At 35.0% G+C, this 72,089-nt stretch overlaps 4 protein-coding genes across 5 annotated transcripts; 3 read left to right on the forward strand and 1 right to left on the reverse strand.

The window, feature by feature from the left end:
* Positions 1-15,823: 15,823 nt before the first annotated feature.
* On the forward strand, positions 15,824-36,238 carry LOC142551314 (nuclear pore complex protein NUP214). The gene is made up of 17 exons (XM_075660484.1): positions 15,824-16,097; positions 16,208-16,416; positions 18,597-18,765; positions 19,155-19,307; positions 20,776-20,900; positions 21,823-21,935; positions 23,077-23,213; positions 23,658-23,820; positions 23,915-24,656; positions 24,969-25,121; positions 25,649-25,706; positions 26,689-26,822; positions 26,918-27,042; positions 27,561-27,906; positions 33,676-33,874; positions 33,949-35,667; positions 35,935-36,238. The coding sequence occupies exons 1-17, from the start codon at positions 15,881-15,883 to the stop codon at positions 36,048-36,050; spliced, it is 4,878 nt and encodes a 1,625-aa protein (XP_075516599.1). The 5' UTR covers positions 15,824-15,880; the 3' UTR covers positions 36,051-36,238.
* Positions 36,239-44,740: 8,502 nt separating this feature from the next.
* On the reverse strand, positions 44,741-45,609 carry LOC142550874 (late embryogenesis abundant protein D-34-like). The gene is made up of 2 exons (XM_075659916.1): positions 45,146-45,609; positions 44,741-44,923 (listed from the first exon to the last, which is right to left on the reverse strand). The coding sequence occupies exons 1-2, from the start codon at positions 45,473-45,475 to the stop codon at positions 44,888-44,890; spliced, it is 366 nt and encodes a 121-aa protein (XP_075516031.1). The 5' UTR covers positions 45,476-45,609; the 3' UTR covers positions 44,741-44,887.
* Positions 45,610-49,232: 3,623 nt separating this feature from the next.
* Positions 49,233-51,333, forward strand: LOC142550875 (uncharacterized). Of its 2 annotated transcripts, XM_075659919.1 has the most exons (6): positions 49,233-49,520; positions 49,819-49,910; positions 50,641-50,683; positions 50,777-50,874; positions 51,009-51,097; positions 51,196-51,333. In XM_075659919.1, the coding sequence occupies exons 1-4, from the start codon at positions 49,283-49,285 to the stop codon at positions 50,788-50,790; spliced, it is 387 nt and encodes a 128-aa protein (XP_075516034.1). In that variant the 5' UTR covers positions 49,233-49,282; the 3' UTR covers positions 50,791-50,874; positions 51,009-51,097; positions 51,196-51,333. The 2 variants fall into 2 exon arrangements, with proteins under 2 accessions (XP_075516034.1, XP_075516033.1); XM_075659918.1 differs by having other exon boundaries at positions 50,641-50,874.
* Positions 51,334-54,055: 2,722 nt separating this feature from the next.
* LOC142550692 (uncharacterized) lies at positions 54,056-56,201 on the forward strand. The gene is made up of 6 exons (XM_075659768.1): positions 54,056-54,497; positions 54,623-54,747; positions 54,905-55,025; positions 55,139-55,239; positions 55,703-55,848; positions 55,958-56,201. Exons 1-6 carry the CDS (start codon positions 54,056-54,058, stop codon positions 56,199-56,201), a joined length of 1,179 nt encoding a protein of 392 aa, XP_075515883.1.
* Positions 56,202-72,089: the final 15,888 nt, after the last annotated feature.

The following is a 72,089-nucleotide window of genomic DNA, read 5'->3' on the forward strand; positions in this document are numbered from 1 at the left end:
TACTGATCTTGGTTTTCTTCACCTGTTCCTCTCCGGATGTCGAGGTTGACTCAGTATTTGCCATCAGACATTTGATCTCATCTTCATCACTTTCACTTGAATGGCTTTCAGAACCAGAAGATTTAGAACTTGAGTATGCCTATTTGGACTTACTTTCTTCTGCAACCATTGCCTTCCTGTCTCTTCTGGTCTTTTTATCATTGCGTTTGACACCCTTCTTCCTCTGGTCATCCTTCTTTGGTTTTGGACAATCAGCAATGAAGTGTCCAACTTTTTCACAGTTAAAGCATGCCATATCACTAGGTGATGATTCCTTTTTGAAATTGCGGTTGGGACTTTGAAATGTTCTATGATTCTTTCTCATGAATCTGGAAAATTTCTTAACAAATAATGACATTGCGTCATTGCTTATCTGTTCAGCACTTCTATCAGAAGTGTTCTCTAAAGCAGTAGCAGAAGATGAACTGGAGCAACTGTAGTAGTAGAGTTAACAGTAGCTGCGAGAGCTTTGGTTGGTGGATTTGCTAAGGGCTCTTCTCCACTTCGAACTTCAAGTTCAAACTCATATGCCTTTAAATCCGAGAACAAGTCGTGTAGTTCTAACTTGTTGAGATCCTTGGAAGCTCTCATTGCCATTGTTTTGACATCTCATTCTCTGGGTAGGCCTCTCATTACCTTTAATGCAATTTCTCTATTGCCAAAGTCTTTTCCAAGAGCTGAGAGTTCATTGACGAGGCTGCTGAATCGTTCATCAAATTCATTCATAGTTTCTCCAGCCCTCATCTTCATATTCTCAAACTTCTGCATGGCTACAGACAGTTTGTTTTCCTTTGTTCCTTTTTTCCTTCACAGATCTGAATTAATTTTTCCCAGATTTCCTTGGCAGTATGGCACATCTTGATTTTGCTGAAGGTATTTTTGTCGAGTGTCTTGTATAAAATGTCCTTCGCAACGTTGTCAAGATTGACTTTCTTCTTGTCCTCACTTGTCCATTCATATCTTGGTTTTTCAAGCATCTGAGGTGCACCTTCGTTGATAGCAATAGTTGGATTTGGCTTTAAGATCTTTAATGGACCATCAGTGATGACATACCACATGTCATCATCTTGAGCCGCAAGATGAGCGTGCATTCTGATTTTCCAATCATCGAAATTTTCTTTTGAGAACATTGAAACTTTGCTGAAATGAGCCATGTCTATTAAATATTTTTCAGAACAAGAATAACTCTGCTCTGATACCACTTGTTGAGGATCGGGTTGAGTTTAGAAGGGGGGGGGGGGGGGTTAAATAAACTCAAATGGCCAACTTATTAAATTCTTTCGAATGATGTGCTAAAATCCTGTTAGAGATTTTAACGATTCTCGTTCAAGTATAAAGACCAGCAGATCACAAGATAATGTGCGGAAAACGATCTGTTGGTTAGTGGGTGAAAAATAATAAATCCGAAAAGCAGTAGATAGCACATGGTTTGTTTCTGGAAGTTCGAAGATGAATCTTCTACGTCTCCCCTTCTTCTGTTTCCAGAAGGTATCACTAAAAGACTTTGGTGAATACAGCACAACAATTTTACACACCCACTTCAACAGGACTTACCATTCGCCTATTGAAACTCTTAGCTTTACAACTAAATTTCTTGAATGATCTTAAGTTCTGGAAAAGACTCTTTTCCAATTACAAATTCTTCTATCAATGAAATAGTGAAGTGAATAGCTTGAGAAGATATAACGAAAAATAGCTAGCACAATATGATCTCAATGATCAAGAGTATGCAATGAAGCGTGTGCTGCTTTTTCAGTGTTTGAGCTCTTTTGATAACTGAAAGTTCTAACAATGCTCGAATGATGTTTTTCAATTCAGATTTTTGTTCAATGCTACATGTTACTTCACGAAATCCTTCATCTCCATATATAGGCTCTATTCAACGTTCAAAAATTGAACGGTTCTTTTCTTTTTGGTGGTTCAGCTTTATTGCTTAAAATGGACCCTGCAGAATACATCAAAAGTAATCAGTCGCAGTTCATACCAAAAATGGTATACCGTCTTAAATGTTCTTGTATAGCATTTAACGACATTTAATGAAGCAATAAATGCTGATATCACGTTAATAGATCAACGGTAATATTTAGAGACTTTGAGATACTCAAGATTCTGTTAGTGTATATTTCGAATTTTGTATCCTTCTAGTTCTGGTTTTAGCTAAGAAATTATTTAAGCAGGTTTTAGCGCGATATAAGTACTTCTGGTTTACGACATCTACTGGTTCTACTGGTTTTGAACTAATCCAACATCTACTGGTTCTACTGGTTTTGTACTAAATCCAACATCTACTGGTTTTTTCTTAGCATCTCCACAATAAATTTAATTCTAACAATCTCTTTTTTAAAACTACTCCAAGTGATTCTCCCTTGTTCCCACGATTATCGTAACTTTCCCGACGTGCATCATGAGTTTGACCCAGTTTCTCAAACGACCAAAATTCCTATAATTAATGAGCTCCAACTTTTGGTTTTTAGTTTGTTTTGAGTTTGCCGGAATTTGGGTCCAACACGATTATTTAAAATAATCGGTTTTGGGTTTGCCAGGATTTGGGTCCAACGCATGTATTTAAAATTCACCGCAATTACTATTAAAACTGCATAAATTGATAGGATGTAAATTTAAGATTCAATTGAATTTTTTCAATATTCTCAAGTCAATAAATTCGAAATTCATTATTTCAAATTCATACATCCAAACATAACCTGAATCGATTTGATGAAATAGGGAAAGTTAATAAGTTGTATGATCGCTAGTCTACGAGATATTGGGTTCAAAACTCAATTATAAAAAAATACTCAAGCTAAAAAAATTTAAGTGGGAGTAATTTAATATTTTATAATATAACAATGGGAAGTTGGACTAAAATCTCTCTGCCATATCTTTTATTAGGATTCGGTCCCCATATGGGATTTTGTTATACTACAATCTTGACAAAAATATTTTATTTGTTTTAAGAGTAATGCTAGATATACACCTTGATTTATAGTTTTTCTTATCAATCACCAAATTATCATTGGTTAACAAGATATTTATTTCTTTTCATAGGTAATTTTGTGTTTGATAAGTAAAAATGTAAGTTAATGTAAGTCAAGGCGTACACTTTAAGTTGTGCATTTGAAATGACTACCGTTTTCCTAATGCAGACAGTAGGTTTGGTGTTTTTATTTGTTGAGGTTTGTTTTGGAGGAACTTGAATGAGAGAAGAAGATTATTTTGACTCTATTTGTTTAGAATCACTGATCATAGTGATAAGCTTCCTCTTGATCCTCTTTTGATTTTGAGCAGCTTCTTGTTGAACCCCGATTTCCTTCTTTGCTGCGATAAATTAAGGCACACAAAGTTTAGGTCGAATGACAACCACATTATCAGCGTCGATCATAGTGGTGGAAGTGTCATCCTTTTCAAAAATGAAACTAAAACCAGCATTCGTGAGAAGTTTGTTGATATGTGCACTCTTCTTTTGAACCATCTCAGAGAATGACTTGAACAGAATATAGGTCCAGTTGACTTGAGTTCCAGTATTAATCTCAAAAATCACCCGGACCTTCTTTTTTTTTTCAATTTGTCAAAGGTTCTCGCCTTTATCAAGATAGATTTTGGAACAATATCGACCAAGACTTGAAATTCCATTTTCATCAACTTCTTGAAGCACGATGGAGACAAATCTTCTCTTGAAGCTGAAAAATTCTTCAAAGCAGTAGCCATATCTTCCTTGGAGATGACTGAGAAATCAACAATTCAGTCATGGGAGAGAAAGTGGAAATGAGTAGAGCTTCATAAATAATCAATATATTGTTGTCATGAGAATAGACAACCTTATCTTCAGCAAAAATAGAAGCTTTGGCGTAAAATTATAGAAGTGGAGTGGTGTAGATGATTGTTGGAGTTTCCATAAATTAACGGAGGCCATATGTCTCCAAGGCTTTGAACATAGCCACAAGGTTGACATCTCGAACAATGCAGACAGATGGAAAATAGATTTGGTAAGCACTGAGAGTATATGAATTGAACATTTATGCCCATTTATAGGTTAGAACAATCGAGAGCAAGATTTGCAGAAAATTGTAAAGATCACATAAATAAAACAAAGGCTCGAAGATTAATAGATGCAAAGTAAATGATGCAAAATTTGAAATGATGATTTTAAAATAAATGTATAGCCGTAAGTTACAAACACAAGGACACATGTCAGTATGTTTGCCGTTAATTTAAAATTTTTAAGAAAGACGAGCTGACAGACTGACCAATTACATAAATGCGCGAGAAAATGTTTTGAAAAAAAAAACAGTAGGTTGTCCAAGAGTCGGTTATGATAAAGCTACACAAGGTATAAATTTGGTATATTATATGATAAGGTCTTTTAAATAGAGAGAACTGAGAAATTCCAGTAATGACACATTTTTAGAAGAAGCAGCGTCTTATAAATATAATAAAATGGGCTTATTGGCGCACACCATAGTGGGGTCTTCGACTGGGATGAGTATTTAATACAATTATAAAATCTTATAAAACAGTAGGTTGTCCAAGAATCGCTTATGATAAAGCAACACAAGGTATAAATTTGGTATATTATATGATAAAGTCTTTTAAATAGAGAGAACTGAGAAATTCAAGTAACACATTTTTAGAAGAAACAGTGTCTTATAAATATAATAAAATGGGCTTATTGGCACACACCATAGTGGGGTCTTCGACTGGGGTGAGTATTTAATACAATTATAAAATCTTAGTCATACTAAACAATATTTCCTCTGAAATGATGTTTAAGATAAATCAATGAGACCTTAACATTGCGGAAATAAAAAAACTTACCCTCGGATAATGGTTTGGTAAAGATGTATGCTACTTGTTGATGAATAAATATATGTTCCAAACGAATGTCTTTTTTCTGCACATGATCTCTGATGTCAATATGCTTGGTTTTGAAGTGTAGTAATAGATTGTAACTTGTATTGTCGAAGGAGATAAGTGACTCAGAAGTAATGATTCCATAATATCTTAATTGTTTCTGAATCCAAAATATTCGAGAGCAACAGTTTCCAGAAGCTAAGTATTCGACTTCTGCAGTAGAGGTGGTAATGGCAGTATGTTTTTTACTAAACCAATAAATCGATCTATCACCAAGATTTTTACAAAAACCACTAGTACTTTTTTTGCCCTATTTGCAACCTCATAGTCTATATATGAATAGCTCACAATATTAAATGTAGAATCTAGGTACTTATGCCTGGAGGTCCTGAGTTCAAGTTTTGGGTGAGGCGAAAGATATCTCTTTCCAGGAGTGAGATATTCTATGAGTGACGGTGCATGGGTATGGGCCGAGGCCCATGCTGGACCATCCTAACGACTCATGACCAGTAGTGGTGCATGGGTATGAACCGAGATCCATGTTGGTTCAGCCTAATGGCCCATGATCGTTACAATCTTAGCAAATTTTTCAGAAAGTTTAGGTCAATTGACCCATCAACATATATTTGTACTAAGAGTGTATGCTGATTTTTGACAAGCGCATATAGTGTTTTATCAATTGTTGTAATAATAAAGTTATGATTAATAAAAAATAGAGAGAGTGTCATATCATGTCCTTAGTGTTTTTTAATAACATATAAAGCTTTATGTAATTTAAAAACGTGATTTGGAGGGAATGATCTACGAAACTTGGAGGTTCTTTCACATAAACTTCTTCTTCCAATAGACCATTCAGAAAAGTATTATTCACATCCATTTGAAATAATTTTAAGTTCTTGAACGCTGCAAAGGTTAGAAAGATTCCGATGACTTCAATTCTAGCTGATGGAGCAAAGGTTTCACCATAGTCCATTCCTTCTTCTTGTCTGAATCTTTGAGCCACTAGTCTTGCTTTTATTTTTCTGACTAATGTTCCTTCCTCATTTAACTTGTTCCTGAGTAACTATCGGGTTCCAATAACTGATTAATGATTTGGTATAGGTACCAGAAGCCATAATTCATTTCTTTTGAATTGGTCGAGCTCTCCTTGTATTGCTTCAATCCAGCTTGAATCACTTAGAGCTTGATCAATCTTCTCTGGTTCCATCTAAGAGATGAAGACATCATGCATATATTAATTTGTCATTTGTATTATGGTTTTGAGGGGGGCTGATGGATTACAAATAACTAGTGAGGGAGTATGGGTCTTGCTCCACTTATAACTAAGTTATGAAAATATTGCTTCTTGATATGATTGGTCAACAAGCTGTTCTGGAGCGCCAAGAGCAGGTTCTAAATCTTCTAGGACAGGTTCTAGAATCTCTCGAGTTTCAATTACTGGTTTCTTCTTGATAACTTCTGATTTTGGATTTTGATAATCTTTTCCTCTTGGTGTTGTTTTATCTTCCTTGTCCATGTCCAGATAAATTATGCCTAATGTGTCTTAGAGATGTCAATGTTCGTCACTTAGAGATGCCACCATACATGTAGGGGGATCAGGTTGACCGATATTCTAGTTAACTTTGTAGTGTTTCCATCTCTATTACCTTGTAAAACACTAGAACCACAAGTATCTTTAACTGTGCATGTGTACTTCTAGAAAGCTACTGAATATGTATTGCCACAAAGTTGATTAATACTCAATAAATTATAACATAAATTTTCTACTATTAGCACACCATAAATAACAATATTTTTGTGAATAATCATACCATTACCCATTGTTTTACCCTTAGAATTATCACCAAATGTGATTCTTAGACCACTGCAATTGATTATTTTTGAAAGTAGATTAGCTTGACCAGTCGTGTATATCGAGCATCCATTATCTAAACACCAGATTAAACTTTTAATAATAAGTCTTTTTTATTTTACCTACAGACATATGTTTTATTAATTGGTACCCAATCTATTTGGGTCCTAACTGATTAATCCTTTAGGAACCCACATTTGTACAATCCTATATGGTTTTGTACTTCGAGTAGCTTCAGGAGTGTGTTCAACAAAATATCAAATATTATTCTCAACAAAATGCAATTTAGGATGATGTAATCCCATGTTCTTGTTTTTCAGTCTATATCTCTTCTAAAGTGGCCTACAATTATAGTATCGGTAGCGTTTGACATTTGTCGAGGATTGTGCTAACGAAATTGATCCTCCACTAGATCCAATGTTTAGATGCGCTTTCCTCTCGGGTTCAACATAACCAAGACCAAAATGTCTGCTTTTGTTCATCTGATTTATAGATTTTTCAACATGAACATTAGGTTCATTGTGTTCATATACCATACAAGGTTTAACAAAGTGAATATATTTCATTTTGCACATATTCAGCTCCAGATGAATACTGATTTCAGAAGTGCTTTCATGCCTACTGAATCCAAGACCATTTTGTCTCCAAATTGCTTTTGTGGCTATTGTGTCTTTTATAATTAAATAGAAGACCTATTCCATGCATTTCCAGTAATGACAGCTTCTGATTTTCAATCTGTATTACCTGGTAATCAGCATTCACTCGATCTTTGACTTAATCACCTCGACTTTAAGATCATTGCAACTATCCTCTTGTAAACAAGTAGGCTTATTGACTTAATCAGTTAAGCTCTGGTTTTCATCTTTGAATTCCTCGAATGATTGAGATACTTCGAGTATTCTTTAACCATATCATGCAGTGCTTGAACTGGATCATCACGTGTAAACTCTTCAGAGTTGAAATCAAATACCTCATCAGTAGTCAATGTTGAATCAGTATCTGCCATGTGACTGAATTTCTTCCGAATCATTATCACTAGATTGAATTTCTGAATAAGAAGATCTAGAACTAGAATCTATCTACTTGCTTTTGCTTTCCTCATCAATCATTGCTTTGCGATCTTTTTTGTAAAGTTTAAAATGCGATAACGTAATTCAAACTGCATGCAAATCTAGAAAATAAATAATACTTAATTATATCACTTTAATTGCATTAACTATATGTGATAGGCATATTTAAAATATTATTTTCTATTAGAATGCATAAAATTGTGCTTTCAAGGGTTATTCAAGACACGTCCGAGGAATAGAGACTGGGGACTGTAAAGGAAAAATATTATTAAATGATTATTTTAATTATTTGATATATGTATATTAAATATGATAATTTTGAAAATGAATTCTTTTGATAAGTTTTTACATGCCGAGTGATATTTTAAACATGTAATCAATTTTTGACGAAAACAATGACTTTTTGGAGGCTCAATTAATATTTTCGAAAATTTTCTAAAACGAAATATTTTTCTTACATTCTAATAGGCCTATTGTACTAGGGTTGTTGGGACTAATTAGATGTCATATTATTTATATCAAAATATGGAGTTTCTAAACCATAGAACACTTCATAACTCACGTTTAAAGCATTAGAAACCTAGGGTTTTATCTCCCCACCCCACACGAACAAACACCACACGTTTTAAAGCAATTTGTTGGTTTGGAAAGAAAAAAGCAGCAAGGATCTTCCCCGTTTCTCCGGCAACGTTCCTTCACGTCTAGAATTGAATCTTCGTGCGTGAATCAAGCAAAGACACGTCTTATTTCTTCTTTGTTCATCGTTCATACCATATTATGTGTGAATGTACATGTTTGCATGAGAAATATGATATCATCTTTTATATTTTCGGTTTTATGGATTACACATGGGAAAAACTTGATTTTTGTTAATGATTCTTGATGTTATGAAGGGCTGCTAGGTTTCCATGGTTAGGGGGTCGAATTACAGTAGGTTTAATGGTCCTTAGATGCACTTTTAGGGATGGAACGAGGAAATGGAAAGGAACAAACGGGACATACTCTTGAGGGCTAGGGCACAATTTTTTGGAAGATAGTATAAAAGAGGCTGTGCAGGGCTACCCAGGCGAGGGGCTGGGCTCGTGAGAGTCCTAGACATGAGCCATGGTGGTCCACGGATGGCTGGATGGTCCAGGAAGGGGAGCGCACGGCTAGGACCCAATCTAGCCATGTGCGTGAGGGCTTCGAGCAAAGGATGCATGGCCTGTAGGGCTTCATCCATCGGGTTCCCTAGGGTTCGGTTATGGTCCTAGGAAGGTTGGTTAGGGGCTAGGATTGAAGGAACTTAGGAACTGTTTAGGGATAGGGTTTGGAAGAAATACGCATAAATTTCCAGCAGGCTTCTACACAGTTCTAAGGGTTTTAGATGGCTTGATTTGGGTTGAAAAAGGGTTGGTTAAGTGTTAATAAGCTATGGTGAAAGTTTGGTAAATTATGGTGGAGATTCGGGTTAAAACCGGGACTTCGGTTCAATTTTTAAAACGAATTACGAATTTAGTCGAGGGGCCTAAGTTTACGTCTAAAAAATGTTTATGAGTGTTTCTTAAGGTGTTATGATAAGTTTAATTTTATTCGGGTCGAAGTTTTAAGGTCTAGGGGTAAAATGAGAAAGTTAGGATTTCAGAGGCAAAACAATCATTTTAAAACTGAAAAATGTTAGAAGCCCTGTCAGTGTCCTGAATGCTGTAATGAAGAATATAGAATTTTATGATGGAAAATATTAAATGCTAAAAGACGTGTTGCATGCTTGGTGTAAAAAGGAAAATGATATCTATGCATGTATTTTTATAAAAGTGATGGAAATGCTGAAAATGTTTTGAATGAAGTGACTTAATTGTGACGGTAAGAAAATAGAGATTCGTGAGAGACTAAGCCCAGTGGAACCCGTTTACGGGACTAAGCCTCGTGGGCCGTGGGAACCCAATACCGAATTTCCATAGGCCAATGCCCAGTAACATAAAAGTGGTTGCTGGTGTCCCCGCCAACTATAGGCCAAGACACAGAACGGAAAAGTGGTTACTGTTGCCCCACCGCCTGGTATCATGGTTACAGCTGAGATTGATCAAACGACCGAAAAATAAAAAGATGGTCACAATTAACGAACATATTTCACCCCAAAAGGAAATGTATATGTATATGTATATGATGAAAGAAAAAGTATATGATGAAAGAAAATGTTTGAGTTTATGCATATCATGAAAAAACTATTTTTTATTAAAAGTAATTTCGTTGTTGCATGTTAATGTATATGTATTACTTGTTACTATGGTTAAAACCTGCTGAGTCAATAGACTCACTAGATGTGAATGATGCAGGTTATTAATTTACTGTTGAGACAGGAGGGTTGGATGACTGAACTGGCTAGGTGGATGGTGCACTAACCCGAGGACCTTTGCTAGTTTTTCCGCATAGTTAGACTTTTACATCACCTTAAAGATTTTTGATGACTTTTGGAAGTAAGAGTAGTTTTTGAGAGGATTTATGAGGTTCAAATTGTTTTTGAAAAATGTCAGTTTTAGGTTTGGTTGGATGTTTACAATTTTTCGATTTTAGTGCAGTCACGAGTTTTGAGTAAAATAAATGTTGAGTTTATTTTAATGGTGCAAAAAGTGTATATTAGTACATATTAAAGAAAAACAAGTTGGAGATATTTCATTTTCAATCGAGTTTATGTTTTTTTTCTTGTAACATCTTTCTTGGGCTTATGACAATATGCAATAAAATAACCAGTTTTCTTACAGTTGAAACATGTCATGTCACCATATGGTGAATCCTTTTTGAAATTCCGATTGAGATCCTGATAGGTTATATGGCTCTTCTTCATAAATCTTGTATATTTATTGACAAATAATGATATGGCATTGTTGCTGATTTGTTCAGCTGTCATTTCAGACATCGTTTCAGCAGCAACAGTAGTTGAGACATTTGGAACTACAACAATAATAGTAAGAGATTTAGTTGGTTGACTTGACAAAGGCTCTTCACCACTTCTTACTTCTAGTTCAAATTCATAGGCCTTTAAATCTGCAAACAGGTCATGGAGTTCTAGTTTGATCAAATCCTTTGATTTTCTCATTTTCATGGTTTTAACATTTCATTATACGGGCAGTGCTCTCATAATATTGAGGGAAATTTCTCTATTGTTATGCTTCTTGTCAAGAGCTGCCAATTCATTACTAATGCTACTGAATCTTCAATCAAAATCATTTAAAGATTCTTCAATCTTTATTTTAACATTATCAAACTTCTGCATTATTACATAAAGTTTATTTTCCTTTGTCTGGTTATTTCAATTACATATCTAGATCATCTTCTCTCAGATTTCTTTTGCAGAAGAACACATCTTGATTTTACTGAAAATATTCTTGTCAAGGGTTTTTATACATAATATCATTAGCTATATTATCAAGGTTTGCTTTCTTCTTATTTTCGTTGGTCCACCCGCTTATGTTTTTTTTCCAACATTTGTGGAGCACCTTCTGTTACAGTTACTGTTGGATTGACTTTCATGATTTAATGGGACTATCAGTGATGACATACCACATGTCATCGTCTTGTACTGAAAGATGAGCTTTCATTTTTATTTTCCAATCATCGAATTTTTCTTTTGAGGATATGAGAATCTTCCTGAAGGATGCAATAGATATTTGCAGTAGATGTTTCAGAATGAGATAAACCCTCTATGATACAACTTGTTAGGATCAGTGAAGTGTTTAGAAGAGGGGTTGAATAAATACTTCAAACTTCAAATTCTTTTTTTTTTTTTGAAAAGTGTGCTTCTGAAATGTTTTAAGAAATCAGAAGCTGATCTCGTTTTTTGAAAATGTAGCAGAATACTTTGAAAAATGCGGAATCAATCCATAACACTTTAATGAAACTTAAAGCAGTAGAAGACAGAAAGAAACAAGACTTGTTTCTGGAAGTTCGAAAGACAAACCCTTACGTCTCACCTTATTCTGTTTCTAGAAATAATCACTAGAAGACTTTGATTGGTACACACTTGTACAAACCAACTTCATCATGTCTTATTTTTGCCTAATAAAACTCCTAGTATCAAAACTCAACACTTTAAGAGAATTAATTTTGGGAAAGACTTTTCACATGTTACAAATGTTTCACACTTTACAGTAATTGGAACAATGAAGAAGTTTGAAATAGCTCAAATGATTTTATGAATTTGATAAAGCTTTAAGTGTGTTAGTTTTTTCGAGGCTTTGAAAAGCCTGAGTTTTTTTTAAAGATTATTCACAGTAAATTCAGAGTTTGAGAGCTATTTTTTGAATCCTTGAGATGCATTTATGTAGTTGATTTTTTAACGTTTAAGTAAGAACGTCTATTTTACCCATTGAGAGTACCTCAATCCAATAATAGACTTTGTTAAAGAGAATAAAGAATGATCTTGCATGGTTAATGTAATTACATTAAATGAAGTGTACTTTTCAAAAGTAGTAGATGCTAAATTGCATTAACGAAAAAATATTTATTGCTCATTTTTTGGTTTGAAAAAAATAAAATAGTGGGTTGGTCTCCCAAATTTAATACAATTATTTTTCAATCATCGAACAATTGTATGCTAATTTTTTTACCTTTTAAAATATTTCTATGCTATTTTTTTGTTTTTGTTTTGGATTTGTTAGCTTCTATGTATTATATATATAATTATTTCACTTCAATGTTTTTGGTACATACCAAATGTTTGTAGAAATGCCTCTTTGGCTTAATTCTTAGGAAAAAGATCGAATTGTTACTGAAAAAGAACCTTCACACTGTTTTTTGTTTTTTTTTTTTGAAAAGTCATTGAAGATCCACCTAAAAAATTTGCTGGGTTTATTGGTCCGAGGCAATTTGTTTATTCTAATGTTATTGTTTGTATCAAACTTCACAAATTGAGAATAAAATCTATGAAATATGATAGTTGATTCATCATATTCAATACTATATGAGTAAGTTTCTTGTGAGACGGTCTCATGAATCTTTATGTGTGAGACATATCAACTCTACCGATATTCACAATAAAAAGTAATACACTTAGTATAAAAATTAATAATTTTTCATGGATGACCCAAATAAGAGATCCGTCTCACAAAATACGACTCGTGAGACCGTCTCACACAAGTTTTTGCCATACTATATTTAAATAAAAGAAATTTTTTGTCATTGGTTGTGCAAATGTCTCAACGTAAAATTTTCACGAGAAAATAGTATCAAACATAACAAATTTGGTATATCTCTACCAAATTATTCACTTAATTCATCATATTCGGTATTGTCTATTAAATAATTTTGCCATAATAATATCAAATGATGTATATTTACATCAAAATCAGGTGGGGTTTTTTTTTTTTTTTTTTTTAACTGAGTGAAGCATATTTAATGGATATCATATGATTTATTATTATAAAACTATTGAATTGAAGTCCTATAATGTGTATCGTGATTGGATTGACATTTTAATAAACTTCATTTCATTATTGTTATGCATATTGTTTCAAGTTCATTTATCTTCGTCTGAAAATTGATCATCAACATCAACCAAACTTTAATTAGTCAATTAGCATGTCATCATCATAGATTTAGTACATACTATATAATACTCAATTTTAGTTAGATAATACTCGAATATCATCATAGACTTAGTATATACTAAATAACACTCAATTTTAGTTGGATAATACTTGACTACACTTTAAGAATACTTGATCAAGACTTAATAGTGCTCAATTTCTAATGTATGATAGATTACTCATGCTTATTCCAAAGCAGTATTACCCACTAACACGACATCTTGTTGTGACTTCTTGACAACAACGGAACGAACAACGACCAATTGGTCAAATTCTTCATCGATGGTGTTTTTCGTAACCGTCCAAGATCAAGACTTAATAGTGCTCAATTTCTAATGTATGATATCTTGTTATTGGTCAACACGTAGAACTAATCATGTAGAACTAATCATAGAATAAGTGTATATACTCAATTTATTGTTATATAAAAACTTGATTAGGATTTAATAGAACATAATTTTTGACATATTGTGTCACAAGTCGAACAGGTAAATAATTATCTGATTATTGTCTAATAATATATAATAATTGCAATATTATCAAACATCATGCATTGACATTATATTTTTTAAAAAAAACTTAAGAACCTGCAACTGCTATCTTTGATGTGCTTTTGGGTAAAACCAAAGTGTCAGCACATATACCTACAAACCATGCTGATCAGGTAAATCACACTGGACAAACCATGTGTGGTAGACTCAAAACTGGGATGACGAAAACAGGGAACCCCTGACCTCTTGGTATGAGTTCACCATACCTATAATCTAATGATTTGTATTGATTGGAGCATACAGCCATGTCGAGGTACTCAACTTTAGTGATTAGGGTTTTATCATACCAAATATCAAACATATAGTACCATATTATTGGCCAAATGTTTATTTAAGTACCCACAATTAGTGTCTAATGTCACATAATTATGGCTTTATTGTATCAAATGACATATTTGTGACTATATTTGGTTTGTATTTAGTATATGATGAGAGTTGATTATCCACATAAAATCTATTTGAATTGATATTCTATAATGTGGGTCTTGATTGGATTGACATAAGAATGAATTTATATTATTGTTGTCGTATTGTTTAAATTTTATTGATTTTTGTCTGAAACTTGATCATCATTACCAGTCGAAATTGAATTAACCAATTATCATATCGAGATAATCCTAGACTTAGTAACTGATACTTAATTTCAATTGCACGATACTTAATTATTGTTTATATTATTTTAATTGGTTTTAATCGTACTCAATTTCTAACATATGATACCATATTATTGGCTAAACATGTAATTAAAGTAATCATTTACTACATAATATTATATAATAATGTCTTGATAGTAACAAATGACATATGTTAACATATGAAAACAATGATTTATATTGAGTGGAGTATATTAGTGGACACGCGATGATCTCCTCGAGGTTTCAAACTTCGTGTCTTGATTGAATTTGAATAAAAATGACTTTATATAATTGTTATCGAATTGTTCAAAATTCATTGATCTTTTGTTTGAAAATTGATCAATCTCAGTCAAAGTTGAATTAATCAATGACAAAAACTTGTGTGATACGGGGCGGTCTCACGGGTCGTATTTTGTGAGACATATATCTTATTTGTGTCATCCATGAAAAATTATTACTTTTTATTGTGAATATCGGTAGGGTTGAACCGTCTCACATATAAAGATTCGTGAGACCGTCTCACAAGAGACCTACTCTTAATCAATTACTCATAGTATATGACACCAAATTTCAGTTACATAATACTTAATTGAAAATCACTCAATTGATAATCAACACAAGTCAAAATTGATAATATAATCAACTCAAATCAAAGTTAAAACAACCGATTATCATGTTGTGATCCTAAACTTAAGTATATGGTACTCAATTTAAGTTATATTATACTTAAAAACATTTGAAGAGTATTTGAAATATGATTCCAATCACATAGAATTAACCATTAACTAAATATAATACTCAATTTTTGTTATTTAATACCTAATTATTCTATAATTGTACCTTATTATTACATAGTTACTATCTAAGTTTTCAACGATGATACTCTATTATTGTCAAATTACATAGTTAAGTTGATGGAATGAGATAATCTAAATGCATGATTCAAATTAATGTTGAAGTATTAACTATCATGTTGGAAAACCCAATTTTTATCTTATAATGTTCACAATTTTTGCAAGATAAGTCGTTTTCCATGAGACGGGTCAACACGTTTATGTTTAATGTTTAATATAAAAAATAATATTTTTCGTAAATAAAATTAAGTGAAAAACCATCTCACAATATTGATTGCTAAATATGTCTTATAAAATTGATCCGTATTATATTTTATTTTTTTGGTGTATAAGTTATTATTATTATTATTGTTATTTATTTATTTTCAAAGAGTTTTTTTTTAATAATTGAAATAGAAGTTATGAATTAATAGGTACATGCGAGCAGCTGTTCTTTTGAGCTTTTCGGTTTTCACTACAGAGAATCAATGGCGACTCCTCCTCCAACTGATGGTGCTCCTCTGATCCAATTGGACGAAGAAATTGAAGGAGAGGAAGTTGGTTCCAGAAATTATCGTTTCTCCAAAATTGGAGAACCCGTTCCCATAAGCAGCAGCACCTTCAAATTCGACCCCGAAAGCCTTCCCACCCAACCCTTGGTCGTCTCCGAAAAGTTTCGCCTCCTGTTTGTCGCGCATCCGTGCGGTAACTTCTCTCTCGGTGTCACTTTGACGCGCATATGACATGACGCATAAAGGCGTTCACTTTCTAATCCTATATCCATTGCAATTTTTTTTTGGCATTTTGGAGTTCAGGGTTTTATGTAACGAGGACCAGGGACGTTATTGCGTCCGCCGAGCAGATTAAAGACAACCAAACTGCAAAATCGTTGCAGGAGTTATGCCTCGTGGATGTTCCTGTCCAAAACGTGACCATGCTGGCGCTTTCACCTGATGACTCCATGCTCGCCGCAACGGAGGGCAGCAATGCCCACTTTTTTGCCGTCAGTGCTTTGCTCCATAAGGTAGGGTTTTTCAGTTGGTATAAATCTGTTACTATTTTGATAAGAAGTATTGAAAGTTCACTTTAATTCTATAAACAAGTTAAGAAAGCAGACAATAGTGCGTGTGTTAGCATTTTTTTAAATAATATATTTTTGTTGAAACATTATTTAGTAGTTTTTGGTAAAATTACTTTAAAACAATAATACAGTACTTTATGTTTAATTTGGATTGGTGCATTGAAAACTTCAGAGCTATTGTGTAGTCTGAGCTAAAATCCATTTAAAGCAAGTGAAATGTGTTTTTCCCATGGCTCCACGTTTGATTTCTAGCTTGCTTAAAGATCTAGTTTGGTCGTCATTGTTGTTTGGTGGCTTTGGGTTCGGCATGAGCAGCGGGTTAGTGTTGTATTAATTGTTGGTTTTGCGTTGGGTTGACATGGGTCCGTGTTTTTGAAGTGTACTGAATTGTGCTTTCTTCTTAAGGCCACAGCTGTCTTATAGAGACCTACTCAATGCAACTTGTAAAAATTTTTGATGCAAGAAAATGCTGCTGAAAGACCTGAGCCACCACCTGGACTCCTTAAACTTAAAAATCTTCAATAGTATCTTATACCAGTACACCACAATTTCGTTGTGGTCTCAATTCTCTACACTTGGTCGTTGGCTTTGGTAGAAATGCTGGTGGTCTGGGCTCATTCTTAATTAAGTAATTGTTACTAGGTTTTGTGTGGTAAGCTCAGTAGCTTATCCCCTGTGGTGTAGTTGGCCTCTACAGGTCTACACTCTTTGTTGTGTTTTTCCAATAAGAAATGATATCTACGAATTTTAATCGAATGCATGTTTTGAGCATTCAACGCTTGCTTAATACATGTGATGCATTGAACTTCGTCTTAAGCTAATATGGTTTCCATCCAACTAACAATTTTTTTCCCAATTGTGCCTGTACTGCATCCGTGTTCTCCTTCAAAGATTCGTTTACCCTTTTTGCAAATTGTACGGGTGCTTGATAGATAGCACACTCCCATAAGTTTTTTGCATTTTTCCTTTCCAAACATACATGCACGCATGTATGTATCTATATGCCATAGTTGATTACTTTTCTAGGTCAAGTCCATTGATATAAGACCACAATCCCTCAAAACTTTGTCATGTGAAACTTTATGAGATAAGAAGGTGCTCTGGAGATTTATAGTGATCTTTAAAGGGTTCACACCAATTTGAGGAACAACTTCATGTTACTTTTTTGTCCTTTGTGGTAGTACATCCTGAGTGTTAATTTAGTATGCAAAAAAAATCTTGTAAATACTTAAAAGCTTGATAGAAAGGAAAAATTTATTTACCATTGATGAGTTTGTGAAGAGAAATGGTTGGGTGGTATGGGAAAAGTCATTAGAGAAGGTACTTGAGTTATTTGGAACCAACCAGTCTATCATTCGATTTTCTAGGTTCCTTGGCTTGGTTTCTTCAAAACAAGATAGTAGAGACTGTTCCTCCTCCTCTCTATTGGTGACATCTTTGCTTGTTGCAGTTTGATTTCATGATTTTGTTATCAAATTTAGACTGTATTTTGAAAAAGTTGGATGACACCATCAAACTATTGGTACGAAATACAAATGATGTCATCTTCGTAATTATGTTTATTTTGGTTTCATTTTCCTGTTGTTGAATTGTTTTGTTCGGTCTTTGTCTTGATTTTGTTTTCATCGGTCTAAGATTGTAGAATGTTCTTCCCTACTCGAACTTGAGGGAATGTTAAGAGAATGGGTTTTTGTACCTCTTAAGGTATCAATGTAAATTTTTTGCTTATCGTATTTGTTGAGAATGCATTTCTCCTCTCCCTAAATTATGTTTATATTTAGTTATTGTAATCAATTTAAACATGCTATTTAGTGGTAAGTTCAACCTCCCCTCCTTGCCTTACATGTAAGTTGTAACTGATTAATGTGGGAACATCCCAAGTGGAATGTATAAGAACCTGCCTCTTTATTTCAGTCACAGTAATAAAATCTACAAATGTAAGTCCTATGATCGCGCCATATTTGTTTCGACACATGAAACCTAAGATGTCCTCAATTTTATTTATGCCATGGGTTCCTGTCCAATCAACTATACGTTAAACAGTGTTCTCTTGTGTGTTTTTCCCTTATGGGAAATCTTCGATTCCCTGAACTTTCATGTGATAAATATGCCCATTGAGACAGGAGCAAAAGCCTTCCTTTTCAGTTCAACTTGATGATTCCATATGCATTAAGGATTTGAGATGGGCGAGAAATGTTGCAAAGGTGTATGTAATTCTTTCAGCTCGTGGAGATTTATTCTATGGATCTGGCCATGGGCCCCTTAGCCACGTGATGGAAAATGTTGATTCTGGTATACTTTCTATTCTGTATTTATTTGTCTTCTTTAAGTTGATGTGTTTATTATACACGGTGAGTTTCGTGAAGTTGAAGTCGTGGTTCGACTTTACTGAATCATCTTCAGGACTCTTGTACTTCCTAATATCTCCTCTCTAGATTATTTGTCGTACCACTGAAGAGAGAGTTTATGATACTAAAAAGCTTTTGTTCATGCAATCCTGGAAAATATCTTGGTTTTGCTTGAATTTTGATATTAATTTTCTTCCACTGAGAACAATGAGTCTATTTCTATTATCATCGTGTAGTCATAGAACCTATTGAACTTCTTGTGTGTAGAAAAAACCTTAGCACATATTTGGTTCAGTATCATATTCTATTACTTACTGATCTTTTTGGTTATAGTTGATTGGAGTGTTAACGGCAATTTTGTTGCTGTGGCAAGGAAGAATAATATCAGCATTTTGTCATCACAATTGAAGGAAAAATTTAGCTTTTCACTACCTTTTCGGTCGGTGATAGGTGATAACGATTCTGATGTTAATCAGGTCATAAAAGGTATTTCTCCTTCTCCAGTAATAGATAGTCGTTGATAAGTTGTTGGTTGCCATTGCCAATGTTCTGAAGATTTTCCACTTCAAATATATTTATTATTCATTTAGCATCCTCTCCTGGATCTTTGTTTCGGAAACTGTTCTTTGTAGTCAAAATTACAGTCTTAGAGTTGTGAATTTTAATAAACTTGCGACCAGATCCCTTGAATTTTCCCTCTAATCAGATTGTCGAAGTTTCTTGCAGTCTGTTGACATTGCTTTGCCTGAAATTTTAGATATGGCATTGATATATTTAGCAACTAAGTTGAAAGGCTATGCTATTGTTAGCTTAAAGGTTTGCTAAAGTAGAGGGTTTTGTCGTTTGCTCCAACATGCTTAATTTTGGCGACCTAAAATATGTTTATTTGCCCAAGTCGATGGATGTTGGTTGTTGTTCTCGTTGCTGTCACAAGAGTATGTTGAGTGCAGGGCACAGACTGCTTAAAGTAACCACCATGCAGGGAGAAAGAGCTAGACAGTATAATTTTTCGGTGTAAAATCTGAAAGATAATGTCATCACAAATTTTTTCTTGCTCTTTAGGTTTTTCGGCAGATAGGATTCATTGAAGCTGCTATTATTTATTAATCAATCAAAAGGATTCATTGTTGGCTATCTTGTAAGACTTCAATATAGTGATGTTGTTGGGCTTTTAAGTATGTCTGTAGTAAGCAAGATCTGGTATAAGATAATCGACATGGAGACTAGGAATAAAGTAAAATATGTGTCAAATCTTTCCATCTGTTTGTTCTGTGGATTAGGAATACAACTCATGCATTAGCCTTGTCAAATAAGTATATTTGACGTTTTGCCTTGGCATTTGATTGTTTTCTTCCCGAGTTATGTACATTCTACAAGTTCATGTTCCAAAAACAACGAGTCGAAGTACAAGTTTTACCTTTCAAAAAATAAGTTAGTTTGTTTTGCAGTGTAAAGGTGATTTAGTTTTCTCTCCCTGGACGGCATATTTCTGGCTTCTGTTGGTTATGCCTGATAGTGTTATAGATTATGGAGTTATTTCTGTTTGCACTAGAAATGTGAATAATTGAATGGTCAATTGCTCACTTGTGTTTGTTGGCTTCTGTTATAATTGTACGGATCTATAGGCTGTAAAGTTGAAACCTAGCTTGAAGTCTTAATGTATTCTTCCATCCTGTTTTTACAAGTTTCTTTCCATTTATATGCGTGAGTTTTTTGAACTATGCTGGAATCTCAGGACTTGGGCTGATATACTTTTCTATGCAGGATTATGGATTATATAAAAAAAGGAAACCCTTCCCCCTCCCCGCTCCAAAAGAGTGTTCTTCTTTTCTATCAAAGATAAACTTTACTAAAAAAAGCTTTAAAAGACTGATCTCTCTCAACTTGGATCTGTCCTTTTTTAATGTTTCTTTTTTGACAATAATTTTTTCTAATTCTCGAATTTGTGGGTTAGTGGACTCTGTGCGATGGATTCGTCCAGACTGTATAGCTGTTGGATGCTTTGAGTTAAATGATGACGGAGAGGAGCAAAATTACATAGTCCAAGTCATCACAAGCAAGGAGGGAAGAATCACCGACGTTAGTAATTTAATTCCGTATATTCAGATTATATTTGAAAACCTTCTATGCTACTACTGATATTCAATTGCTTCTACACCATTTTTCAATTCACCTTGAAGCCTAATGAATTCTTAATGAACTAGTCATAGATCTTCCGACTCTTCATTGCTTCTGATGATTGTAGTTGTTATTGCACCGAAGCAGTTATTGGTAATTGATGTAGAAGTGCGGTTGTTTCCTATCTTTCAAATGAAATTACCTATTACAATCGAATAGTTTAACATTTTCCTTTATGCATCTTGACTTACATCAGTCTCTGTCATGGCCCACTTTCTTGTTCTTTTTTGCATGTTACAAGTTTTCAAGCAATAGTCTATGCCCATTTCTTTTCAGATTGGTAGAAATGATGGATCCACAGTTGTGGCCTTTCCAGGTCATAATCCCAAGCCAAATTAGTTTTGGTTACAAATTTCTTTATGTGATTGATTTCAATTTCCTCAAAATCACTGGGGTCAGCCGTAGAATTGATCATGCTCATATTTATATTTTGAGAGACATGGTTAATTTGCTAGAGGAAGAAGGAACCCTATTAATCAAATTCAGGAAAGCATTAGGTTTTGAGTTATGGTATGGGCACATAACGGTTAATAGATTATTTTGGAACATTATAACATTTTTCCATTTTTTTAACAACACTCATACATATCTTACAAGTTCATAAATTATCTAATGAAATGTGTATTTGGCTTATAAGCTCTGCCAACAAGCTTTGAAAGGACAATGATTTTCTTTTTGTTAAATGTTCCAAAGTACTTTGTATTTTTCCGAAGTAGCTCGATTATATGTAATAATTTAATTGATAATAACATTTGTGCCAGAGTTACCATATTTCTTGCTAATTAGTTGATTTGATTGTTCTTTGTTTGTTTTTTCCTTTCAGGCAGGTTCGAAGGCAATTGTGTTATCCTTCAACAATGTTTTCTTGGATTTTTGTTCAAATGTTGTGCTCGCCCGAAATGGACCACACCTGTTTCTCAGTTATCTAGATCTTTAGTACGTGAACTAGTTACTTGCTTTACAGAGCTTTTGATATTTCAGTCATACTAATATTTTGCTATCATATGTAATGAGTTTGTTCACCTGTGAATCGAATAAATTTCGTCATAAGATAAATTTGCTATAATATTTAGAAAACAAATATGTTTTGTGACGGCCCTTTTGTGTTGTATATAATTGGTGTTAAGCCTAAACACAGGGCTATCCCAATGTTTTCAAAATTACAAACTTTTCTGTTATTTCACCCGACCTTAGGGTTTTTTTACTTTTTTTTATTAAGATGGATAGCTTGATATTAAAACAAATAGGGGTGTTTTGACCAAACCTTTAGAGATGTCAATCAATTGGCTCAATTTAATGCATATCAATGGAGCATAAAAAAATAGTTGTAACGAGAAAGTATTGCCCCATATTTTGTTTTGAGATGTCCACGGTTCTTTTTTTGTCTTGGAAGGTTGACATTGAACTAATCACTTCTGAATAGGACTTCTATTCATTGTTGTCAATTGTCATGATCCAACAGTAGCATTCAGTTTTCTCGTTAATTCTTGTTCTGGGTTCTTTGTTCCTTTCCACCCTATCTCCCTTTGGTTCTCGAAATTTCGATCTAATCGGTCTGCCAAATTTATCTCAAATCTGTCAACTTCACCTGCTGGTCTGGTTCCAAAGTTGTGCTTGATTTCTAGATCGGCCTATTTTAACAAAAGGTACCTTTGGAATCTGGTTGGAAAAAGTTTCTGATCTTGGACCAGAATATAGAAATTTTGGCTGAGTATGCATTTGCTCTCTCTCATCACAGTGTGCTATATCTGATTTTGCTACTTAGAACAATTATGAGTTTTCATATTATTGAGGTTGTGCATCTTTCCTAGCTCAATAAAGTTTATATCTCTCTAAGTTATGGTTATTGCCGACAAAGTATGGATGAAACTTTTTGGGAGAAAAAGATGAAAATGTGGTGCTATGATGTCCACATAAATGAACCTTCAGAAATTCACATCACATATATATGCAGTAACCGTTTAAATGATCCAATGTGCTCTTTAGTTAAACATTTTATGCTTCTTTAGTTAAACATTTTATGCTTTTGAAGACTACATATATCAATGTTGTAGCTGCTGCTTTCTTTTGGTTTCAGCGGCCTTGCATTTATTGCTAATAGGAATCTATCCCGACAAGTTGGATTGCTTTGTTGGTCACTGGACGGCGGGAAGAATGAAGCTGCAGTTATTGAAATTCTTAACGATGCTTGGATTCTGTATATTGATTCTCAAGGTGCTGAAATTTGAAACGAAAAAAAGAAAGATTTTATGGATAAACATTTTATCGATGTGCATTAACACGGTTGTTTGTGGTTTCATTTGCATGTCTCTAATATTCTGGAATTATGAAACTTTGCCATTCTCTTTTCATTTGAATGAGAGTAATTTATGCATGGTTATTTTTATTCCATGAAAATCGATGAAACTTATCATGATTATTTGAGGGTCAGTCAAGTTTATTATTTTTCACTTAGAAATGGTGTTGTCGTGTGGGGAAGTGGTATCAAAAGGAAGCTATGTTTAACAGATTAAAAAACGTACGAGAAACCATATGGATATGTACTATCAAGCTGTAAAGTACCAATATTTCCGGACTCAAAATAAAACCGATCTCAGATGCATCTCTTTTTCAACTGGTGTGCTTTTAGATGATAATTTCTTAACTGTTTTGTCTTAGGTGATGGTGAAGAAAATGTGATTTTAGGAATCGCTGTTGACAAGGTTTCCCAGGATGAGAATGCCAAACTCACACTGGGGGATGAAGATACAGAAGTTTCACCTTCTTGTGTTGTTATATGCCTAACCATCGACGGAAAGATTTCAGTTTTCCACTTTGCTAGGTAATTTTATGCCTGTGGTTTACGTCTTTTTGGTAGCTTTTCCTAGTGGCGCTCTTGGGAAGCTACATGTAAAAATCTTACTATGTTCCTCTAGCGCTGCAGATGCTTTGTCATCACCCAATGGTGCTACTTCTGAAGAGGACAGTACTTCACATGTATCATTGAAGCATGAGTTGGCTCAGATTTCTTTCGGAAGTGAAGAGATGAGTGGGGAGCAAATCTCTTCGAAATCTGATTTTCCTAAGCTGGGCCAAAATGAAAAGGTAAAAGCAGATGCCGAGGCTTCTGTCAATGAGAACATTGAACTGAAATCTGCTGTAAACTCACATACATTGAAACTGGCTGAGCCAACAAGACTTCAGTCGGAAATATCAAACCAGGATAGCAATGTAGAAACTCTATCAACAGAGGATGCCAAATCATCTGCAAAAAAAGCTGTGGGAAATTTTTCCATTCAGTCTCTAACCTGGTCAAATGGTAGAATCAATACTCCAAAAACTTCTGCTGGGAGGTTTAACTCTGCCCCTTTTAATGAAGTTGATGATTCTGATAAATGCTCTTCACAATCTGCTGGAGCTGTACTTCGAGAATCTTCAGATATAAGTAAAAAAGCTGAACCTTCTGCGGAATTCACTGCTTTTGGACTGAGAGCATCAAACAGATTTGGAAACATACACTCACTACCAACATATACCGTGTCACAAGCACCTTTGGCTGAGGCCGTTGTTCCTGGAAAATCTCCTAAATCTGAGAACCATAAGGACACTTTTCCATCTCCGTTTGTTACTGGGTTGCCAAACTCCATGCAAAATGCATCAAAACAGCAGTTTGGAAATGTAATGTATTCATCACGATGGAGATTTTCACCATACTTCTCTCCTTTTATTTTTTATTTTCATTTTTCTGTTTCTAGCACAATCTGCCTCGTCACATCCCCACTCATCAAGGCTTTTTACGATTAGTCTGTTCTGTTGGTTGTTTCATCAGCTTTTGGTATTTTGGTTACATTTACTTAAATGCTATGGGGCTTAACATTCACTATTGTCATTTCGATGAAAGACGTGGTTAGAGTTACATGCTTTTTTTAGTTTGTGAAAATATTATTAAGTTTGTGTGATATGAGTTTCACAAGTTATTGTATTCTTCAGGTTGAAGGAATGGCCAAAAAATTGGATATCCTTCTTCAAGGTATTGAAGGAAAAGGTGGTTTCACTGATGCATCTATAAACTCTCAAAAAAAAATGGTTAGAGAATTGGAGGACACCATGTGGGCTCTTTCCAACAGATGCCGAACGTGGAGGGTTAGTTCTACTTTCATGTAATCAAATCTTCATTTTCTTTGTTACAAATAAAGATCAATCAGCAATTCTTTGATTCATCCCATCGACAACTAAGCATTATAAGTAGAAGTATTATGTACTCTTGGTTCAAACAAAATAATTTCTTGATTCTTTATTTTTTAGAAAAGTTGAACTCAATCACCTTTGATTCTAAATGCTTGAAGCAAAAGGGTCATTCATGCAGTTGGCACTTTACAAACTATCAGTTTATTATTCTTACCTTCTGAACATCCAAGAAGCAGTTAGCTCCTATCCGAGTACAGTTTTCTGAGATGTAGTTTTTCCATTATGTGACGTTAACAAAAACATTTTACTCTGCTCTCTTATCTTGTCAGTGGGGGAAATATATTGGCTTCTGGTGTATTATATAGTGGTCAATGAACAACATAATGATATCAGCCAATTGAATTGGTTTACTGATACTAACTTTGTTTTGTCGGATTAAATACTATACAAATTTTGTAATATTATATTTCTTGATAATGTAGGGATTAATGGATGACAAATCAAGGGAAGTTCAACTTCTACTTGATAAAACAGCACAAGGTCTGTTCCTATTTTTTGCTGGTACCTTGATGCCATATAAATATTTCTGAATAGTGGCTTTGTCTAAACAAAATATTGTTTATGATTTCATCATCTTTATGTGTTGGTAATGAGGGGAAACTCAGAAGCAAGAATGTGACTAGAGAAAAGGAAAGGGAAGGGGAGTGAATGGTGAACCCCTTCTAGGCCTAGCTATGTGACTGGAGAAAAGGAAAGGGAAGGGGAGTGAATGGTGAACCCCTTCTAGGCCTAGCTAGTTGAACACTATTATTTGTGGAAATAGGATTAAGGTTTCAACTAGGATGACCATTTCATTTAGAAAATATTAAAGCAGAGAAATGATCCATCTAGATGGCTTCAAACTGTTGAGTTAGATTTGTTTTTGTAAAAAACAGAAAAGCATCTTGTTACTTATAGTCTTGTGCATGGTGAATCGGGTTGATATAATTTAGATCATCAGCTCCAGAGATTTGATTAACCATCTTCCATCTTATTTATTTTCCTTTTCAATTTATTTATTGTGGTGCAGCTTCTTGGGTGGTGATGGTGTCAAACGTGGAAGTACTGAACTAGATTGACTCACCATTAGTAGAAATTTAGGATCCTAAATTGGTGTTTCTGTTCTGGTTAAAATTCCAGTTACTGTTGGGTACTTTTGTTTTTAAGGTCTAATATGTTCATGTAGGTGAAGGAAATGGAGAGGATGCACTCAGAGAGCAGGATATGTGATGAGGCCATAAGGGCTCCTCATTGGTGTAACTGTACCATGTCATAGATTTTTCTGATATTTGAAGTCATGCTTACCATATCTTGGTGTTCTGTGTTTTGATATCTTTGTAGTAAATACAGGCAGTAAAGTCGTTAAAACACACTGTTATATAGTATCTAATGCTATTAAAATTTTATCTTTCTTTTTTCCTTGAACATGTAATATTGGTTGTTATCTTGTCTAGAAGTGCTGAATTTTGTGGCATCGTTTCAGTTTTGGTAAGGAAAGTATATTTGGAAGGGATCTTCAAGCAAGATGCAGATAGCAGATATTGGGAGCTTTGGAATCGTCAAAACCTGAGTTCTGAACTGGAACTGAAGCGAAGACATGTTTTAGATCTAAACCAGGTGTATACCTGTTTACCATCTTCATTACTGTTTGTTTTCCTTATTTTATTTATTAAAGCTTACACTGTAACACCACGTTAACCCAAAAAATTCAGGAGTTGATAAATCAGCTGATTGAACTAGAAAGGCATTTTAATTCTTTGGAGTTCAATAAGTTTGGTGGAAATGGAGCACTGCTAAGAAATTCGAGAGCTTCAGAGAGTGGGTATGGGCATTCAAGGTATTGCATATCATGTCTTTGTCTTAAGCATCTGTTGTACGTCATTCGCTGCTAACTGATTGGTGAAATAATGTCTTTTTATTTGATTAATAAACCATGAAGTGATAGCAGGCTACATTCTACATTTAAGTAACCATCACCTTGATGACTTTGTGAACATCATAAATCACTTTTAAGCTCATGAGGAGAGTATATGAGTGCAGACCCTTCTGCTTTTGAAATTAAGTAGTGATTACAAATATCATTTCAGGACAACAGTTAAACATTTTATAATTTATGTGAATTATAGTAATTTCCCATATGAAGACAGAAGACCTCACCTAAAGGGTCGTCTTAGTAATTTCCTTCTTTGTGTTTTATCCATCCGAATTAAATTCTTTCCTTTGTTAAAAATTGTTACGGAAATTGTATGCAACTCCTAAAATTTGCAACCTAGCACTTCGTTAGTTATTAGTGACGTATGTTATTTACATGACTGAAGGCTTCATTTCGAAACATATTTAAGTGTTTCCTTGCAGGCAAATTCAGTCCGTGCAAAGTTTGCGCCACACAGTGAATGCACAATTAGCAGCTGCCGAGCATCTTTCGGGATGTCTATCAGAACAGATGGCTGTTCTGAGTATTGAATCGAGTGGAAAGGAAAACGATGTTAAGAAAAAGCTCTTCGAGTCTGTTGGCCTCTCCTATAACACCGACTATTGCAAATCTCCAGATGGGAACAGGGCCTTTTATACTCAGTCCCACCGAGAACAGTTCACCGTTTCAGGTTCAATTGCTTCTATAACACAGTCTGTAAGAAACCAAGCTAGTCCCCAGTGTTATGAACCAGAAACTGCACGGCGGCATCAATATTCACTGGATCGGGTATTTTTATTTGCTTTCTTCTCTCTTGGTTTTTTAATCTTAATGAGTTGGCCATCACTCATAAGCGCCAGTACATTATATATATTTTATTATAGTCGCCCATCTGTTTCATTTTTCTTTGTTTCTAACACGTCATATTCGTTCAATTTCTAGTGTACCTGTTGTGAATAATTATTTTTTTAGGATAATATTTTTAATAAAACAATTGTAACGACGTATGTGTCTTTGCATACTTCATCACTTTCTCCCCATCAAAAGTCTTAGGTACAAACCTGTGTTACTCTGGGAAATGTGGGAAATTTTTGTGGTTTTGTAGTGTTTAGTGGCCATTCTTTGGATTTTTTGAAGGAGTACTTATCTTATATGGTGAAATTTATATGTATTATAATTGGTTTGTGGATCTAATATCTTCCCTGCTTAAGTACATGTATTAATCAAATGGTTGAACGAGTAGGATGTGCATTTTTTCACCCTTGCAAATAAAACTTGAGCACTGTACTATGCTTGCCCAAATGCATGAAATACCCATGAGTTTGATGTATTGGTGTGCTCATAAATCCTTTCAACAGCTTCACTTGATCTCGTCTTAGATTAACAGATTCTTGCGCTTGAATAATGTATGGAAGAAATAGAATACTGGATGTGGTTTATGAGAGAGAACATGCATATTGAATTGAAATCAAATCATATTCATAATAACCGAGTAAATCACTTATTTATACATTACAAATCGATGGATAAAAAACTTAACCTATGTGTGTGTGTGTGTGTATAAATTTCAGATTTTAAAAATTAATTTTTAATTTTTTTTTTCTTCTAAAACCTGGTTCAACCGGTTTTCTGGTTCATAGCCAGTTTGGCCGGTTTGACCACTAAAACGTTTTTTTAGGGTTTTCGGAGCGGATCCATGACTGGTTCCCTGGCAAACCGGTCGAGCCGACCGGTCCGATTCCGAAAACATTTCTTATTTTAAATTCACACTCTTCGTCTAGTTGGGTGATATATGTCAATCATGCCCTGGCAAACCGGTCGAGCCGACCGGTTCGATTCCGAAAACATTTCTTATTTTAAATTCACACTCTCCGTCAAGTTGGGTGATATATGTCAATCATGCCCAACTTGAACACCAAGTCTTCAAATGTGGGTTGAAATCGACCCTTTGTTTGGACGTCTACGACTTATGACTTTCTAGGAACCTAGTCAACTCTCGAGATTCCCATCTCAATTTTTTCACTGAGAAAATGACGATCGATCTCAACATGCTTAGTACCATCACGATGAATTGGATTCTTGGCAATGCTTATTGCTGGTAGGTTGTCATACTTTAGTTCGATTGTCTGATGTCCTTCCAATTTCAACTCAGTCAACAACCTTTGGAGCCATATTCGCAAATCTCATTGGCCAATGACCGAAATTATGCTTCTGCATTACTTCTTGCCACCATAGTTTGATTCTTGCTACGCCATGTTACTAGGTTACCCCAAACAAATGAGCCATACCCAAACGTAGATCGTGTATCAGTCGAAGATCCTGCCCAGTCTGCATCACTGTATACTTGTATATCTCTTGATGTGGTTCTGCGGAAACACAGTCTCTTCCCATAGGACTCCTTTAGGTACTGAATATCCTAAGAACAACCTCCACGTGTTTCTCTGTCGGATTGTTCATGAACTGACTTACGAAGCTGACAACAAATCCAATATCTGGTCTTGTATGAGAGAGAGATATCAAGTTGCCTACTAATTTTTTGATATCTTCTTTTATCGACAGGAGGACTGTCATTCTTCTGGGCAATTCTTACATTTCTTTCTGTTGGTGTATCTACATGCTTGCACCCGAACATCCCAGTTACTTTTAAGAGATCCAAGATATATTTACTTTGGGAAATTAAAATTCCATACTTTGATCTGGCCACTTCTATTCCCAAGAAATATTTCAAGGGTCCAAGGTCTTTCATCTTGAATTCCTTTGAAAGTAGTCGCTTAATCTGAGTGATTTCCTCGTCATAATTTCCAGTGATCACAATATGATCAACATAGACAATGATAACAAAGATTCTATCTATGTTGGAGTGTTTAACAAACATAGTGTGGTCTGATTGGCACTGTAGATACCCATTGCCTTTCAGGACTTTGGTGAACCAATGAAACCAAACCCTAGGCGATTGTTTAGGCCATAGAGTGATTTCTTCAACCTACATACCTTGTTTACAATGTCTTCTGACTCAAATCTCAGAGGTATGTTCATGCAGTATAGAGGTTGGTCTAAATTTGTGGCAATGGATAGGAGTACATGGGCTGTGTTCAGCATGTCTACTGGTGGAAAAGTTTGGTGTGCTTTTTTTGCTGCCGGACATGCTTTAAACCGTTCAATGCTTCCATCAGCTTTGTGCTCAACTGTAAAGAGCCATTTGCAGCCAACATGTTTTCCGGGTGAAGTCTTTTCAAGGGCTCGGATTTCATCAAAGACAGTTGTTCTCCAATGTGGATTTTGGAGAGCTTCATTGATGCTTGATGGTACCTGTACTTGATCTAAATTCACAATAAAGGGACGACCGTACGACGTGCAAGGAATAAATGATCAAATGTGACAAAATTACTTATCGGATGCTAGGTGCATCTTCTAATCCCCTTTCTCAATGCAATAGGTAAATCATCAATTTCATCAGTATTCGGTGTGTCAGAGATTGGCGTACCTCGAGTGTGATTCAGAGAATCTGGCGTCAAAGGAGTGCTATTGGTTGGCTAATTATGCATGTTTCCTGAGAATTCCCAAGGTGAAGTGGTTTTCTCCGAGAAAAAACATGTTCAAAAGGTGGAATAAGATTTTCAGGATTAATCGGGGGGTATCTGGTATGATTGAGGGGATTAGGTCAATTTGGGGTTCATTTGGAATGTCAATGAGCTTCGAATTCGGAGGTTCGTTCCTAACGGTCTCCTCTTGAACCAACGAAGATGTAAAGAATGACTCGTCTTCCTGAAAAGTGACATCCATGGAGGAGTAGAATTTTCTGGCGATATGGGAATAACACTTATATCCTTTCTGATTAAGGGAATACCCAAGAAATATACACCTCAGAGAACGAGGATCAAGCTTGCCCCGGTACTGGAATGAACACGTACGAAAGTTGTGCAACCAAAAATGCGCATTGTAATGTGATGTAGTAGGTGGGGATTGGGTTAGGTAAGTGGTAGTGATGATGGCTTCGCCTTAGTAATGATGAGGGACATGACGAGAGAACACGGAGCGAGCAACCTTAAAGAGATTTTTTTTTGTCCGGCAACGCCAATTTGCTGAGGTGTGTCGATGCAAGAACTTTGATGAACAAACCCTTTGGTTATTTTATTAGGTAATCACCTAAGACATAGTTAAAGAAATCTCTAGCCCAATCAGTACGGAGGATCTGGATATTGGTTGAGAATTGTGTTTTGATAATGGCATGGAATGATTTAAATATCGAGGAAGTCTCACTATTTTCCTTCGTGAGAAACACCCACGAGATGCACATATGATCATCCACAAGTAATAGAAACCAACGCGCTCCTGATATGTTTTTTACACGTTAAGGGCCCCATATATCACTATGAATTAAAACAAATGGTTTGGATAAAGTATATGATTGTGGTTTGAAAGTGTTAACACACATGTTTGGATAATTGACACATGTCACAATGAGGAAAATGTTGACTTTTATTATTAAATAATCGTGGAAACAATTTTTAAAGGTACATAAAGTTCGGATGTCCTAGTCGAAAGTGCCACAACGAAAGTTCATTATTCATATTGGACTGAAAAGCAGAATTGGAAATACTAGGAGTTGGAGGCTTCGAGAAGGGTTTCAACTTGTGAAGGTACAGGCCCGCAGGCCCGCACAATAATCAGCACTGCCAATCGTCCTTCCCGAGACCAGTTCCTGAGAAACACGAGGTAGATGAGTAGTGTTGATTTCAGATCTTGATTCAACATGATGACTGATATAAATTGCAATGAAGAGCAGACACAAACAAAATGTTATTTAAGTGCGAAGTAGATGATAAACATATGGAGCCGACCTGAGTACCACCCTTGTGCAAGAACCATCTGCCACCCGAACCGATCTTGGGACAGAAAATGGGTAGTATGATATAAACAAATTCAACTGACCAGTCATATGATCCGACGTTCCGGAATCAACGATCCACGATTGTGAAGGAAGACGTTGAGAAAGAAAATGCAAGGGAATTATCACCTTGGACAACAGTACTTCCTGATCCAATGTCAGTGTTTGATGGTAGCTGGGCTTGCTGGCGGAATTTCCTTTGGAGGACGTGCAATTAGGCGTTGGTGAAGGGCATTGACTCAGTGGAAGAAAGATCAGCAACTGAGACTGTAGCATTAGCCCGACGTTCTCGCGCAGGCCAATCCATAGGCTTGCCATGATTTTTCGAGCAAGGATCAATGTTGTGATTAGGTTTCTTGCATTTTTTGCACCAAAGTCGTTCTAGAACTAATCTTCCTTTCGTGGCTGTTGAAAAATGTCCATCCCGTGTAGTAGAATGCGCAGAATCAAGTGGGAATGATGGTGGTGCTGTAATGTGAGGGCAGAACCATCAGGGGCTGCGGAACTGTGCTGCAAAGAACCCAGCATCACCGTGCGACGATTTTCTTCCCGTCTGACCACCGAGAAGATAGCGCAAAGGCTCGGTAATGGCTTTGTGCTCAGGACCCGACCACGGACATCATCAAGATCTTGATTTAAGCCCATCTGGAATTTGAATACTCGCTTACTTTCAACAATTGAGCGATAGAGCTTCTCATCCTTGGTGCATGCTCATTGAAATTAGTCGATGAGATCAATTTTCTGCCATTGCCGAGTCAGGGCAGAGAAGTAGTCCGCAACGAAGCTGGCTTCTTGGTGGAGATCGTGCACAGCAGATTCAATGGCGAAGAACTCGACCGTGGTATATTTGCAAGAATATGTTTCTCTGACCGCATCCCAAATGTCTTTTGTAGTAAAGTAGAGGAGAAAATTTTCGACAATTTCAGGCGTCATCGAATTAATTAACCAAGACATGACTAGGTTGCTTTCAACCTTCCAATTTTTGAAATTGACATTGCCCGAGCCAGGTCGTATCATACTGCCCTTGAGGAGATCTTCCTTGTCACGTCCACAAATGTACACGAGGACATATTGTGACCAAGGCAATAAATTCGGGCCAGTAAGCTTGTGGCACGTGATGGAAAAAGGAGAAGCATCGCCCATGATTTGGGTCGTGCTCACCAGCGGTGATGAACTGTCGGTGGTATAGGCCATACCGTACTTCATCATTGGCCACACCCGACGGCTGATACCATGTGGTTTATGAGAGAAAACATGTATATTTAATGGAAATCAAATCATAGTCGTAATAACTGAGTACATCATTTATTTATTATACATAACAAATCAATGGATAAAAAACTTAATCTAATCTAAACTTAAACTTTAAAATTTAAACAATAGATAGATAGTTATCTAATAAACTAAAGAACCTATCCTTATTTTAAATTCAAATATCCGACACTGGATAAGGAGATAATTCTGTTAACACATTTCGACCATTGCCTGCTTGAATTTAGACATTTAACAAAGGAGATAATTCTGTCAACACATTTCTACCATTGCCTGCTTAAATTTAGACATTTAACAAATTTGCATTTTCGTATGTGAAGCACTTGTTTTTCGTTCTTTCTTTCTAAATATCACTATTTTTAGCAAGTGCATGCTTTAAGTTTCACAAATATATGCAGAGTTGGGCTAGCTTTGAGCCTCCAAAAACAACTGTAAAACGGGTGCTCTTAAAAGGTGATTATGAGAAGGGTAGTGCAAGTCAGTCAAGATTAAATACTGATAAACAGTATCTCACCCCTCAAGCACAGAAGAAAGTAGAAGTTGGTTCAAAACTTTTGAGTACCTCGGCAGCCTCTTTAAACCTTTCTGGAAGCAAAGGTATTTTAGTAATTAAACTGTAAAATAATGTGCAAATCAATTTTTTTACTAGAAAATGATTGGTGTACTTTTAGGTTATCAAGGCACTACTGAAATACAAACAAAGCAGTTAAATGCGAGACAATCAACGTCGTTGTTACAAAGGGAATCCAAAAAGAATTCTGCATTATTACTGGGGTCAACAGTGACCAGCAGCAGTGACAAAGGAAATTTCCCACCAACCGATGAAAAATTAAGGAGTGATGTTCTTCTCACCCAGAAAAATGATTCTTTTTCTGCAAGTGATTCTATTCTTGTCCAACAGTCCAATAAAAGCTTCCATCTAGGACCATCCGTGCCCACATCGTTACCCGAGCCATCACTAACATCACCATCTGATTCCATTTGGGGTTTGGAACGATCTAAAATTGGGTCAAAGCTGACAACTGAGGATCTGAAATTTACACTTACTCCTGCATCTGCTTTTAGTTCAGTTCTGAATGATTCCGAAAGAAATTTAGTTGCTAAAACATCTGCTGAACCAAGCCAGCCTTGTCTTGATGTGACAGCAACTACCACACCACAATCAATATTTGGTTCTTCATCACCTTCAAGATATATACCATCATCACTTCCATCTTCTCAGTCAAAAACAAGTGTGCCAACCTTATTGCCTCTGACCATGTCCAGTCAAGAAGCTAGTGTAGATGCAAATCAGGAGGTATCTCTACCTCAGACATCAATTCCGTCAAGCGCTAATTCGTCTTTGTCATCATCTTTGAGCAATCATTCATCGATATCCCTTTCTTCACCATTTTTCAAATTGGAGTCTGAAAAATCATTTTCTAGTTCTACTGTTGCGATGTATGGCTCAAAAACGGAGGGGATTTTGCCAGCACAGACTTCCATTGTCAATACGATATCAGCAACAGAAAAGGATGATAAGATACAGACGTCACCTACACAGCCTATTTTAGCCACATCTATATCAGGTTTGAAGCTAATACCTTCGGCATCATCAACACTAACACAAAGTGAAATGGATTTTAGTGGCTCATCAATTAATCCGTCCATTGTCACATCAATTATTAAGTCGGAAAAGCCTCACACTGTTGAGACTCCTCCACCAGTTGCAATATCAAGTACTGGGACAGTTGGCAGAGTGAAAAATGTGGTCACTGATGCTTCTGATGAGGAGGAAATGGAGGAGGAAGCCCCTGAGACAGATCAGACTACTCAAGCTGCATTAGGAAGCCTTGGAGGCCTTGGAATCGGGTCAATACCTAATGCAGGCCTGGGAAAACCAAATCCATTTGGTGCAGTATCCCAAATTTCCTCTTCATTTACAATGTCTGCTCCCAGTAACGGGCTGTTTCGCCCTGCAACATTTAGCTTCCAATCAGCTCAACCTTCAGAACCAGTGCATCCAGCAGCCTTGGCCTTTTCTGGTGGGTTTAGTTCTGGAAATCCCAGTCAAATTTCTTCAGGAGGTGGTTTTGGGCAGCCGGCACAAATTGGAGCTGGTCAACAAGCACTAGGTTCAGTACTTGGTACTTTTGGACAGTCTAGGCAACTCGGATCTGGTCTAACAGGAAACAGTAGTTTTGGTGGTGGTTTCATGGGCAATGCTGCTGCTTCAGCTTCTACACATGGTGGATTTGCTTCAGCTTCTACACATGGTGGATTTGCTTCAGCTTCTACACATGGTGGATTTGCTTCAGCTTTTACATCTGGTGGATTTGGAGGTCTTGCAGCAGGTGGTGGTGGATTCGCTTCTGTAGCAGTGAATGCAGGACCATTCGCGAGTGCTGGAGGTAGGTTTCCCTTTCCTGCCACTACTGGCGCTTCCTTTTCTAGTAAATGTTTCACGAATATTTACCTAACACAATAATTGTAATTCAAAGTTAGATTCATGGGTTGGAAAAATTTAAAATCTCAGACACTAGTTTGATGAAAATTGTGATTATTATTGCAATTTGCTATTAAAATCTGGTATGTCAATTGTTCATCTCAAATTTTTTGTTGATTGTATTATATTTTCTTGGTTGTTTCATCTGATCGTGATCTGAAAAACTTTGAAGTTGGTGGATTTGGAGCTTTTAGCAGTCAGCAGGGTGGTGGTGTGCCATTCGGTTTCGGTGGTGGCTCAGACACTGGGAGACCTCCCTCTGAATTCTTTACGCAGATGAGGAAATAGTCGCTATTATTGTGCATTTTGCGGTTCATTCAGGCATTTTTTTTCTGTTCTCTTCACTATCTCATTTGTTTAGATAGCATGATCAACGACCGGGATATGACTTTTACTACAGTTTACAGTTACTATGTATTCTTCTTGTTTGTACCTTCAACGGTGCTTTTCAGAATTAAATACATTTCTTCGAAATATTGGTATCCGATTATCTCTGTTACTCTATGCCTCTACGGTGCCCTGCTGTATCTGCTCTGTTCATGATTAGGGTCGCGATTTCAATACGTGCGCACAGACACACCTATATCTATGTATGTATGTATTATAAGGTTTGCTGGCCATCATAAAATTGTTTTCTTTATACATCATAAAATGGTTTACGCTGATTGCCAACTGCCGGGAGAGAGTTTAGCTTTTCCTCTCGGGTGTTTTCTTTTTGGAGCCATTTTTGCCCGTGTTACAGGTTCAATATACCTCATTATAATTGTGAGAATGCTTGAATGTTTACTTTTGATCATGTTATCGATTCATGGTCTTAATCAACTAATTTATATTTTTTAAAATTTTTTTTGCATGTCAAGACATTTGACGATCATCAATGTTGTGTTACGTCGTTATTTTGATGAAAAATGACTAAAATTGGAAAAAAAAATAAAAATTAGTGGAATGAGACGCTAATTGACTAGTGCATGATCAGAGAAAAAAAACTACATGTTTATGTCATTTAACTGTTATATATGTATATAAATTATGCTATGTTTTGTAGAGCTGAAGTAAATATTGAAATTGACGTTGTGGTAGGAAAATTGATTATATATTCTCTTCGAACAATTATAAATAATAATTTTTTTTTTAGTTTTGATCCATTGATATTATATGAAATTATGATTAACTGTTTTTTTTTTTAAAAACTCGACCGACTGAAGATAAAGAAGTGCAATCTCAAGGTCATATTTTATTTTTTAAACTAAACTGTAACGTCCCGAAAATTTGAAGGTCTATGGGTACCACATGCATGCAAGTTATTAAATTCTTTTGTATTTTAATTAAATACTTTAATTGCATGGATTAAATATGATGTGCATGTTGACATGTTTAAAATGTATTTTTCTTCATGATTGCATTAAAATGTATTTTTAAATGTTATTCGAGTGGCGATTGAGGAACGGAGACCGAGGGCTGAAAAATTGAAAATGTTTTTATTAAATAATTGTTTTTAATTATTTAAAATATGGTTGATGATTTTTTCTTATTTTTGAAAATAAGGAGTTTTGAGGTGATTTTATACGCCGGGACGTAATTTTTATCGGTGTTGGATTTTCAACAAAAATACGAACGTTTTGGCAACCCGACTAATAAATTCACAAACTTTAGTAAACAAAATATTTTAATTAAGCACTAAGTGACTAATTGGGCCTAATTAACTTTCCTAAAGGGTCTAAGCCATTGTTAGTGTTTTAATTAACTATTTAAAACTCAAACCTACCCCATAAACCATCAGAATCAGACGCCCCACACCCCTTGTTTACCCAAACTCTTTCTTCACTCCAAATTCACGGCACACATAATTTTCAAGGGAAACCTTTGAAAGTTTGCAAGGATATTCAGCCATCGTCCTCGTCGTCGTTCTTCGATCCGTTAACGTATAATCGTGCGTTAAAAACGCAAAGGCACGTCATATTCTTCCCTTTATTCATCCATCACACCATAGTATTTGTTTAATCATGTTTTGAATGAAAACAAGCCACACATCTTAATATTTTCGTACATGCATCTTATGTGATTTTTAAAGCATGAGTTTTGATCCAAAAATTATGAATTTCATGTATCTAAGGGGCTTCCGTAATTAGAAAGTGATATGGGATGGTTTTACACGAATTTAAGGAGTTCTAGAACACCCCAATACGCTGCACACACGGAAGAACACAAGTTGGAACCATCTTTCTGTTATGGTGTTCGAGGGGCTCGGTTTAAGGGAGGTTGTTGCTTGGCTTGGTCTCGGCTGGGACCAGAGCTGGCTAGGGATGTGTTAGGGTCAGGTAAGGAGTCCTAGCCATGCTAGGACTCGAGCACTAGGGCTAGGAAGGAGTCCTACCCGAGAAGGGACATGCAGCGCGCAGGAGCAGTTGCAGCGCAGGGAAGGAAAGGCTCGGCCAGGGGGCTTTGGGCTGGGCTAGGCTAGGCTAGGTCCTTAGGGTTCTAAGAGGGTTCACAAGGGTTTGGACAGGGGCTGGTGCGGCTTGGTTGGCTGCTGGCTCGAGAGGAAATGTGAGAAGTACCAAGTGGTGCGCGCGGCTGCTGCCTTGTTGCTGGTGGATCGTACGCGGGTTCAAGTGCTTGGGCTGGTCTGGGTTGGGTCTGGGCGTGGTCCAGGGATGGTCAGGGTCAGGTAGGCTTGGTGGTGGCTCGGTTTGAAGAGTCCTAGTGGGCTAGGAGCCTATGGGCGAGAAGCTTCATGTGCGCAGGTTTGTGTCTCTGGTTCCAGGTGAGTTTGAGCGAGCTAGGGCTAGGTTCTTTGGGCTGGGTTTGGTCAGGATGGTGCCTAGGTGGGTTGGCTCGGGTTTGGCTTGAGGTGGCTCGACCATGGCTTGAGTAAATAAGGAGTTGGCTCGGTATGTTCCATTAAGGGTCAAAAAACGAAATTATAAAGACTAAAATTGGAACCATGGGTCCACGGGTGTGGTTCATGGCTCACAAGGGTATATTAGGTATTAAAAAATGTTATGTTTAAAATTTGGGATCAAAATATAGAGATTTGAATTTATTCGGGATTTAATCGCCTCACGAAACGTTAATTAAAGAATTAATTGAAACGCCTAGATTTAAGTTTAATAAAATTATGAAAAATTATATTTAAGCTTAAATAATTGTTTGGGATAAGCCCATATCATTAAAAGCAAGAAAACGATTAATTCAAGAATTTTTACGTATGGGGGTAAAACGGTAATTTTACACCTTAAAATTAGTAAACGTCATGGCAGTGCTCTGATTGCTATTTTATATGTTAAAATATTTATTTTAAATGTTTATGAATTTTTATGATTTAATATGTACATTAAAAGATATGCTGCATGCTTGGTTTTAAAGAAAAATGATATTTATATGCATGCTTTTATAAAGTGATGAAAATACGAAATGTTGAACGATGTGAAGAGATTATGACTAATACGAACACGTGATATGATGATATGTTAATACGTAAGGCCAAAGCTCAGTTGACGGGTGAGAGTGTCGCTGATGTCCCCGCCGCTCAGTACTGTTGTTACATGTAGATGGATCCATCGCCCCAATACGAATACGAAAGTCACAATCAACGATCTAAATTCAACGAATACGAACATTAATATGAATATGAATACATTTATGATGAATATGAATATGTTGACATGAAAATATTTATGTTTAAGTTTATGCATCTTCCTGAAAATGTTATTTTACGTAAAAATATTTTCACTGTTGCATGTGATTTTATACATATTATTTGTTATCAAGAATATGTTGTATTGAGTCTTTAGACTCTCTAGGTGTGATTGATGTAGGTGATATTAATAATAATAATAATGTTGGAGGTCTTGATGGTTGACTTTGCTGAGTTGAAGGTGTACATAACCCGAGGTCCAGCGTTTCTAATGTTCCGCACTAGTGATTTTATGTTTATGTTAAAGATTTTTACGATTATTTATTTATGCTTTTGAGAGGTTGATAGTATGAGCTGTACTTTTCAAATATTGCTTTTTAGGTTTGATAAAATGTTGGATGATTTCATCTTTGAACTATTTCTTTTGATTTTTAAATATTAGTTGGTTGATTTATTTTAAATGGTGTCAAAAATATTTTATATATATGTATGTGTGTTAGGCCGAAAATATGAGAGTTTTAAAAAAAATTTCTAATACTTTTTATGCAAAATGAATAGTGGACGTTTCATAAACACAATGCAAATTCAGATTCAATTCATTCATAAAAAAATTACCTTTCTAATTACATTGTTTGCCGATGTATTATAAAAAAAATAACGTTCTTACAAAAAAGAATACTGAAGAATCACACACTTGCAACTTTGTCAAAAATTATCATTGATACTATTGATATAACATCAGTTATTACTCGATTGCTCGATAATACACACACTATCCATGTATGAACTGTTGAATGTAGTTAGTTATATATATAATAACCCGACACCACTCTCCCGCGATCATTACTCGTACGACTTCTCCAGCCTTTTATTGTAATGATCTGACATCACTCTCCCGCGATCATTACTCATAGGATTTCTCCAGCCCAGGCACTGGAGTTTTTACCTTCACAGGATTCGAATCCAAGACCTCCTGGACATATAGGTCTTGGCAAAATAATCCTGGTACCAATTGAATAGCTCAATTGTTCATCTTGAGTTCGAGTAAAACATCATTCATCTCATCAAACTAACTATGTAATTTTACTATATTATATTAGTATTTTTCTTTATATTTTACTTTTTCTCCTTCTATTTCAATTAAAAATATTAATAAATTTTATTTTAAAATTTTAAAAACTATTGCATTATTTATTTTTTGGTGAAATATATGCATCGTGTGTGTCATGACTTGCTAGTATATATAATAACTGAGTAATAATAGAAACAAAATAATATCATGACGTAATTTTTAAAATCACCACGATACCTCTCTTTTCTATTTTTAGCCCCTCTATTATTTCGTTGAATGAAAAAATCAATATATGTAAACAAAAATCTAAAAAACTTAGTAAAAATCATAAATTTCTAAATTTTATTTCAAATTTTTCAATTTCAATTTTTTTTTCCGGTACTTGAACAAAATTGACCATTCAAGAATGCTGTTTTAACATCCATTTGATGTATATCAAGGTTATGCAAAGTTGCAATAGCAATGAGCACACGAATGGATGTTATTCTTGAAACTGGTGAATACGTGTCGAAGAAATCATGACCTTCTCCTTGTCTATAGCCTTTGACCACAAGCCTGGCTTTGTATTTTTCAATACTTCCATCAATTCTAGTTTTCTTTTTCAATATCCATTTGCATCCCAATGGCTTGGTACCTGGTGGAAGATCCACTAGTTCTCAAGTATGGTTTTGCAAAATGGAATCCATTTCAACGTTGATGACTTCTTTCCAATAAGGAGCTTCAGGGCTAGCTAGAGCATCTTGTATGTCCTTTGGTTCATTCTCCAACATAAAAGTATGGAAGTCTAGACCAAAGGACTTTGAGACTCTAGCCCTTTTACTTCTTCTTGGCTCTTGCTCCTTTGAAGAGCCTTCCAATTGTATAGCATTTTCATTTAGAGTTGGATCATGTGTAGGTACTTGACCTGCATGCTCCGTCTCAAGTTTTCGCTTGCTAGAACCATTTTCTTTCCTTTCTTTACAAGGAAATATTTTTTCAAAAAATACTGCGTTTCTTGACTAAATTGTCATGCCCGTATTCATTTTTGCATTTTCAGATTTGTGCACTATAAACCTATATGCACTACTATTATGCGCATATCCGTTGAATATGCAGTCGACCGTCTTTGGTCCAATTCGCTCTTGTTTAGGCTTTGGTATTTCAACCTTAGCTAGACACCCCCACACTTTGAGGTACTTGTAGGAAGGCTTATGACCTTTCCACAGTTCATAAGGTGACTTGTCATTTTTCCTGTGGGGTATCTTGTTCAGGATATGATTAGCCGATAGTATTGCTTCCCCCCACAAGTTTTGGGGTAGTCCTAAACTTATTAACATAGCATTCATCATATCTTTCAGAGTTCGATTCTTTCTTTCGGCAATGTCATTCGATTGTGGTAAATAAGGAGCAGTCGTTTCATGAATTATACCCACAGATGTGCAGAATTCATCAAACGGTGCTCCGTATTCGCCCCCTCTATCGCTTCGAACCCTCTTTATTTGTTTGCCTAGTTGATTCTCAACTTCGGTCTTATAACCTTTGAATGCTTCAAGAGCTTTATCTTTCGACCTCAAAAGATATACGTAACAGTACCTTGTATTATCATTAATGAATGTCACGTAGTATTTTTTCCCTCCTCTAGTTTGTACAAACTTTAAATCACCAAGATCGATGTGTATTAGTTATAGAGGAGTTGTACATCTTTCAATCGAGTGGTAAGGCGCTTTAGTCATTTTGCTTCAACACATATCTCACATTTGTGTGTTGGATTGACGTTGTGTTTAGGCAATAATTCCAGTTTCATTAAACGTTGCAAGGTATTAAAATTTACGTGTCCTAAACGAACATGCCATAAATGAGAACACTCAAGCAAGTAAATAGAACTTTTTTTGTATTACTTTCAACGACATTTTGGCGTATAGTCATTACATTCAACTTGAAAAAGTTCTCATCGAGATATCCTTTTCAGGTTCTCATCGAGATATCCTTTTCCAATAAAATGATTATTCTTGGTCAATACAATCTTGTTAGACTTAAATACTAGTCTAAACCCGTGTTTGACCAACAGAGACCCCGACACGAGGTTCTTTCTTATGTCCGGAACATGAAGTGCATCAACAAGAGTTACTTTCAAACCCGATGTCATCTTCAGTACTACATTTCCGTTGCCCACCACCTCAGATGTAGCGGAGTTCCCCATGTATAGTTTTCTCCTGGTCGATGGAGTGTATGTGGAGAACAATCCCTTGTTGGAGCATATGTGTCGAGTTGCTCCAATATCAACCCACCACTCGTTGGGGTTTTCCACCAAATTTTCTTCCAAAATAACTGCAGATAAATCAAGTTCAGAAAAATCAAATGGTACTGACCTTTCTTGTTACGTTGGCTTGAGGATTTCCCTTCTTTGGCTCCTACAATCTTTAGCCATGTGATTCGGTTTTTCGCAGTTATAACAAGTGCCTTTGAACTTCTTCTTATTTGATGGTTGTTGGCCTTGTTGTGGTTGCTTCTCAAACTTCCTCTTCTTCCCTTTGAAACTCGATTCAACAATGTTCACCCTTGCTGTCATTTTACTTGCCTTGGTCTCGGTGCTCTTGTTGTCCTCTTCTATCCTCAATCTCACAATAAGATCCTCCAATCCCATCTCCTTCCTTTTATGCTTCAAATAATTCTTGAAGTCCTTCCACAACGGAGGAGTTTCTCGATCAAAACACCAACTTGGAAGGACTCGCTTAGACTCATTCCTTCCTCATGAATCTCATGCAAGAGAAGTTGTAATTCTTGCACTTGACTCATTACGGACTTTGAGTCCACCATCTTGTAATCCAAAAATCTCCCAACAATAAACTTCTTCAAGCCCGCATCCTCCGCCCTGTATTTCTTATCAAGCATATCCCAAAGTTCCTTGAGGATGTAGTTCTTGCACAAGAAATCACTTTGGTTCCATGCATCCAAAGCGACCCTCATGTTGGTGTCTGTCTCGTTTTAAGCAACGGTGGGAGGATCCTCCTTCAAGAACCTTGACAAACTCAAGGTTGTGAGATAGAAGAGCATCTTTTGTTGCCATCTTTTGAAATCTGCACCAGAACACATTTTCGATTTATCTCCTGGTGCAACGGTTGCATGTGGCGTTGTAGATGACGATGCCATTGAGATTCTTCTTGCAAATGATTAAAAATCCAAAATTCTTCTTAAGATTGTTGTTTGGGTATTCAAAATTGATAGAAGAAACAAGAAGAAAACAAAGAAAATGGCTTTGTAGAGGCAAGTGTTGAACACTTTCTCCTTAAGAAAAATTTGCCCCTCACAATGTGCAAGAGATTTGTGGAAATCTTCTCCCAAGATACAACCACAACTCTTAAATAATGAGCACTCAAATATTCAAGTTCTATCACAAGGAAATGAATGAACTATCTCTTGTTGAAGAAGGAAGAAGAAGAATATGCAAAATGAGTATGTTATGTGTTATATATTTTTGATTTTCAATAAATCAACCATTTAATGTTTTTCATGTGAAAGACATGATCTTTAATTCATAGTGATGTCCTTTGGCCATTGTAACTGACCACAATCATCAAACAATGTCAAGAAAATGAAAAAATACCAGAAAAATCCGAAGGGACACGAAAAACCACGAAGGGGTGCGTGCAGGCGCCCCTGCGCACGCGCCACCGAGCGCTCTCGGCAGCGACTGCCGAGAGCTCTCGGCAGGCGTGCGTACCAGCGCTCAGATCTGCGCGCACCTGCGCGCATGCTACTGTTCACCGACTTTTTTTTTCTTTTTCGGTTTTCGTCCCTTACATGTTCCGACTATTTTTTTGAAGTTCTTTCAATATTTGATGAACTCGTTTCGATTTTAATTCAGAACTACCGAACTTAATATTTGTTCATTAAGCTTCGTTCTTCGTTTCGAATTTTTTCAATCAAACACATTAATTTATTTGCTTAATTTTCATTCATTAAGTATCAAAATTATCCAACATGTGCAACTAAGTCCAACAAAAGGTATACTTAAAAAATCTTATTTGGTTTCCCTTCCTATATCGAGCCGTACCGTAACAAGTCATACTAGCGGATTCGCCCGGTTTCTCTGATTTAATTCGAAAAAGTTGCTATGAAATTAAAAGAATACGAACAAGTAATAATTTAGATTTAAAAACTTATTTTTTAAAACTAAACTCATACCCAAAAATTGTTAAAATTTGTTCTGCTCGGAGCAACGCGTGACATATATATCTTAAAATATATTGTCATATGAGTTCATAACATGTTATAAGAAATTCATATATGTTCAATTTTACCGTTCATTATTTCTGAAAATCCAAATCAAAATTGTAAACAAAACTTTAATTCTGAAATTATTTAATTTTTACACTGAGATTACAGATACAGAAACATTCTTAAGCCGCTATGTCATTATTCTCCTGGCCTGATTTTTCACTGAGGGTGCGGTTGAACATGCTGTCCTATAACCTGTAGTAATATCATGTAAAAAACCTTAATTAGTTTCCCAAAAAATGGATCAAAATCCATGTTATTCTTCGCCAGGGAACCTGTGAATTAATCATTTTCTAGTTGGGGCTGGATTTGTTTGTTGAAATGGGAAATTTCTTCTGAAGATTTGAGTTCTTGGTATGAGATTAGTTATAAGTGATCATCGATGAATATGTGAATTGATTTGAATGTTGAACTTACATGTTTAGCTACAGATTCCGTGATGACACGGGTTCCTGGAAGATCGGTTTCCCCGAGCGTCACGCCTTCATCCTCCACGACCTTAGTAACATCTCGGTGGCCCACGACACCGGCCCTTTCATTCCTGGTGGCCGCCGACTGCATCACTGCGGCGGTGCCGCCCTTTAGAGTCTTCCCCAATACAGATGTTTCTGCAGACTGCATCATGGCAGCATCTCCCGGCGCAACAGGTTTGCTTGAAAGTTCCCCCGAGACTGGGAAGATGTCGCCGTATTTAGTGGGTTCTTGTTGCTCCACCGCCGGTGGTTTTCTTGGTCGTTCTTGGCTCATATTTTCCCCTTCCGATCCAGTTCTCTCTATGTGCCGAATTTCCGATGGATTAAATGTAGTTGGGAAGAAATCCTATCCTAAGACGTTGTCGAAGAACATTACACTTGGCAGAACTAAACGAAATGAAGAGAAAAAAAGAAAAAAGAAAAAGGCCTATTCTCATTCCACTGCGATCGGCAGTTAATTGACATTTCTCTTTTTTATTAATTTTTTTACTTTTTATTAATTTTCTATTTCTTAATTTTTTTAATGATTTTATTTACTCTTTCTTTTTTTTTTTTAAAAAAAATAATCTTAATCATTTATTTTTTTAAAATTGGTTTTTTTTTTCTAGTTATCTAAACATTAATATATACTTATTTTAAGTCAGTTTCAAATGGTAAAATACAAAATCTAAACTCTAAAAAACAATCTTTTTTCCATGAAATTTCAACTAATATCAGATTGATTTATTGATGACGTAATTGATACATGTTAGTTAAATTAGGGTTTTTTAAAAAAAAAAAATGGTAAAAACTTGTGTGAGACTGTTTCACCTGTCGCATTTTGTGAGATGGATTTCTTATTTGGGTCATCAATGAAAAAGTATTACTTTTTATGCTAAGATTATTATTTTTATTGTGAATATCAGTAGGGTTAACCCGTCTCACAGATAAATATTCGTGAGACCAGCTCACAAGATACCTACTTAAAAAAAATTCTCTAAAATGCATTTTTACTAATACAAAAATAATTTAACGTACTTAAGTTTTGAAATTTAAATATATCATTTTGTTATAAGGGGAAAAATACGTATTTTAGTTAAATTTTATTAAAATTTGGCGTATATCAATGTGCTATTTAATCGTATGTACAAAAATATATATTTTACTCAACAATACAATTATGAACATAAAAACTAATAAATTTGAATTTAAAAAGAAAATTAACTGCTGTGACTTTTAATGCATTTTTTTTAAAAAAAAAACGAAAATAAAGTGATTATCATTTTTAATTTTAAAATTTCCGATTTTAAGAATTTCAATTTTACCACGAAAATTACAGATTTGGTAAAAACAATTTAGCTTATTTGTGGATGATAAATATATTGGCGGAGTTAGATTAAATTTTTTTTTACTGAAAATAATTTAGAGTTTCAATTTTTAAATTTTACTATCTAAAATTGAATTCTTGTAGTAAATATATATTAATGGATAAAAAAGGCCAGAGATAATAAAAATGAAGAGGAAAAAGAACAAAAAGGAGAAAAAAAATTTAAAAAAAAAAGAAAAAATGTATAAAAGAAAAATAAAAAATAAAAGAAAAAGGATACATGTCAATTAAAGAGGTAATGGGAGTAAAACTCCAGGAGGAGCATAGATTCTCCCCTAATGCGACAGTGCGATGAACATGGAAAAATAACCACTGAAAAATTGAGTTAAATTAAATAAATGAGTAGATTTTTTGTGAGACGGTCTCACGAATCTTTATCTGTGAGACGGATCAACCCTACCGATGCTCACAATAAAAAATAATTTTCTTAGCATAAAAAGTAATATTATTTTGATGACCCAAATAGAAAATCTGTCTCACAAAATACGATCCATGAGATCGTCTCACATAAGTTTTTGCTTAAATTATAATATGTGGATATCGCCAAATATATATTTCCAAAAAAAATGAAAATCAAGTAATAATTTTTGTTTTTTTATTGAAATGAAAAATATATCGTGGAAAATTTCTTATTATGCTTTTTAACCAAAATAAATAGTTAATATTCTCCACCAAATTTTGTGTTCCAAATTACTCGCGAGAAAATATTTTTATTTATTTTTGTAATTGGCGCGTGCCAGACACTTTGTGTCACACGCGCCACAAAACATGTGGGGCAGCCGCCCCATGCGGGCCTCACACATTTTAGATTAATTTTTTTTTATTTTTCTTTTTCACGCTAGCCAACGCGTATTTGAAAATTAATTTTTTTAATTTTTAAATTTTTTTCTTTTTCTTAACGGTTGGATTTGTTTTTTTTTTTTTATTTTTTTTGTTTTCATTTGTAAACATTGTAAATTTTCTATTTTTTATTTTTTTAAAATATTTAATTAAATTCAAATTAAATTATTAAAAATCCAAAAAATTTGTAACGGTTATTTAACAGCTAGTTAACGGCTAGCCGTTAAATAAATTTATTTTAAAAAACATTAAAATATTTAAATATTTTATATTTTCACGTTTTGTTTAAATTCTTCTTCCGTCGTGGTATTTCTTTCGAAATATACTTTATTTAATAAATATATTTTAAAAAACATTAATGTTATTTTTTAAAATTAATAAAATTATTTTATTAAAAAGTAAGATTATTTTAAAAATTAGAATAATTATTTAAATAAGGTAAAATATATTTAAAACATATTTATTTAATATGAAAAAAATTTAAGATGATTGAGTGGACTGTGAGATCCATAAATAATGAGTTTTAATGTTAAAAGAAACGTGAGGCCATCTCCAACCACAAAATCTATTTTGGTGCAAATTTTACACTAAAATAGTGCGCTTTCTGTACCAAATACAACATCTATCTTCAAACCATTTACTTCAAATCTTACACCAAAAAGAATATTCTCGAAATATTCTTTTTATTTTACATATATTAATTATTATATTTTATTTAATATATTTAAGTTATGACTAATGTTTTATTATTAATAAATTTAAATAATAATATTTAAGTTTATAATTTAATTATACAACATAAATTAATTTATATATAATATGAATTAATATACGAAAAATATTTAAATTGAAAAATATGAATGCAAATTCAAACACAATACAGATACAACTTCAAATATATTTTCCGGATTATTGATTATGTAGTTGTTTATCTTCTAAAAATATTTTTCTTTCGATTATTGTGTTTGTATTGCATTTATATTTGAATTATGTATTTCAAATTTCATTTGTATTTCAATTATCTTTTTCAATTTAATTATGAATTGTATTGTTATATTAATTTTTTTGTATTTTTATTAAATTATATTAATTAAAAATCATTAAATCAAATTAGTTTTTAAATATTAATAATTAACATAAATAAAAAAATTTAAAAGCAGGGCCCTCCTCTGCGCCAAATTGGCTGCACTATTTTGGTGAAATAGCGCAGCCCCCATTGGAGGAGTAAAAGCTGCACCAGCCTTGGAGATGCTATGAGTAAAAAATATATGTTGTTATAATGAGTATATGGCAGTGGACTCTACGATTTTTGATGAGTTTGTGGGTGTTATAATACTCAGCCATTGTAGGATGCTCTTACCTGTAATTTCTTATAATATTGTCAAATATATAATTTTTATTGATGTGATATTTACGATTTCATGTACATAGAAACCAATTATCAATGTAACATTGAATGTTACAAGAAAAATGGCAGATACTTTTTTCCTTCTCCCCAAACACGCGCTTGTATTTTAATAAGAAAAAATAAAAATTCAGATAAATTTATGCCAGTAATTATACATTTTAACAAAAAAGTTAGTGTACATAAAATTATATTTTTTATTATCAAAACAATTCTAATATATATATATATATAGCTAAAAAAATGTATTATGGTTTATAATGTCATGCCAATGATGCTAGCATCTCTCTCTTGTTGATCCATACAAACCATAGAATGGCTTGTAGCGTCCCAAAATGTTCCCTTCTTCCTCCCCATTTCCCCCTAACAAACTACATATTTACATTATCCCACAGCCACAATGACCATTTTGGCGTTCTTTCCTCCTTCCACTTTCCCTTCTCTACGGCGAGAGAGGAGGGGAAAAGGCGATGGAAACCGTGAATGCACGCGGCGAAGCAATCGCTGCAAAACGGCAGCCACCCTCCTCCTCTTCTTCTTCTAACCTAAAACAAGGCATTGTTGCTGTGGAAAAAAGGGTTTCAGATCTTCTGGTTGGTTGGAGCGCCCTTCAGATGGCAGTTCAGAACGAGTGGGGTGGCCGTAATTCCGGGCTGAAATCAAAGAAACTTGGTTCTGATATACTCTTCTGGCTCTTTCATTCTCAAGGTAAGCCATATATGTATCTAGCAGTATCAGTATGCGAAATGCATGCAGTCTATGTTTGATCATATTATTTTTTAAAAACTTAATAGATAAAATTTGAATTTTTTTTAATTTAAAAGATCTGCCACTTTCCTAAAAATTATATAGATCCGTCCCATCATTTTTCAGCTTGAAAACGTTTGGAGGATGAAATTTTTATCTTCAAGAAATTTATATACAGAATTTCATTATATTTTTTGTTTAAACTTGAAGAGGAATTCAAGAATTGGTTCATAGTGTGATAATACCCTCTGAATTACAGAATTACTTGAAGTAGAAGAATTGGAGAATCTGCTGCATGAAAGATTGTTACTAAGTTTCAACACAGAGATTGAGGATGGCAGCATAGAGGAGGTCTGTTTATTAATATTATTAATACTGGCAATAATTATAAGTCCAAACAGTTCGTATTTAAAGCTCGAGTTTATGGGAGCCCATACATTAGGGGAGTCACAGTTTCGGTCTCCAATTTGTCCATTTTTATTTCTAGTTCAAATTATTTTCAAGTTGTGCACTAAGTTGGTCTTTGTATGTGCTTTGAATTTATTCATTTTCATCGGAGCACATACATGACGCGGCGAACGATGACACGACGTTGGAAATTGCTGACTTCTTTGATGTCATGTCGGTGCTCTGGTGAAAAAAGACTCAAATCGAAAAAAAAATGTAAATTAGTTTATTAAAACTGTGACTTAACCGATAACAAGACCAAAAATGAAAATATAGAAGTTATATAACCAAAAACATAATTTCGTCGTTGAAGAAAGGTATAACTATATGATCGAGTGCTTACCGTTTTACCAAAAAGCTATAGCTGGTAGTAATGGTGCAACTCAAATATTTTAAACCGCACAACAGCTCAAGCACCATGGTTCGATCGCTCTACCAAGCTAACATGGACAATTATTGCACCCAACAATAATTTTGTTGCATTCCAAGAGTTTCGAAGCCTGATCTTTGAAACCGTGTATCCAAAAAATTTAGTTACAATATTGGAAAATGATGCATGTCACTGTTTTGTGTTTTGAGATACTTAATTATTAATTATTACTTAATTCTTTTTTTTTTGTTAATTGTAAAACAGGTCGCAGAACAGTTGATGTTATTGCGTGAAGAATATTTGCATGGTAATATTTATTCAACCAGATGATCAAGAACAACAAATATGGTGCCAAATTCCAAACCCTTTTATCCATATATTTTATGTTGTTCATCCGCAGAGCTGATACGATGATACCATAAGATGCATGGTTGTTATCCATCAGATGATTTACGCCCGATGGGACATAGAATTTTGACCCGGCTAATCCAATGTCGAGTAACGGTTTTTTTTTGTCATAAAATATAAAAATAATTATGTATATAAACCTTATATTATTTACATTTGACAATGTGAAGTTATGCTAATTGATACGATAAGTTTTAATGCTTTAAATTTGGCTTTCCTTTTAGGTTATCTTGGACCAGATTTAATTTGTAAGTGATACTTGGACAGAAAGTACATATATTTACAAAGTTTGGATGGCTTAATTAATTGTGAGGTAATAATTTTACTTTTAATTAGTTTGGATTTAAATTAAAGTGACGTCGAAGTTAAAAGCTATAACATTCCTTTTTTTTTTTTTTTTTTTTTTTGTAGGATACATGAACGTGCAAAATGAAGATTGAATTGATTTTTTTCTTTCATGTTATTTAGTTGGTGAAGATTATTTCTTTTTAATTTTATGTATCGATTGAAAAATATGTACAAAATGTTAGTTTTTTCTTTTTAAGTAGATGGATAAAATGATCATTATTTTATTTAATAAAAAATATGATAGAAACCTATTTTAGTATATATATTTATAACCCATCTCTTACTATATCTTATATTTTCCCTTTCCCAAATTATAGAAATTTCGAAAATGTTTCTCCGTCCTTATTTTCCTCTGAATTTATAAAATAAAGGATAAATGATTTAATCTTAATCATGATTAATAAAAAACAAATTTTAAAATAAGACAAAAACTTGTGTGAGACGGTCTCACACTGATCGTATTTTGTGAGACAAATATTTTATTTGGGTCATCCATGAAAAAGTACTACTTTTTATGCTAAGAGTATTAGTTTTTATTGTGAATATCGGTAAGGTTGACCCGTCTCACAGATAAGGAATCGTGAGACCATCTCAGAAGAGACCTGCTCTTAAAATAATCAATTAGATTTAAAATATCTATGCAAGGGATGACTGCATGTATTAGCTTTTAGTATAAATTAAAGTTTAGCCAGTTGATTATTAGTTAGCATAGCGGTTAATTGTTTGTTAGTCGGTTAATAGGTGTAGGTGTAAATAGCTGTGTATATATATATATAAATGTATAGAACTCTTGCAGTCTTGCTTAAAGTCTTTTTTCAAGTAAGAAAAGCATGGAGACTTTTCTCCATCTCATTTTCCCTCTGTTCACGCTCAATGTCGTATGAGAGTGATGTTGCTCACTCATTGATTGAAGATCTCCAATCAAATCGGAATGTTGGCCGCTCGCATACTCTGACGATCTGGTTGAATTCATCTCGCGTGATTTCATCGATTTAGGATCATAATGCAGTCGACTTCATTGTTCAACTTTACTTGGGTTTCTCCTGCAATGGCACAAGCGATCACTAGTTCTGATGATTCCATGAGTCCCTACTACATACATCACTCCGACAGTCTAGGACTTGTTCTCGTCTCTCAACTGCTGACCGGATATAACTTTGCCTCTTGGTATCGACCTATGGTTATAGCTCTTTCTGTGAAAAATAATCTGGGGTTTGTGGATGGATAAATTCCGAAGCCTGATAATTCTGATCCAAGATTGTTGGCTTCATGGAAATGAAACAACAGTATTGTGATCTCGTGGGTACTCATTTCCGTTTCAAAGGAAATATCAACAAGAATCATTTTCGCAGATTCCGCTTTGGATATTTGGCAAGACCTCAAGAATCAATTTCAGCAGAGCAATGGCCCGATAATATTTCAACTAAGGCGTGAATTGATCAATCATCGTCAAGGTCAAACATCTGTAAGCGTGTACTTCACAAAGCTTAAAACTATTTGAGAAAAACTCAACAATTTCAGACCTCAATGCGTTTGTCGAAGCTGTTGTGAAGGAATTAGGAAACTAGAATTGTATTATCAGATGGACTATTTGCTAGCCTTTTTTATGGGGCTCAATGAGTCTTTCCCCCAAGTCAGGAGTCAAATTCTGTTGATTGATCCCCTACCTCTGATCAACAAAGTCTTCTCTATGATGATCGAAGAAGAGAGAAAACGTCAGATTGGTTCACAAATCACACCCACATATTCAACTGATGACATGATATTTGCAATCAACGGAAATCCAACCAAATTCTCAACTGATAACATGAGATCTGCATCCAAAGGTAAACCCCGTTTCAACTTCAGGAACTATCCGAAAGAATGCCCTTTCTGTTCCGCTTGCAACATGTATGGTCACACTCTAGATACCTGTTACAAGATACGTGGTTATCCACCGAGTTTTAAATCAAAGCCCCGAATTCTATTTCCGACTCAAACTCATCCGATCGATCAACTTTCAAGTAAATTAAATTGCTTTGAGGCTGAAACTACGCCATTGACAATAACAATGGACAATTCTTTCAAAGTCTAAACAAGGATCAATATGGCCAACTCATGATCATGTTTGCTAATCACCTATCTTCTATCGTGACAAAGTCACACGATGCATCTAACACATCACATTCTTCAGGTACATGCCTTTCCATATTTGTACCACATCCCTTAATGTCTTCATCCAGTTGGATAATGGATTCGGATGCCTCACCACATATATGTTCAGATCTTAAGGAATTTATCTCCATGAGACCCATACAGAATTCAGTTGTCACTTTATCGAACCATACACATGTTAGTGTTGTGTCATGTGGTGATGTCAAGATAAATGATACCCTGATTCTTCGAGATGTACTGTTCATTCCAGAATTAAAATTCAATTTGTTTTCTGTGGGCTAATTCATTGCACATAATGAGATGGTTATAAGTTTTTTCCACGATCAGTTTGTGATCCAGGATCTCAATCTCAATAAGATGTAGACGAGTGGACACTCTATATGTTCTCGAAGCATTCAGGCCCTCTGAATTTACAACGAACATAGTTTCGGTTCAAGAATGGCATAATCGCCTAGGACATCCTTACAACAAGATTCTGGAATGCTTACAAAGTAGACTTCATTGTCAAAATGCTACTTTGGACAATACTAATCCATGATATATCTGTCCTTTAACCAAACAAAAAATGTTATCCTTTGTTTCAAACCATTGTATGTCATCATCCCCCTTTGATTTGATACATTGTGATAAATGAGGACTTTTTAATGTTTCTACCATACATGATCAACAATATTTCCTCACTCTTGTGGAGGATTGCACACGTTTTACTTTGATGTTTCTTATGCAAAGCAAGTCTGATGCATCACAATTTTTCTCACGGTTCCATGCTATGGTAGAGACTCAGTTAAAAAGTAAAATTAAGGCCAGTAGAACTGACAATGCTCGAGAATTGACGTTCACAGATCTAGTTCACACGAAATGGATGATACATCTATTCTGTTATGTACAAAGACCAGAACAAAATTCCGAAGTTGAAAGAAAACATCGGCATTTGTTGAATGTGGCGAGATCCTTGTATTTTCAGTTGAGAGTTCCTATCAGATTTTGGGGAAAATGTGTTCTAACAACTACCTTCTTGATCAATAGAACTCCTTCCCCCTGGCTTAAACACAAGACTCCTTATGAGCTCTTGTACAAGAGCACATTTGATTACTCAATCCTCAAGGTTTTTGGTTGTTTGGGTTTTGATTCCACATTCCCTGCTTCTAGACATAAGTTTCAACCGCGAATAAGGACATGTGTTTTTCTGGGCTATCCTCTTAGAGTGAAGGGTTATATGTATGATATCCACAATTCAGAGATCTTTTTGTCAATAGAGAACATTCGTCCTTTCCACTCGAATGACACATCAGAACCCTTATTAGATGTTTTTTCTAACCTTGTTCTATCAAACTAGCGCTTGAAGTCATTATTTCATTCGATGGTCCAACTCGGAATTCTCAGAGTGTGAATATACCTGAGGATCCACTAACTCTTGTATTTGAGGAATTATCCAACAAATTTGATTCTCAATCCATCCAAGTGACTGCACCAAATTCGAATTTCTTCCAGGGTTTTTCAGCCTATGTCATACCTTCGGGACTATCATTGTAATCTGCTGATGAAAAATACACATTCTAATTCCCCAATTCTATATCCTTTAAGCAATCATCTATCTTATAACCTTCTATCACAACAGCATAAAGCCTTTGCTCTCAATGTTTCTGCACAATTTGAACCAAAGTTTTATCATGAGGCTGTCCAATATCCCCAATGGAGAAATGATATGAAAGATGAACTATCGGCTTTAGAAGACAACTGTACGTGGTCTGTTGTGCCACTACCTCAGGGCAAACATACCATTGGATGTCGTTGGGGTTTTAAATCAAATATGTGCCCAATGGATCTGTTGATCGTTACAAAGCTCGTCTAGTGGCTAAAGGATACACTCAACAAGAAGGTGTTGATTTCTTTGAAATATTTTCTCCCGTTTACAAACTTGCTACTGTCAAAATTCTTCGTGCTCTTGCTGCCGTCAATAATTGTAATTTAGTACAACTGTACGTTAATAATGTGTTTCTCAATGGCAACTTATTTGAATAAGTATACATGGATTTGCCACTAGGCTATTAAAGGCACCAGTTTCAAGTTTTATTCCCAATCATTTGGTTTGTAAGATTCATAAGTCCTTATACGAGCTCAAACAAGCTTCTCGACCATGGTATTCAAAGTTTTCTCACTCCCTTCTTAACTTTGGTTTTACTAAATCCAAATCAGATTACACTTTGTTCACTAAAGGAGCATATTCTTCTTTCATTGCGTTGCTAGTGTATGTCGATGATATCATCATCGTTGGACCATATCGACCTGTTATTGACTCTCTAGAAACTTTTCTCAAAATTCAATTTAAATTGAAGGATTTAAAGTCTTTGAAATACTTCTTAGGATTGGAGATCGCTCGTTTTAAAGATGGATATTTTCTCTATGCCAACGTCAGTATACGCTGCAACTCTTGGAAGACACTGGATTTCTTGCTGGGAGGCCTGCTAATACTCCCATGGATCCAAATTTTAATCTATCTACTGAACAAGGAGACCTACTTTCCGACGCCTCCAACTATAGACGCCTCATTGGTCGCCTCTTGTAACTGCACCATCTGACGTCCTGACATCACATGTGATGTCCATAAGTTGAGTTAGTTTGTTGCTCAACCTCGTTCTGTGCATTTGACAGCCGTTCATCACTTACTCAGGTACCTTAAGTCGTCACCTGGCCAAGGCATCTTCTTTTCTACTACTTCATCAATCCAGATTAAGGCATTTTCGGATGGTGATTGGGCATCTTGCCCTCATACTCGACGCTCCGTCACGAGCTTCTGGGCTTTCCTTGGTGAGTCCCTTGTATTTTGGAAAGCCAAGAAGCAAACCACCACTTCTCGATCTTCCGCCAAAGTCGAGTATCGAGCATTGGTAGGAACTACCAGTGAATTGGTTTAGATCTTGCAGCTATTAAAGGAAGTTCATGTTACTTTGTCCTCTCCATCCACCATCTTTTGTGTTAATCATGCTGCCATCCATACTGCAAATAACCCGATATTCCATGAACGTATCAAACACATCGAGATCGATTGACATTTTGTTCGAGAAAAGATAGTTGGTGGAATAATCAAACTTCTTCCTATATGGTCGCACTTGTAGCTCGCCGACATGTTCACAAAACCAATTCCTTTTTCCTCTTTATCAACTCTCATGTCCAAGATGGCCATCAAAGATATATCGTCCATCTTGAGGGGGCGAATTAGCTTTAGTATAACGCTTAGCCAGTTGATTATTAGTTAGCATAGCGGTTATTTGTTTGTTAGTCGATTAATAGGTGTAGGTGTAAATAGCTGTGTATATATACATGCACAGAACTCTAAAGTCTTTTTTTAGTAAGAAAAGCATGGAGAATTTTCTCCATCTCATTTTCCCTTTGTTCACGCTCAATAGCATGCGTACGTGAACTTGGTTAAAAACTTCATGAAAATTGATCAATAAATGCATAATAATTACTATCGATAACGTAACAGCTACAGAAAGTTTGGAAAATTTTCAAATGTTAATTGAAAATGAAATTTTTTCAAGTATTTATAAATTTAATTAATTGTGTTGGCTATTAAAATGCAAGAAATCTTGATTTTGATGATAGTAAAACTTGTTATTGCATTTCTAACATATTTACTCAAATGTGTTTGATGAGTAAATTTGTAAAATAAACCTGGTCAACAACCTTTTTTTAAAAAATGATATCCTCAAGTGTATTAGAAATCTTGATTTTGATATGAAAATTTGTTATTGTGTTTCTAATATATTTACTCAAATGTATATTTGATGAGAAAATTTGTAAAATAAATCTGGTTAACTAATTTTTTAAGAAAATTACATCCTCGTTTTCTTAAAAAATAGTTGACCGGGTTTAAGAAAATACTCCATATATTATAGATGTCAAAGAAGAAATGCTAAGTTGATGAATTATAATTCAGCAACTTAGTTTCGAGCGCAACTGTTTATTTAAAATTTATCTAATAGCCCAGTGATCTACAAATCATCTTCACAAGTTAAAGTCTGAATCAGAGCACATTGAAGTTGTTGATTCTACATAGCATGAATAAAATAGTTTCAACTTTTATACGGTCTCATATTTCAAGCAGCTCTCTCATACGAATTTGAAATCGAGTGATTCTTGATTCCATGAAAAGCCAAGGCAGAGGGATACAATTTTTGTGTTCATTACTTTGTCCAAATATTGATGAATCAAGAGTTATAATTATGAAAAATGATCAACCACACATCAAGTTTTACCATCCAGTCGGACCGGACACCAACTGGTCTGTCAAAGAGCAGAAAAGTCAACCTTGTCTCAAAAGTTGTCAGTAACCCATATATGACTGTTGAAGTACAAAAAATTATCCAGAACTTTTCCAAACGACTATATCTTGTATGTAACATTCATATCATTCTTAAGATCATAAATACAACACTTTGAAAATCAAACTAGAGGGAAAAAAATAGCAAGGGTTTGGAACATTTGGGCATATTAGAGATAAGTTAGAGATTGTTCAACCCAACAAGAAGAGCATGTGATAAACTATAAGAGATGGACTTTGAGAGATAAATCATCCACAGCAAAATGAGTTTGTAGAACACTCTTGTTCAATAATAGAATAAACATCGTTTGAAGAGAGCTCACTCACAGAAAAGATATATATGTTTCATAAAATAGTTAAGTGGAAGTCTTTGCACAAAGAAATTAAAGAATGTACTATCGTTTAATTTGGTTGATATATTTTTCATCTCAACTAGAGTTGAGAGTGTGCTAGGAGTTTCAATTTAGACAAAAGCCAAGTCCTAAATTAAAGTATTTTTGTGCAAGATGTTGTAAAAACTAAGTCTTTCAGTGAAATATTTCCAGTAACGGAACAAGGGAAGAAGTAGAAGGATTTGATATTTGAACTTCCATAAACAAAATTGCGTCTCTTTATTTTACTGCATTTACTTATTGCTACCGTTTTGAAATGTATTTTTGAAGCATTTTATGTGTTTGATAAAATATCAATATGTTGCATACAAAGTGTTTGATAAAACGCTTCAACCAAACTATTTTATTATTTAAAATTGCATTTTTTTCAAATGGTTTCGAAAAATGTTTAATCATTCTTTAGAGGTTTATGTTCAATGTCTTTCGCTTGGTTTAGAACAGAACTAAATATAAAATCTCAGTGTTCGATTCATCTTTTAACATTCTAAGAATGTGTTATTATAGTTCTTTTTAATCGTAAAATTTTAACATTGTTTTTTTCATTCCTCTAAACATAGTTTCGGTTAACAAATTGTCTAAGTAAATAATTCATTAAAAAATCAAGCGTCTTCCATAAATCATAAACTTTTTGGAAAAATGATTTTTTTGGTATAATTAACTTATTCACTTTTTATTTTGATACATTAATTTTTAATTTTCAATTATTTTGATCTAATTGTTGACATGTAATATACAAATAAGAAATTTTCGATGCTATATCAATATTTTTCTATGTCGTATCAGCATTTTCTAACGTCACATCAATATTTTCAATGTCACGTTAGTATTTTCGGGTGTTATATAAGAAATTGAATCAAAATATTCGAAAATTAAAAGTTAGTTTACCAAAATCAAATGTTAAAAATTTAATAGACCAAAAATCAAAATTAAACAAGTGAGCGAAACAAAAAACTATTTTCCCAAAATTTTAATATACAATTTTCATTGATATGTTTATACACATTAATTAAATTAAATTCTTAAATTTCTAATTTGGTATTTATTGATATAAATTTTAGCATTTTGATTCTTAAATATATCGAAAATCTTTCTTATGTTTTTAATTAAAAGTTATATACATTAATAATAGTAATCAGATAATTGAAAAACAGAATTATACAAATTTAACTCTTACGATAATAGGAAAAGAAATATTTTCTCTTAAGGATCGTATTGATAAAATAATTTTAGCTATCAATCAAATTAACCAGATGTTCATATACAAGCTAAAGAAGATAATAATATTGTTTTTGTTGAGGATATGGTTGAGTTTAGAGGGGGGTGAATAAACTCAACGACAAACTTAATCGATTTTTCAGAATGATGTGCTAGAATCCTGTTAGATATGCTAGCGGTATTTTTTGTTCAAGTTTAAAGACCAGCAGATCAAAAGATAATGTGCGGAAATGATCTGTTGGTTAGTGGGTGAAAAATAGTAAAACAGAAAAGTAGTAGATGGCACAAGGTTTGTTTATGGAAGTTCGAAGATGAATCTTCTACGTCTCCCCTTCTTCTGTTTCCAGAAGGTATCACTAAAAGACTTTGGTGAATACAGTACAACAATTGTACACACCCACTTCAACAGGACTTACCCTTCGCCTACTGAAACTCTTAGTTTTACAACTCAACTACTTGAATAATCTTAAGTTCTGGAAATGACTCTTTTCCAGTTACAAATTCTTCTATTAATGAGATAGTGAAGTGAATAGCTTAAGAAGAGATAAAGAAAATAGCTAGCACAAAATGATCTCAAATGATCAAATGTATGCGATGAAGCATGTGTTGCTTTTTCAGTGTTGAGCTTTTGAGATAACTGAAAGTTCTAGCGATGCTCGAATGAAATTTTTGATTGAGATTCGTTCTCTTCTCTTTTTCTTGAAAAGTGCTTCGTCTCCATATATAGGCTTCATCCAACGTTCTAAAATCTGACGGCTCTTTTGACTTTTCAGTGGTTCAGCTTTATTGCTGAAAATGGACCCTGCAGAATACATTAAAGCAATCAGTCTCAGTTCATACCAAAAATGGTAAGCCGTCTTAAATGTTCTCATACAACATTTAATGTCATTTAATGAAGCAATAAATGCTAGTATCACGTTAATAGATTAACGGTAATATTTAAAGACTTGAGATACGCAAAATTCTGCTAGTGTTTATTTCGAGTTTGTATTTCTTCTAGTTCTGGTTTTAGCTAAGAAGTCATTTGTTAAGTAGATTAAGCAGTACTTGATAAGTGCTGCTACTGGTTTTAGCGCGGTACAAGTGCTTCTGGCTTTCTGCTTATTTACATCTACTGGTTTTGTACTTAAGCCAGCATCTACTGGTTTTTTACTAGCATCTCCACAACAAAATTAATTCTAACAATTTCCCCCTTTGTGGTGATGCCAAAACCTAGATGTCCCTTAAAACGTTAGTAGAATTGAGAAAACATATTAAGAAGCAGATAAAAGCAATTAGTATCCAGAAAATCAAGACAAGAAAATAAAACTAATTTGTTCCAATATCTCTGAAAATAGCTTCATCTGGATTTTGATCCCTTCCAGAAGAATGAGGTCTGCTGCTACTTGCTCCAGTTCTATCTCCAGCAGTTCTATCTCCAGCTCTATCGTCTTCCCCCTTTTTGGCATCACTTTCTTTAAATTGAGTGATTAGATCATCAACTCGGCCTGTGAGGGTTTGGATTCCCGCATTCAGCATTTCCAAGTATGGTGCTTGGCTCGAAACTCTGTCTGACATATTTGTAAGAGATTGAAATTGAGATTCAATCTTGGTATCAAGGAGTTCCAGCTTCGAATCCAAGGCTTCGACTTTGGTAGAAACTGCTGAAATTGAGGAGTGATGATCAGATACGGTCTTGATGAGATCACTTTGACCAATCAAAATGAGACCTTGATTGTGGAAAGTATTCTTCTTGAACAAACTGAATTCGATAACAAATCTCGTCAAAGAGTCGCTGGTGTTTGCGACTTCTTTTGATATACGTTCTTGACTAGATTTGGCGCGACCGCTATGATCACTGTGTTCATAAGAGAGCTGTTTGACAATCTCAGATAGATTATGAAGTCCTCTTTGAAGAGTTTCCATGGCATATTCAAGAGCAGAGGTCTCAGAAGGTGAAGGAGATTCTGCAAGAGCAAGTTGCTTAATATCTTCCATTCTGGCGATGCGCTCAGGAGAATGCTGAGAAGAAATAGTAAGAGAAGTAGAAGGTGCAGCTTCTGCTTGAGTGATAAAATCTTGTTCTGGTTCAGCAGAAGGACCTTCTGAAGCAGTAGTTTGATCTGTTGGCCTCGTTTCTGGTTGTTGCAAATCAGCAGCAGGTTCAGTAATAGCTCTCGGCTCAACAGCAGAAGATGAAGTAGGCAACAGAGTTGCCATTTCAGCTTGATGAGCTTCTGAAAAATGTTCAAGCTCTGGAAGAGATGAAGAAGTTGTAGCAGTAGCAGTAGCAGATTCTGGAATGGATTGGAATGGAGGAGGATCAACAGAAGTGGAAATAATTGGCAGTGTGTCATCCTGTGCGGTTTGAGTCTGCACAATCGATTCGATCACTTCATCAACCGATGCCAGATCATGAACAGAGATAAGTGAGGAAGATTGGGTAGGAGCTTCTTGAGGTGCAGGAGTACTAGAAACCTTGACTTCAGAAGAAGCTTTGGCCGGTTCCTCAACTGACTGAGTCTTCAATATGGCGGGGACAGTATTGACACTAAATTTTGGAGGCTGAGAAAAAGCCTTCTCCTTGGTAACAATTTGCTCAGACAAAATTGTCAGCTGCTTCGACAAAATTTGAATGACATTCGGATCATGAAAAGCAGTAGGACCAGTAGAGTCAAAATTTGACTTCAATGTTTTCAGAACAGTGTCCATATTCTGCTGTTTGGCTTGACCCAGAATGTAGTTTCTGCGATTGATGGCTTCTATCACATTTTGTGTCTTGGCAGCAGCAAAAAATTTTTTCTCATTTTTCACAGTTTGAGCAAAAGCACCGGGAGTCCTCAAAAAAGTGATTGGATAGTAGACTCTTACCTTGAGCCAATCATCAAACAATTTCATGTCTTCTATGGTTGAATTATTAATTTCTTCCAGATGAAGATCGATTGCTGTTTGAATGGTTGATGTGGCCACCGGTGACTGAGACAACTCGGTAATCTTGCCTTTCCCTTTTCCAGAAGTAGCAGGGACTATTGGTTTGAAAGCAGAAGAACCAGTAGCAGATTCTCTAATGACCACTCCAGAAGTTGGTCTGAAAAATTGAGCAGTTGAAGGTCCTGATTCAATGGCTTTAGCTTTGGTGGATGAGACAGCAAGTGGAAAAACTTGTCGAAGAGGAACATCCTCTAATTCAGCAAGAGCTGCTGTTTTCTTGATGCGGATGGTGGTGCGAGGCTTCTTCTTGGATGGGGTGGGAGGCAGTGAAACTTGTTGAGTGGGTGCTGCTGATTCTTCAGATTCCGTTTTCTCAGAATCAGACAAAACTACACCTCTTTTTCTTTTGATTTTCTTCTGCCCCTCAGCCTGAGATTCCCCAATCTCCTTCTTTATAGCCACAAACTCACCAACTGTTGGCTTTGGCCTTAAGGCAAGCACACTATTAGCATCAGTCATGGTGACCGAAGAGCCATCCTCTTCTGTTGTTCTGGGAAAACCAGCATCTTGCAACATTTTACTGATTTTCACAGCAAATCCAGTACCTTTCCTTACAACCATATCTTTCATAATTCAAAACAGAAAGCGACCCCAATCCACTTTCTTTTCTGAAGTGATGGCCACCATCACTTGAACCTTCTCTTTGGTCAGTTTGTCGAATGTTCCAGCCTTGACCAACAAGGCTTTTGCCACGATATCAGCGAGTACCTGGTACTCAATTTTCAATAGCTTCTTGAAGCATGAAGGTGAAAGCTCTTCTCCAGTGGCTGAAAAGTTTGTCAAAGCAGTATAAATCTCTTCCTTTGTGATATCCGAAAGCTCGAAAAGTCCAGAAATTGGTAGAAAGAAAGTGAAACCGAGAAGTGCAGCATCAATGGAGATTGATGCATCTCCCTGTGTATAGTTAATCTTTCCTTCGACAACTTCTGCTTTGGCATAGAAATCTAGAAGAGCAGACTTGTAGATAATAGCAGGCGATTCCAAGAATTTGCAAAGTCCAGATTTTTCCAAGGATTTGAACATCTTAACGAGGTTCTCATCCTTAATGGTAAGAACAGATGCAAAGTTCACCTGATAAGCATTCAAAGTGTAAGTTGCGGCCATTTCTGAGTTGAAAGAGATTAGAGGTAGATTAGCAGTAGATGCAAGAAAGCAGTAGATGCAAAGTAATGATCTGAATTCGTAAAGTGCAATGAAAGAGAAAATGAACGGTTAAAAGGAATGAAATGTACAGCCGTCAGTAAACATAGGGACACGTGTCGATATGTTTATGGTTGGTAGAGAGAGAAAACAGGAGTGTCAGTTACTCTACTCATTTCAAATTTTAAAAAAAATTCAGTAAAAAAAATGTCGGGCTGTTCGAGGCGGTTGCTAAAAAAACAGAAGCTGATTTGTCGTTTTATGATAATATCTACTGGAAGAAGGTAAAGTACTGAAACAAATGCAGCACTTCGACAACTTCTGGTAGATACACTGTTTTATCGAAAAGATAAATCAGTTTCTAATATAAATGCCATAACAATGTTCCCCCTCAATTAATGCAGTAATAAAGGATATTACACTCCAAACGACTCTTGGCAAACTTTCAATCTGAACCATTGATAATGAACAGTCGCAAGGATCTTTATCTCCCTTGAATACCACTATAAATACCTGCACAAGTTAAACAAAGTTAAGCGTACATAAGATCAAATGAAAACTAGTGTGAATGAAGAAGCAGAATCTGATCCAGAAGCCGAAGCAAGAATGTTCAGAAGACAACTTGCTGCGTTTTCTAAGAAGATGTTTGAAGATATCGTTCTTTATATAATGATCCTTGGATCAAACTCCTGGAGTTGTAATGTGAACAATCAAAAAGATTGTTTGCTCTTATTAGGATTGGGATGCAGCACCATTCCTTTCCATAAGCATTATAATGCAATAAGAGAGTGCTAGTGGATCGATGTTACTGAAAAGCTTAGTAAGATAATCTGTGTAATCATTCTGCTGATATCTTCAATTGTACCCTTTGTAATGTAATGCATCTGATTATATGAATAAAAGATTTCATTTTTTCATACCTCTTGTGCTGTTCTTATTCCTGAATATTTCTACTGGATTAGAATAAAGAAACAGAAGACACGTGAAAACAGAAGATAATAAATAGTAGGTTTGATAAATCAATTAATCCAAGAACATTACGAAAATACGAAAACTTATTCTCAGGAAGTGGTTTGGTAAATATGTCTGCTGCTTGCTGATCAGTAGGAATGTATTCCAGACGAATATTCTTTTTTTGCACATGATCTCTAATGAAATGATGTCTGATATCAATGTGCTTTGTTCTGGAATGGAGTACTGGATTATGTGATATAGCAATTGCACTGGTATTGTCACAAAATATAGGTGATTCAGAGGCTTGAACTCCATAGTCTTTAAGTTGTTGTTGTATCCAAAGCATTTGAGAACAACAGCTTCCAGCAGCAAGGTACTCTGCTTCTGCAGTAGACGTGGCTATAGAAGTCTGCTTTTTGCTAAATCAGGAGATCAACCTGTCACCAAGAAATTGACAAAAACCTACCTGTGCTTTTCCTATCCAGTTTACATCCTGCATAATCAGCATCTGAGTATCCAATAAGATTAAACGATGAGTCCGTGGATACCAGAGGCCTAAATTTTGAGTACCCTTCAGATATTTTAAAATTCTTTTACCAGCAATGAAATGTGATTGTTTAGTATTTGATTGAAATCTAGCACATATGCAAACAACAAACATAATATCGGGTCTACTGACAGTAAGATATAACAATGAGCCAATAAGACCACGATACTGAGTTACCTCTACTGGAGTTCTCCCTTCATCTTTATCAAGTTTGGTAGACGAGCTCATAGGAGTGGAAGCAGCAGAGCATGCTTCCATCCCAAACTTTTTCAGTAGTTCCTTTGTATACTTAGCTTGATTGATGAAGATTCCAGTATCAAGTTGCTTGATTTGAAGTCCTAAGAAAAATGTTAATTCTCCCATCATGCTCATCTCGAGCTGTTCCTGCATTAACTTAGCAAACTTTGCACATAATTTGGGGTTAGTTGACCCAAATATAATATCATCAACATAAATTTGAACTAATAATATGTGTTTGATTTTTACTAGGGTAAATAAAGTCTTGTCCACAGTACCAACGGTGAAATCACGATTAATAAGAAATTGTGAAAGTGTGTCGTACCAAGCCCTAGGTGCTTGTTTCAGACCATACAATGCTTTGTGTAATTTAAAAACATGATTCGGTAATAGATGATCAGAAAAACCTGGAGGCTGTTCAACATAGACTTCCTCTTGTAGTAGACCATTGAGGAACGCACTCTTCACATCCATCTGATACACTTTGAAATTTTTGAAAGCAGCAAAGGCTAAAAATATTCTGATAGCTTCGAGCCTAGCTATTGGTGCAAAGGTTTCATCATAGTCTATTCCTTCTTCTTGTCTGAATCCTTGTGCAACCAATCTTGTTTTGTTTCTGACAACTGTTCCTTCTTCATTTAGTTTGTTTCTGAATACCCACCGGGTTCCAATGACAGCTTGATGAGATGGTCTAGTTACTAGAAACCAAACTTTATTCCTCTCAAATTGATTCAACTCTTCTTGTATAGCTTCTATCCAATTGGGATCCAGAAGAGCTTCTTCAATCTTCTTTGGTTCATCTTGAGAAATAAAAGCAGCATGCATGTATTCATTCATCATCTGTCTTCTGGTCCTTAGCGGAGCTGTTGGTTTTCCAATCACCAAAGATGGAGGATGAGATTTTCTCCAAATAAAAGGATTTAGATTATCTTTATGTAAAGCAGTAGATTGTTTTGGAATATCAGCTGCTGGTTCTGGAATGTCAGCTGTTGGTTCTGCCATATGAATGTCTGGTTCTGGATTTTGAATATCCTTGACACTTGCTTCTGCATCATCTTCACTGTCTAGTTCCAGATGAACCCTGTCTAATCTGTTGCTTAGATTAGATATGTTAGTAATCTCGGGAGCACTGCTGTCTTCATCAAAGGCAACATGAATAGATTCTTCAACATTGAGTGTTTTATTATTGAAAATTCTAAATGCCTTACTAACTGCTGAATATTCGAGAAATATTCCAGCGTCAGATTTTGAATCAAATGCAGCTAAATGATTTTTACCATTATTATGCACAAAGCATTTACAACCAAAAACATGAAAGTAAGATACATTCGGTTTACTCCCTTTCCATATTTCGTAAGGAGTCTGATTATTCCTCTTGTTGATCATTGTTATGTTTTGTGTGTAGCAAGCAGTATTAATAGCTTCTGCCCAGAAGCGCTGAGAGATGTCTGCATGTGCTAGCATTGTTCTAGCAGCTTCTTTAAGTGTTTTGTTTCTCCTCTCAGCTACTCCATTTTGTTGGGGCGTCCTGGCAGCTGAATATTCATGATGAATGCCCTGTTCATCTAGATATTTCTCAAGAGTCTTGTTAGTAAATTCAGTACCTCGATCACTTCTGATTCTAATGACAGAAACTGATTTTTCATTTTGAATCTTTTTCAGAAGTTTGATCAGGAGGCTACTGGTTTGATCTTTTCCAGCAAGAAGGATTACCCAAGTAAATCTAGAAAAATCATCAACAACAACAAGGGTGTATCTCATTCCCCCTAAGCTCATGATAGGGATTGGACCAAATAAGTCCATATGCAATAATTCTAAACATCTTGAGGATGATTTGCTGCCTATATTTTTGAAACTAGATCTTACTTGCTTACCAAGTTGACATGCAGAACATACATGATTCTTAACAAAATTTATGTTTGGCAATCCATCGACTAAGTTCTGCTTTTTGAGATTGTTGATAGAATTTAAATTCAGGTGATTCAATCTCTTGTGCCACAGCCAGTGTTTATCACTTAGAGATGCAACTAAACATGTAGGAGCAATGATATGATCTATGTTTCATGAAATTTTATAGGTGTTGCCTTTTCTAACTCCGGTTAAAACAGTAGAGTCATCAGCATTTTTGACTGTGCAAGTGTGCTTCTGGAAAGCTACTGAAAATCCATTATCACATAATTGACTAATACTGATCAAGTTATAACAAAGATTTTCAACTAAGAGCACATCCTTAATAGTGATGTTACCATGGATAATCTTACCCTTACCCACGGTTTTACTTTTTGAGTTGTCCCCAAAGGTTATCTCTGGTCCAGCACAACTCACTATTTCTGATAGTAGACTCTTCTGTCCAGTCATATGTCTGGAACATCCACTGTCCAAATACCATGTTGAGCTACTGATCTTGGCTTTCTTCACCTGTACCTGCAAACAAAATTTTAGTATCTGGTACCCAATCTGCTTGGGTCCAAGCCTTATTAGTCCCTTTGGAACCCATATTTGTACAATTTTCGTACTTCGGGTATCCATGGAGGTGTGTGCAACAGAGAGTCTGTTATTTCTAACATTATGCATCTTAGCATGTTGTTCTTCCCTTCTGTTTCTGTTGTCTGACCTGTATCTCTTCTGAACAGGTCTAGAATTGTAGTACTGGTAGTTTTTAACCTTTATAGGAGGTTGTCTTCCTGAGTTGAATCCTCTACTGGATCCAGAACTCTGGTCAACTCTTTCCTTAGGTTCAACATAACCCAGACCATAATGCATCATTTTGTTCATCTGATTTACATTCCTTTCAATTGAAGCAGTAGGTACTTCTGGTTTCTGTACCACACTGGATTTCACAAAATGAATGTACTTTCCTTTGCACATATCCAGTTTTGGCTTAGTATTTGTTTCAGAAGTGCCTTCATCATTACAAAATCCGAGATCACTCCTGTCTCTAGATTGTTTTTGTAACTCTTGCATCTTTTCGAGTGAAATAGAGGACTTGTTCCAAGCATTCACCAGTATCGATAACTTCTGGTTTTCAGAAAGCATCGTCTGGTAATCTGCTTTTACTCTTTCATTCTCAGTTTTTAATTTACTCATCTCAACTTGTAAATCATTACAGCTGTTTACTTGCAAGCAAGTTAACTTACTGTTCTGATCTCTTAAGTTCTGATTTTCAATCTTAACTTCATCGAATGATTGAGAAAGTCTTGAATACTCTTCTACCATGTCGTGTAATGCTTTGACTAAATCAGTGCGTGTAAATTCATCAGAGTCGAAGTCAAATACCTCTCCAGATGTCGAGGTTGATTCCGTATTTGCCATCAGACATTTGATCTCATCTTCATCACTGTCACTTGAATGGCTTTCAGAACCAGAAGATTCGGAACTTGAGTCTGCCCATTTGGACTTACTTTCTTCTGCAATCATTGCCTTTCTGTCTCTTCTGGTCTTTTTATCATTGCGTTTGACAGCCTTCTTCTTCTGGTCATCCTTCTTTGGTTTTGGACAATCAGCAATGAAGTGTCCAACTTTTCCGCAGTTAAAGCATGCCATATCACCAGATGGTGATTCCTTTTTGAAATTGCGGTTGGGACTTTGAAATGTTCTTTGATTCTTTCTCATGAATCTGGAAAACTTCTTAACAAATAATGACATTGCGTCATTGCTTATCTGTTCAGCGCTTCTCTCAGAAGTACTTTCTATAGCAGTAGCAGAAGATGAACTTGGGGCAACTGTAGCAGTAGAGTTAACAGTAGCTGCGAGAGCTTTGGTTGGTGGAATTGCTAAGGACTCTTCTCCACTTCGAACTTCAAGTTCAAACTCATATGCCTTCAGATCTGAGAACAAGTCATGTAGTTCTAACTTGTTTAGATCCCTGGAAGCTCTCATTGCCATCGTTTTTACGTCCCATTCTCTGGGTAGGGCTCTCATTACCTTTAATGCAACTTCCCTGTTGTCAAAATCTTTCCCAAGAGCTGAGAGTTCATTGACAAGGCTACTGAAGCGTTCATCAAACTCATTCATAGTTTCTCCAGCCTTCATCTTCATATTCTCAAACTTCTGCATGGCTACAGAAAGTTTGTTTTCCTTAGTTTCTTCGTTTCCTTCACAGATCTGAATCAATTTTTCCCAGATTTCCTTGGCAGTACGGCACATCTTGATTTTGCTGAAGGTATTTTTGTCGAGTGTCTTCTACAAAATGTCATTTGCAACGTTGTCAAGATTGGCTTTCTTCTTGTCCTCACTTGTCCATTCATATCTTGGTTTTTCCAGCATCTGAGGTGCACCTTCGGTGATAGCAACAGCTGGATTTGGCTTTAAGATCTTTAATGGACCATCTGTGATGACATACCACATGTCATCATCTTGAGCTGCAAGATGAGCTTGCATTATGATTTTCCAGTCATCAAAGTCTTCTTTTGAGAACATTGGAATTTTGCTGAAGTGAGCCATGTCTGTTAAATATTTTTCAGAACAAGAATAACCTGCTCTGATACCACTTGTTGAGGATCGGGTTGAGTTTAGAGGGGGGGTGAATAAACTCAACGGCAAACTTAATCGATTTTTCAGAATGATGTGCTAGAATCCTGTTAGAGATGCTAGCGGTTTTTTTTTGTTCAAGTTTAAAGACCAGCAGATCACAAGATAATGTCCGGAAACGTTCTGTTGGTTAGTGGGTGAAAAATAGTAAAACAGAAAAGCAGTAGATGGCACAAGGTTTGTTTATCGAAGTTCGAAGATGAATCTTCTACGTCTCCCCTTCTTCTGTTTCCAGAAGGTATCACTAAAAGACTTTGGTGAATACAGTACAACAGTTGTACACACCCTCTTCAACAGAACTTACCCTTCGCCTACTGAAACTCTTAGGTTTTACAACTCAACTACTTGAATAATCTTAAGTTCTGGAAAGGACTCTTTTCCAGTTACAAATTCTTCTATTAATGAGATAGTGAAGTGAATAGCTTAAGAAGAGATAAAGAAAATAGCTAGCACAAAATGATCTCAAATGATCAAATGTATGCAATGAAGCATGTGTTGCTTTTTCAGTGTTGAGCTTTTGAGATAACTGAAAGTTCTAGCGATGCTCGAATGAAATTTTTGATTGAGATTCGTTCTCTTCTCTTTTTCTTGAAAAGTGCTTCGTCTCCATATATAGGCTTCATCCAACGTTCTAAAATCTGAACGGCTCTTTTGACTTTTCAGTGGTTCAGCTTTATTGCTGAAAATGGACCCTGCAGAATACATTAAAGCAATCAGTCTCAGTTCATACCAAAAATGGTAAGCCGTCTTAAATGTTCCCGTACAACATTTAATGTCATTTAATGAAGCAATAAATGCTAGTATCACGTTAATAGATTAACGGTAATATTTAAAGACTTGAGATACGCAAAATTCTGCTAGTGTTTATTTCGAGTTTGTATTTCTTCTAGTTCTGGTTTTAGCTAAGAAGTCATTTGTTAAATAGATTAAGCAGTACTTGATAAGTGCTGCTACTGGTTTTAGCGCAGTACAAGTTCTTCTGGTTTTCTGCTTATTTACATCTAATGGTTTTGTACTTAAGCCAGCATCTACTGGTTTTTTACTAGCATCTCCACAACAAAATTAATTCTAACAGTTTTTATAGCTACTTTTTCTATTCAATCCCCTCCATATATAAAATATTTTAAATTTAAATCTTCTGTTTCTGATATAGAAAAATTATTAGAAGAAAAATTTAAAAATCTTAATTTAAATACTCTTAATGAAGAGTTTGAAAATATTGATAATCATTCTGATGAAGAAATTAATAAAATTAAATGGGCAGATAAACCTATCCAAAATAAATATTATTATAATTGACCTACTCCCATGGATGTTCTTATTGAAGAACAATAATACATTTTTGCTAATAGTTACAATGAGAAAAGTATTTATGAATGGAATATTGATGGTTTTAGTGATAAGCAAATTTATAATACTGCTCACAGAATGCTTATGTATAGTACTTTGTGTAAAATTTCAGGAAATAATGATAAAAATATTGCTAAAATGATTATATCAGGATTTACTGGCCAACTTAAAGGTTGGTGGGACAATTATTTAAATCAATCTCAAAAAGACTGATATTATAAATTCAATAAAAATTGAGAATAATATTCAATCAGAAAATGTAGTATATTCGTTAATAATGACAATAATTGAACACTTTACTGGTAGATTTACTGATGATAGTGAGAAAATTCGTACTTTATTAAGTAATCTAAAATGTAAAACACTTACTGATTTTAGATGGTATAAAGATACATTTTTATCTCGAATATATGAGATACCATACTGTAATAATAGTTTCTGGAAAGCCAAATTTATAGATGGTTTACCTTTTCTATTTGCTGAAAGAATTAGAAAAGTTTTAAGAAAAGATGAGATCAATATTCCATATGAAAATTATACTTATAGAAAATTAATTAGTACTTGTATTAAAGAGGGTTTAGCTCTCTGTAATTAATTAAAATTAAATAATCAAATTAAAAGACAGAATTTACTTGAGAAAAAACAATTAGGTAAATTTTATGATTAATTTGGTATGGACTTACCTAATAAAGGTAAGAAGAAAATTAAAGAAAAAGATGAAAAAATTTATAGAAGGAAAAGACATTTGTCTTAAAGACAAGAGATAAAAAGAAGAAAAGAAAGAAAGCCGTAATTTACGGAAAGAAGAAAAATATAAAAATAAATTAATAATTTGTAAAAAATGTAAAAAGCCATGACATTATGCTAATCAATATTGGGCTAAAAACAAAATTAATAATTTAGATATAGATGAAAATCTAAAAGAAACATTATTTAAAATAATAATGGATTCAAATAATGATTCTAACAGTGAAACTGAGAATTCTTCAGAATCTTATATTTCAGAAGAAATTTTAGATAGTGAATATGATATTTCAGATTTAGAAGAATGTAATAATTGTATACAAGAAAAATCTTGTTTAAATCATATAGAGGAAGATAAAAATGATGATTTTTATAAACTTATGTCTCAATTTCAAGAATT

This window comes from Primulina tabacum, chromosome 7, assembly GCF_025594145.1.
Source record: "Primulina tabacum isolate GXHZ01 chromosome 7, ASM2559414v2, whole genome shotgun sequence".
Lineage (NCBI taxonomy): Eukaryota > Viridiplantae > Streptophyta > Magnoliopsida > Lamiales > Gesneriaceae > Primulina > Primulina tabacum.

Excerpts from the sequence above, each read along its gene's own strand:
- LOC142551314 (XM_075660484.1), top strand. The coding sequence starts at position 15,881 with ATGGCGACTCCTCCTCCAACTGATGGTGCTCCTCTGATCCAATTGGAC. Across the intron at positions 25,707-26,688 it reads ACTTGATAAAACAGCACAAG|TTTTGGTAAGGAAAGTATAT; the intron begins GTCTGTTCCTAT and ends GCATCGTTTCAG. Across the intron at positions 27,907-33,675 it reads ATCAATATTCACTGGATCGG|AGTTGGGCTAGCTTTGAGCC; the intron begins GTATTTTTATTT and ends AAATATATGCAG.
- LOC142550874 (XM_075659916.1), bottom strand. The coding sequence starts at position 45,475 with ATGAGCCAAGAACGACCAAGAAAACCACCGGCGGTGGAGCAACAAGAA. Across the intron at positions 44,924-45,145 it reads CGGAATCTGTAGCTAAACAT|GTTATAGGACAGCATGTTCA; the intron begins GTAAGTTCAACA and ends ATATTACTACAG.
- LOC142550875 (XM_075659918.1), top strand. The coding sequence starts at position 49,283 with ATGGAAACCGTGAATGCACGCGGCGAAGCAATCGCTGCAAAACGGCAG. Across the intron at positions 49,521-49,818 it reads CTGGCTCTTTCATTCTCAAG|AATTACTTGAAGTAGAAGAA; the intron begins GTAAGCCATATA and ends TCTGAATTACAG. Across the intron at positions 49,911-50,640 it reads AGGATGGCAGCATAGAGGAG|GTCGCAGAACAGTTGATGTT; the intron begins GTCTGTTTATTA and ends ATTGTAAAACAG.
- LOC142550692 (XM_075659768.1), top strand. The coding sequence starts at position 54,056 with ATGGTAGAGACTCAGTTAAAAAGTAAAATTAAGGCCAGTAGAACTGAC. Across the intron at positions 55,026-55,138 it reads ATCGGCTTTAGAAGACAACT|TGGCTAAAGGATACACTCAA; the intron begins GTACGTGGTCTG and ends AAGCTCGTCTAG. Across the intron at positions 55,849-55,957 it reads CGCCTCATTGGTCGCCTCTT|GTACCTTAAGTCGTCACCTG; the intron begins GTAACTGCACCA and ends TCACTTACTCAG.